This window comes from Acomys russatus, chromosome 19 (genome assembly GCF_903995435.1).
Source record: "Acomys russatus chromosome 19, mAcoRus1.1, whole genome shotgun sequence".
In the NCBI taxonomy this organism is placed as follows: domain Eukaryota; kingdom Metazoa; phylum Chordata; class Mammalia; order Rodentia; family Muridae; genus Acomys; species Acomys russatus.
The window spans coordinates 33,464,976-33,534,915 of record NC_067155.1 but is presented as its reverse complement, the minus strand read 5'-3'; the positions used below and the strand labels follow the sequence as shown (position 1 = coordinate 33,534,915).

General features: G+C 50.4%; 2 protein-coding genes across 2 annotated transcripts; both read left to right on the top strand.

Moving 5' to 3' along the window:
- Positions 1 to 15,193: 15,193 nt before the first annotated feature.
- Positions 15,194 to 37,952, top strand: Grid2ip (Grid2 interacting protein). Its single transcript, XM_051161084.1, has 21 exons — positions 15,194 to 15,310; positions 18,034 to 18,282; positions 18,445 to 18,530; positions 19,809 to 19,878; positions 20,951 to 21,045; positions 21,265 to 21,448; positions 23,447 to 23,601; positions 25,816 to 25,956; positions 26,625 to 26,722; positions 26,888 to 27,005; positions 28,285 to 28,640; positions 28,983 to 29,399; positions 32,142 to 32,229; positions 32,903 to 32,980; positions 33,502 to 33,698; positions 33,986 to 34,141; positions 34,225 to 34,311; positions 34,748 to 34,877; positions 34,975 to 35,093; positions 37,319 to 37,483; positions 37,692 to 37,952. The coding sequence occupies exons 1-21, from the start codon at positions 15,276 to 15,278 to the stop codon at positions 37,761 to 37,763; spliced, it is 3,096 nt and encodes a 1,031-aa protein (XP_051017041.1). The 5' UTR covers positions 15,194 to 15,275; the 3' UTR covers positions 37,764 to 37,952.
- Positions 37,953 to 50,308: 12,356 nt separating this feature from the next.
- Kdelr2 (KDEL endoplasmic reticulum protein retention receptor 2) lies at positions 50,309 to 68,066 on the top strand. Its single transcript, XM_051161079.1, has 5 exons — positions 50,309 to 50,537; positions 59,099 to 59,199; positions 64,838 to 64,996; positions 66,328 to 66,580; positions 67,886 to 68,066. Exons 1-5 carry the CDS (start codon positions 50,447 to 50,449, stop codon positions 67,918 to 67,920), a joined length of 639 nt encoding a protein of 212 aa, XP_051017036.1. The 5' UTR covers positions 50,309 to 50,446; the 3' UTR covers positions 67,921 to 68,066.
- Positions 68,067 to 69,940: the final 1,874 nt, after the last annotated feature.

Genomic DNA, 69,940 nt, shown 5'->3' with positions numbered 1-69,940 from the left:
TGGCTACCATCGTCCAATGAGGAGATGGGGGCGTGGCTCAGGTAGACAGCGCTTCAACAGGCGGCACTCCAAAACAAAACAAAACAAAATATTCAAATTAAGACCTCGAATAAATTCCATTTGTCTTTTACAACAAAAGGCAAGAACTTTTCTCCATACAGTCCAGAACTGAGGGCAATGCAGATTGGTGATGTCATCCGAGTTCCCGCCTAAGAATCCCCTGGAGCACTGAGGTAATATCGCAGACGTCCTCAGCCCTCCTCCTAAAAGCCGCACCTGTGTCTCCAGCCCCTACCATGCCTTGGTGGGATATGACAGGCTATGACAGCTATCTGTGTCCAGCAAACCAGTAGAGGGACTCGGGCCTAGTCAGGCCTCCACAGACAGAGCCATACCAGCTTCTCTCCCTCTCCTCTCTCTCCAGAGGTACCACCACAGAAGCAATGCCAGCCAGCAACCAAGGTTGGCCTGAGGACTTCGGCTTCCAGCTGGCCGGCTCTGGCCCCTGCTTCGTGATGGAGGTGGCTGAAGGAAGCAGCGCGCACGCCGCGGGGCTGCGGCCAGGGGATCAGATCCTGGAGGTGGAGGGGCTGGCTGTGGGTGGCCTGAGCCGCGAGCGCCTCGTGCGCTTGGCACGGCGCTGTCCTCGCGTGCCACCCAGCCTCGGTGTGCTCCCGGGCACCGAAGGTGGTCCCACCACAGCTTTGACAGCTGCCTGGCTGACCCCGAGATTGGGGCGCAGCCTCCCGCTGGGCCGCGAACTGCTGCGTCTGGCTGGCCGGTCCCGACCAGATGCTGTGCACAGAGAGCGCAGGCGCAAGGCCCAGGAATTCAGTTGCAAGGTAAGGTGCCCAGAGAAGGAAGGGACTAGGCACCACCGTGGGCCGCCAGCTGAGAAGAGCTCTTTTTGTTTGTCTGGTTGGTTGGTTGGTTTGGGTTTTTCAAGGCAGGGTTTCTCTGGGTACCCAGGGCTGTTCTGGAACTCAATCTGTAGACCAGGCTGACCTTGAACTCCAAGATCTACCTACCTCTGCCTCCCGAGGGCTGGGACAACAAAGTTTTTTAGGAGGATTTACAAAGTTTCTAGCTAGCCTGAGCTTGAGACACTGCCTCCAAAATAGATGATTCGTGATGAACTGACAACATATAGATTAATAGATGTTTCGTATGACAAGTGCATTTAGGTAGATAGCAGATAGAGATAGATAGATAGATAGATGATAAGCAGTTTGATAGATATAAAAGGTAGGTAGATAGACTGGTGATAAATAAAAGCTTGATAGGTAGATAGGTAAATAGATGATAGGTAATTAGATAAATATACTATAGGTAGGTAGATAGATGATAGATAGATCTATAGGTAGATAGGTAGATGTCCCTGGCCATCATCTGGCCAGGTCCCAGCAGAACAAAGAATAAACAAAGAATAAGTTTCCGACTAGGCAATGCTCGGCACTCCACATCACCTGGATGCTGGGCCTGGGAACTTGGCTTGTTCTTCATGACAAGGATATTTGGACTCTTGAACTTGTACTCCGTGGAAGGGGAACTACCCATTCTGGCCCTGGACAGATTGCAGGGGGTAATCATTAGACCTTGGGGGCTCTCGGAAGCCAAACTAAAGGAGTTGACGGTGCACCCACACAAAGTTCTCTGCAGAGGTCCAGACTGGCTGATGACCGCGGAAGATGGCCCTTCTCAACATGAAGCTTTGGAGCAGAAAGGGACACAGGAAAGAATGGAGGGGCAGACTCCTGTAGGCTGTCCCCTTTATCTCTGCTCTTATGCTGTGGCGTGCATGTGCCTTCCTGCTTAACGTATAAAATAGTTTGGTTTTCGAGACAGGATTTCTCTGTGTAGCCTTGGCTGTCCTGGGCTCACTTTGTAGACCAGACTGGCCTCGAACTCACAGAGATCTGCCTGCCTCTGCCTCCCCAAGTGTAAAATAAAAATATCAAATGTTTAAAAAAAAAAAAAAAAAAGGTTTGCCCGGGCTTGGTAGCGCATGCCTTTAATCCCAGCACTCGGGAGGCAGAGGCAGGTGGATCACTGCAGAGTTGGAAGGCAGAATGCTTAGAGCCCCCAGGGAGGCAGAGTAGAAATACATAGAGACTTGGCCAGAAGCAGAACTGGTTAAGACCGGACTCTGCCAGGCAATCAGGAATGGTCTGATGAAAGTTTTTTCTCTTGGGGGGTATGTGAAGTGGTGGATTCTGGCTGGGGACTTACCAAGCACTCCCCTCCCCCAATGGGTAGATCTCAAAAATGATGGCCTCTGTGTGACCTTCACTAGTTTACAATAACCAGCTCCCCCCACCCCACTGCACCCCCCACCCCTCACCCCCGGCCACAGGTTTCCACCAGTACTGTGCCTGCCCCAGTTTTTGCTCCTTTAAGTAGCTGATATTTAATAGAAAATCCATTAGCGTCCTGTGATGGAGCCGCATGCTTAGATGTAGGTTAGGAACATCTGGGTAATGGCTGACACCAAAACCGGTCTGTGGCCCGGGCCCCAGGAGGGGGAGCTATTTTTTCCTCGTTCTTACATAAAATATCCTTGCAGCTAGCCACACACTCTTTTGAAATGAGGCTGTTGCTGCTGGCTTTGATTCCAAAGCCGCAACCCTTGCAGCGTCGCAGGTGTGTGTGTTGGGGGTGGGGCATGGGGGCTGGTGTTACAGGCCATCCCTGACCACTTTGAAGGCAACAGAGGTGAGCAGGGGACCTTAGGAAACGCTGTGTGCATGCGGTCCTTCACTTCCGCCACATTAGAGTACCTGCTCTGTGCCCGGTCCTGTGCTGGATGCTGGGCTGGAGTCACATGAGAAGCCATGATCGCTGACAGGCATATAGACAATAACATACGAAGATTCCAAGTGTCAATGTGTTAGGACTCAAACACGCAGGGAGTGGCCTCTGCTTAGAATCCCTCAGTATCACCTCCTAAGGACAAGTCGTCCTCTCTACTCTCTCTGCTCTAGAAAGCCTGCCCTGAGGCATTGGGGTAGCCACTAAGAAAGTGATTGGGGGGGGGCCGCCCTTAAAGATAGCTCGGTATATAAAGGTGCTTGCCACATAAGCCTCGCGGGCAGAACTCCACCCCCAGAATCCCTGTAAAGGTGAGAGAAGAGAACCAACCTCACAGGGCTGTCCTCTGACCTCCATACTTGAGCCATAACAGGCATACACATACATAATAATAATAAATTTTAAGAAGAATGATTTGTTTTATGTGTATTGTGTATGGCTTAGTAGGGGCACTGTATTTGTGCAGTACCCATGGGGGCCAGAGGAGGGCGTAGGATCCCTTGGAACAGGAGTTAACAGGAGGTTATGAGTTGCCCCACGTGCATTCTGGGAACCCAACCCAGGTCCTCAGGAAGAGCAGCAGGGCTCTTAATCATGGGGCTATCTCTTTAGCACCAGTTTTGTTTGTTTTTGTTTAAATAACAAAGTCAGACATAAGCTCAGTTCCAAGGTCCGCTGGCAGAACCAGCAGAATGGCACAGGAGAAAAAAGCCACACTTTCTCTGAAAGCCTGATGACCTAACGTCAGTCCCTGGAACCCACAGTAGGAGAGAACGGACTCCCCAAAAGGTATCCTCTGACCTCCACATATGTTGTGGTGCATGCACACACACAAACAAAATTATGCGATAAAAATTTGGTGACAGAAAGATTAAACTTCATTCATATGTCACCATGCACTTGTCCTGTGAGGACGCTGGATGAGTGCATAGATAGCAGGTCACTGAATGAAAGAATGGGCTCTGGCCAGGCAGCAATACATGCCTGTAATCCAGGCACTTGGGAGGTAGAGGCAGGAGAATACCAAGCTTGAGACCAGGCTGGACTACATAGCAAGAACTTGTCCAGGAAAGAAAACAGTGAGAGAGGAGAGAGGGAGGGAGGGAGGGAGAGAGAGGGGGAAGGAGAAGATAGAGGGAGCAGAGAGGGAGAGAGAGGGAGGGGTGCAGGGAGAGAGAGAGGGAGGGAAGAGAGGGAGAGAGGGGGGAGAGAAAGAGGGAGAGAGAGGGGGAGAGGAAGAGAGAAAAATAGTAAGAGGGAGAGAGAGAGAGAGAGAGTGCTCAGTTGGGTGGTTTGGGCCTGTTATCTCAGCTACTCAGAAGGCTGAGGCAAGAGGATGACAAGTTGAAGGACCGCCTAGGCTGTAGTGGAGATTCAAGCTCAGCCTGAACAGCTGAGTGAGACCATCCCAAAAGGAAAGAAAGAAAAGAAAAGAAAAAAAAAAAAGACTGAGGGTGGAGAACCACTGAAGAAAACTCTCAACAATGTCCTGTGGCCTCCACATGCACACACATGTGTGCACACATGGGAACATGGATACACGTAAACACAATAGGCACAAAGGCCAGAGATGTTGCTTAGTAGCACCTGTCTAGCATGAGGAGATGCTAGAGTCCATCGTCAGCACTGCAAAATAGGAACAAAATTGTGTGTGTGTGTGTGTGTGTGTGTGTGTGTGTGTGTGTGAGAGAGAGAGAGAGAGAGAGAGAGAGAGAGAACTTTAGGAATATTAACAAGCTACTTTCTAGGAACATCATGTGCATTTTGCACGCCCAGTTTCAGTGGCCCCCCACACCCCCCTCTGAATAGATTCTCTCTTATTAGCAGTAGCACAAAGAGAAAGAACACCAGGAGAAAGTTCAGAGGAAGGGGGTTAAAATTCATGGCCAGGGCACACTTTCTATCATGCTTTTATGGAACCAGAATATTCCCTGTGGGAACCCTTAGCAAACAGTGGTGTGGAATGGAACACCAGCATAGTATTGTAATAATAGTAACTAGTGATTAGTGAGTGCCTGGCATGTGTTTAAGCACTTCTATTAAGATCCTTAGATTCATCAGAATGTCTGTTCCTAGGCTGGGGAAAGGCATTCACTCAAAGCTCTGGTGACCTGAGTTCAATCTGTAGCACCTACGTAATGGGAGGGAACTGACCCCTGCAAGCTGTCCTCAGACCTCCACTGATGCAAATATAGGCATAAATGTCCCCAGAAACAAACAAACAAACAAACAATGGCTGCTCTTGGATTTGAATCCTGATCTTGCATCCCACATCCCTTGTGTGAATTGTCCCTTCCATAAATCATTTCTCTGTGAGGCTTTTCTCCGTCAGCCTCCATGTCTTAGCTCTTTAGATACATTTTTAAGATGTTTACAGCCCCTGCCAAGGCTAACTCAGAGAGACCAAAAAACAAACAAACAACAACAACAAAAAATGTTTACAATCCCCAGGTCAAGGGTAGCTGAGTGGTTAGAAGTGAGGTCAGGTGGGCAAAGCATTTCGGCTCTCTTGTCCAGGTGAGCCGAGAACTCTCCGTAAACTGGAATCCCCCCTCCTTGCAGGTAGATGACATCTTGGGAGACCAGCCAACAGCCAAGGAGCAAGTATTTGCTGCACTGAAGCAATTTGCTGCCGAACAACGGGTGGATGAGCTAGTGTGGACTCTGACTCTGGTGCTGCCCAGTGAGGCCCAGGGGCCAGTCCTGGATAACCTCAGGTATCTGTATCGAAGTCAAGATGGGAAGACCAAGTGGGTTCCATTTCAGGAGGGTGTCCCTCCAGTCCTGGTGGGACATGGGGCCTCCTGCTTTTGAGCTGGTAAACAAAGATGAGCCTGCCTTGGGACGGGGGGGGGGGGGGGGGTATGTTTGTGATCCTGCTCCCAGCTCCGTACTGTAACCGAGCGGTGGCACTGGATGAAGCAAACAGAAAGGGAACAACTCTGTGTGGGGCCTGACACCCACCCAACCCTACAGGCAATGCCCACTCTCCGTCTCTTGATCCCCTGTAGGAACCAGGCCCGACTGGGCTGCCTGCCTGTCTTGCCGTTTCATGTCCTGTTTCTAGCAGCTTCCATGTCTGTGTTTATCTTGACTAGCTAGTCATGTTTACTGCTCTGAGAACGCACCCCTCCCTTCCTCGAGACTTTTCCTCCTGTGTGCGATCACCTCTTGAGGGATTTCACCTGGGAGGAGGATTCCTGTTTTGCTGCCTATAAGAAGGTTCTTTGGAACTCTGGAGAAAGAATAACAAACTGCTGCCGCGGCTGCTGCTCTCTTAGCACGAAGGACCCGCTGTGTTATTGTGTGTGTATGTGTGTGTGTGTGTGTGTGTGTGTGTGTGTGTGTGTGTGTGTGTACACAGGGTCTTACTGTGTAGCCCTGGATAGCCTGAACCTTGCTATATAACCCAGGCTGGTCTCAAATTCATGAAGATCTATCTGCTGCTGCCTCCTGAGTTCTAAAGTCAAAGTTGTCCAACACCATACCCAACCAGCTCCGCCTTATTTTTTTGAGGCAAGGTCTCTCACTGAACTTGGGGCTCTTCATTTTAGCTAGACTGGCTGGCCAATGGAGCCCTAGGTTTCCACTTGTCTGCCCCTCCCCCATCCCAACCCTGGAGTTACAGAGAGGCACAGCGTGTGTGTGTGTGTGTGTGTGTGTGTGTGTGTGTGTGTGTGTGTGTGTGCGCGCGCGCGCGCGCGTGCGCGCACTCACGTGAGCACTAAAGATAGAACCTAGGTCTTTCTGCTTTGCTGGGTGAGGTCTCGTCCCACTGAGCCATCTATCTCGCCAGCCTCTACTCTAGGATCCTTTAATTATCAGTTTGGTTTTGATGACAGTGGCGATGATGATGATGATGATGATGTAAGCGATGATAGCGATGATGGTGATAATGTGCCCAGGACCTCATTAGATTCTTGAAGGACACTCTGTCGCCAAATTAACTCCACTCACATAGTTAAGTTGAGGCACTGAGAGGACCACCATTGAGCAAATTAGTAGCTGTCACAAGCTCTTGGACCCAGTTAGCTGTGTACTTTCATCTCTTTAGCTCTCACTCTAAGTGTATTGAAGAAAATTCCTGGTGGACCCTGGCTTGCTTGGAGTGACTCCAGGTGACCCAGGAAGACCCCCCAATCCCTGGTCTCCTTCGCTAAGGGCCACCTACATACAGCTTCTGTCCACAGCCTCCGGGGTTTTTCATACTCAGCTTTGTGGGTCTTGCCTGGCTTTCTCTCTCAGGGCTCTTGCCTCTGGGGCCAGCGATTGCCCCACCCCTCCCCTTTTCCGGGCTTCCCTACCCTCGCTGCCAGTCACCCAGCTGTCTTGCCCCTCCCTCTGGGCCTGGCCAATGTCAAGGACTGGGCTGGCCAGCCCCCCGCCCCCACCAGCCCGGGCTCAGCATCTCGACTCTGCAGCGAAACGCATAGGAGGCCACCGAAAGAGGCCACCATGAGCTGCCTGGGGTGAGTAAGGGGACTGGCTCTTGCTGGGGAGAAGAAAAAAAAAAGCTTTTGATAGGGAAAAAAAAAAGTTATTTCTAGAGCAGAATTTGTCGCGGAGCTGGTGCAGGGGGGTTGAGGACTTCCTGGGGAGGTGACAGGCAGAGCTCGGTTCTGCTCAGTTCCATGAGGGCTGGGCTTGTAGGGGGACCCGGCTGTCCCCGGGGATTTGGCGCGTTTGTCTCCAGGCCAGACTCAGCGGGAGGAACGCTCAGATTTGCTGGTTTCATCTTGGTGCTGCGGGGCTTCTGTCTCTGCTACCTCTCTTGGGACAGCGGCGACGTCTGCCTCTCCTCCGGCTGCTTTTCGTCTCTAAGCGCCCGACAGGCCCCTGTCAGCTGAGGGTCAGGAAAGGAGGAGGTGGTCTAGATTTAGGTCTGGAAAAAGCGGGAACCCTTGGACACTCCGGGATGGTCCCGTGGCCCGTTGCTTCCCTGGGGCGCTGCTGGGAGGATGAATGGAAAGCCTGTGTTGCCAGCGGGTGTCAAGTGCGACAGGAAAATTGGGGAGGCTGTTGGAGGAGAGGGCGGCGCCCAGCTGGGCTCCGAAGGGAGGGTAACATGGCAGCGGGGACTTCATACAACGTCTCCTTCCCCCTCCGCCACCCCCTGCCCTCCCCCTCTCAGCGCCCCCTTCTCGCCCCCGCCCTCCCCCCACGGCTCCAGCCACTCTACATTTCCTAACGTCTCCCTCCCTGGAGCTGGCCAGCTGGCAACGTCCCCACTGTGTGCTGGGCTCTTGGGATGCCGGGATTCGGGGCACAGAGCCTTTTGGAGAAGTCTCAGAAGCGACAAGGAAGCGTCACCGCACCTCCGCAGCTAACTAATTCTGGGATCTGAGTCTAAGTTCAGGGGCAGCCCATATAGCTAACCCAGACTCCTGCAACCAGGGCGGGGACTCAGCAGGTGTCAGCACTATACCTCAGAAAGTTGGGCCTCAGAGGGGTCCGGAAGTGTGTTCTGGGGACAGGAAAGCCAGTCTTATCTAGTCGTAGAAGGCAAGAGCAGGGGCACCCTAGCCTGCCATTGAACAAGGACAATGAAGAGCCACTTGTCTTATTCCAGGGAGCCCAAGTGGAAAACAGACAAGGCTTAACTAAGAGGTTAAATAGACAGATGATGGTGGTGGTGGTGGTGGTGGTGGTGGTGGTGGTGGTGATGGTGGTGGTGGTGGTGATGGTGGTGGTGGTGGTGGTGGTGGTGGTGGTGGTGGTGATGGTGGTGGTGGTGATGGTGGTGGTGATGGTAGTGGTGATGGTGGTGGTGGTGGTGGTGATGGTGGTGGTGGTGATGGTGGTGGTGGTGGTGGTGGTGGTGGTGGTGGTGGTGGTGGTGGTGGTGGTGGTGATGGTGGTGGTGGTGGTGGTGGTGGTGGTGGTGGTGGTGATGGTGGTGGTGATGGTAGTGGTGATGGTGGTGGTGGTGGTGGTGATGGTGGTGGTGGTGATGGTGGTGGTGGTGGTGGTGGTGTGGTGGTGGTGGTGGTGGTGGTGGTGGTGGTGATGGTGGTGGTGGTGATGGTGGTGGTGGTGGTGGTGATGGTGGTGATGGTGGTGGTGATGGTGGTGATGGTGGTGGTGGTGGTGGTGATGGTGGTGATGGTGGTGGTGGTGGTGGTGGTGGTGGTGGTGGTGGTGGTGGTGGTGGTGGTGGTGGTGGTGGTGGTGGTGGAGGTGGTGGTGGTGGTGATGGTGGTGATGGTGGTGGTGGTGGTGGTGATGGTGGTGATGTGGTGGTGGTGGTGGTGGTGGGGGTGATTGGTGGTGATGGTGGTGGTGTAGTGGTGGTGGTGGTGGTGGTGGTGTGGTGGTGGTGGTGATGGTGGTGATGGTGGTGGTGGTGGTGGTGGTGGTGATGGTGGTGGTGATGGTGGTGATGGTGGTGGTGATGGTGGTGGTGGTGATGGTGGTGGTGGTGGTGGTGGTGATGGTGGTGGTGGTGGTGATGGTAGTGGTGATGGTGGTGGTGGTTGGTGGTGATGGTTGGTGGTGGTTGATGGTGGTGGTGGTGGTGGTGGTGATGGTGGTGGTGGTGGTGTGTGGTGGTGGTGGTGATGGTGGTGGTGGTGATGGTGGTGGTGGTGGTGGTGATGGTGGGTGATGGTGGTGGTGATGGTGGTGATGGTGGTGGTGGTGGTGGTGATGGTGGTGATGGTGGTGGGGTGTGGTGGTGGTGGTGGTGGTGATGGTGGTGATGTGGTGGTGGGGTGTGGTGGTGGTGGGTGGTGGGTGGGGTGGTGGTGGTGATGGTGGTGATGGTTGGTGGTGTGGTGGTGATGGTGGTGATGGTGTGGTGGTGGTGGTGATGGTGGTGATGGTGTGTGGTGTGTAGTGGGGTGGTGGTGGTGGTGGTGTGGTGGTGGGTGTGGTGGTGGTGTGATGGTGTGGTGTGGTGGTGGTGGTGGTGGTGGTGATGGTGGTGGTGTGGTGATGGTGGTGTGTGTGGTGTTGGTGGTGGTGGTGGTGGAGGTGATGGTGGTGATGGTGGTGGTGGTGGTGATGGTGGTGATGGTGGTGATGGTGGTGGTGGTGGTGATGGTGGTGGTGGTGGTGGGGTGGTGGTGATGGTGGTGATGGTGGTGGTGGTGGTGGTGGTGGTGGTGGTGGTGGTGGTGGTGGTGATGGTGGTGATGGTGGTGGTGGTGGTGGTGGAGGTGATGGTGGTGGTGGTGGTGTGTGAACATGTTTGTAAAGCTTTCTTTAGAGCCACGTCTGAAATCCCAGCTACCTGGGAGGTTAAAGCTGGAAGATCATGAGTTCAAACCCTGCCTGAGTAATTTATCCAGACCCTAGCTATAAATAAATAAAAAATAAACAATCTTCCCGTGAAGGTTAGAATTCATTCAGAACATAGAGGCTTGGCTTGTGATTGGGAGGTAGGGCTTGGGTAGAATACAGCAGCCCCAGGAGAAGGGAGATGAGCTGTTGGGGGGGGAGTGACTTTGATCCTGTGCCCTCTCCCGCAGGAGCACTGAGTACACTAAGTGCTTAGTACACACCAGTAACCCTAGCCCTTGGGAGGCCAAGGCAACAGGCAGCAAGTTCCTGCCAATTTGAGTCACATAGCAAGGCCCTGGGTTCAGTTTTCAACACTGCATAAAACCAGGGCTGGTGGTACATGCCTGTAATCTCAGCATCAGGGCTGGGGGGGGGGGCAGGTAGGAGGACCTGAAATTCAAAGCCACTGTAGGCAACATAGCACGTACAAGGCCAGCCTGGGCTACACGCATCACTGGCCGATACATGGATGCAGTTTATCTGGCTCTCGTTCATCACACTGTAAGAACTTAATATTGCATATACAGTGAGTGGCCATCATCTCGGACAGTGAAGACCTTGACTGTGTCCAGATTTGTGGCCACAGCACACGGAGGCATCCTGCTCCTTTACAATTTAGCATTTCCGGCTGCCACTTGGAGCCTAATTTGGGTCTGTTCCCCAAGGAATCCCAGTCTGATTAAGTGTAAAATGGCTTTCTAATTAGGACAGGACAGGCATTTTGGAAAGTGTGATGTGTCCAGGAGGAACCAGAGGGCGGGGGTTGGTGGCGGGGAGGGGAGTTGGGGTGGGGGGATGTACTTCATTTGGAGGAGGAAAGGCTGAGGTAGGTGGAGGGCAAAGAGGCTAGCATGGCTGAGGTGGTGCAACTTGACATTTCCACTTGGAATCCTTTGGTCTTCATGGATGGTGCAACCTCAAGCAAGTAAAATCGCTCTTCACAGACTAAGGAAGAGGGCTGGTTCATTCTGTGCCCTCCCAGTGGGGTTCTGGGTAGGAAACCCTGTAAGTGCGTTGTACCAGAGGAGGGACCAGCTGTGCTCCTTCCATAGGCACGTCCTTTCAGTGACACCCATGATGTGGTTCCTGGAGCCAAAGGTGGGGACACACGCTTTTAATAAGGCCAGCTCTCAGGCAACCTGAGGTAGGGTTGCAAGTTTGAGTCTACATATGGGTGGGGTTCAGGGCCAGCCTGAGCTATGTAAAGAGACCTCATCAAGAAGAAACACAAACAAGAGAGTCCTGTGGTAGAGTTCTTTCCTAGTATGCCCAAGACTTGGGTGTGACCTCCTGTACCACATGCAAAAAAATATGTACATGATATAATTGGGCTGGAGAGACAGCTTACTTAATGGGTGAAGGGCTTGCTGTGAGGGCATGGGGACCTGATTGGCTCTCCATCACACATGTAAAAGCCAGGTGGCACAGCCTGGAATCCCAGTGTTGGGGAGGTGGAGACAGGATTCCTGGGGCTCGCAGGTCATCCTGTCTACCCTCCTCAGTTTACTTCAGGTTCAGTGAGAGAGCCCATCTGGAAGCAAATAAGGTGGGGAGCAATTGAGGAAGACACCCAGTGTTGACCTCTGACCTCCACATCCACACATAGGCAAGGTATCACACACACACATGCACGCACACATGCACGCATGCACACACATGCACAAACATTAAAAATAGGCAGTGCTTGAGCCGGGCATGGAGGCGCACGCCTTTAATCCCAGCGTTCGGGAGGCAGAGGCAGGCGGATCTCTGTGAGTTCGAGGCCAGCCTGGTCTACAAAAGCGAGTCTAGGACAGCCAAGGCTACACAGAGAAACCCTGTCTCAAAAAAAAAAAAAAAAAAAAAAGGCAGTGCCAGGCATGATGGAACAGGTTTTTAACCCTAGCACTTAGTAAGCAGAGGCAGGCAGGTCTCTGTGAGTTTGAGGCCAGCCTGGTGTACATAATGAGTTCCAGGTCAGGCAAGCCTACATAGTAGGACTCTTTCTCAAACAAGTAAAATAAAAATAAAAATAGCCAGTTATTACGGCACACACCTTTATCCCCAGTACTCGGGAGGCAGAGGCAGGTGGATTGCTATGAGATTGAGTCCAGCGAGACACCCTGTCTCAAAAAATAAAAAATAAGAATACTTACATATGAGGCTGGGGAAACGGCTCAGTGGCTCAAGTGCTTTTGGTATGAGCATTGACCCAGGTTCAGATGCCCAGATCTGCTCATCGTTAATTGTCCATCTGTAGTTCAGCCTCTGAAGACAAAGATGGGGATCTCTAGGCTAGCAAGACACACCTACACCCACATTTTTTTTGCTGGGCATGGTGGCACGTGCCTTTAATCCCAGCACTCAGGAAGCAGAGGCAGGCGGATCTCTGAGTTCGAGGCCAGCCTGGTCTACAAAGCAAGTCCAGGACAGCCAGGGCTGTTACACAGAGAAACCCTGTCTTAAAAAACCAAAAAATAAAATAAAATAAAGTATATTTTTAACAAACCTATGTATAATAGAGTTATGGTAGGGGGGTTATATGAGCTGATGTTGCCAGAAATGCCCAGCATAATGTGTGATCACTTAGTGTTGATTTTCCGTATGGAGGGTCTTTTTTTCTCCAGTGTGTCTTTGGGGGGTCTTACCATTTCTCTGTGATTGGGAGCCGCCCTATGCACGTGGGCTCTTTAGAAGTGGCATCCTTGGCCTCTTACCCACTAGATGCCAGCAGCACATCCCTCGCCCAGCTGTCATTCTGTGACGGCCAAAAAATGTCTTGAGATAGTGCCAAATGTCCCCAGGGGATGGAGGGGGGCCGCAAAACTGCCTCTGGTTGAGAATGATTGTTCTAGAATGATCTTTGATAACGCCTTTTCACTGGGGCAGGCACAGTAGACCAGTCTACGTATCACCTGTCCCCTGGCATCCTCTCTGTGCTGTATTGAGTCACCTGGCCAAATGCCTCTGCCACCTCCCTCCCCTATGTGGGGCCTTCTCTGTGCCTGTAGTGGCCTGGCCCTGAAAAAGAACGTCCAGGCTGCAGCATGAGCATTCATGCAACGCTTTCATCTTCTCCGTTGTCAGCACAGTGGACAGTTTTTATAGCCCATGGGAGTGGCTGGTTCTGGGACACTGGCGCTGGCAAGGATGGCCATGAATGCCTCAGTCACGATGGGACAGTTTTGATCCTGCTGAAAGGAACTATTTTCAAGATAAGAATTGTACTCCCAGACATGGGGGAGGGCAAGGGGGACAAGAGAAGGCATGGTGGCAGCAGCAGCAGCTGCTGCTGCCAGAGAGAAATAACTCTGAGAGGCGGCGTAGTGTAAGAGTCCAAGAATGGAGGGAGGGGAGCTGAGGAGTTGGGGAGCAGCATGTCCTGTTAGTATTTTTGTTTTGTTTTCAGAGCTGAGATTGAACATAGGACTTTGTTCTTGCTAGGGAACTCCTCTACCACTGAGCCACACCCCAGCCCCTCACTGGGGGATTCTAGGCAGGTGCTCTACCACTGAGCCACACCCCAGCCCCTCACTGGGGGATTCTAGGCAGGTGCTCTACCACTGAGCCACACCCCAGCCCCTCACTGGGGATTCTTAGGCAGGTGCTCTACCACTGAGCCACACCCCAGCCCCTCACTGGGGGATTCTAGGCAGGTGCTCTACCACTGAGCCACACCCCAGCCCCTCACTGGGGGATTCTAGACAGGTGCTCTACCACTGAGATGCAGCCTCAGCCCACCTCTATACTTTTCTTTTTTCTTTCTTTCTTTCTTTTTTGTTTTTTTGGGTTTTTTTGTTTTTGTTTTTCGAGACAGGGTCTCTCTGTGTAGCCTTGGCTGTCCTAGACTCACTTTGTAGACCAGGCTGGCCTCGAACTCACAGCGATCCGCCTGCCTCTGCCTCCCAAGTGCTGGGATTAAAGGCATGCCCCACCACCGCCTGGCTATAATGTTCATTTTAACTACTCAGCCAAAAGTGTTGGATCAGGCCTAGAACCCAGTCTGCTCAAGAAACTGAGGCAGGAGGATCAAACCTTCAAGGTTTGGGCTCAGGATGTTGGCAGTATGCTGACCTAGCATACACAAAGCCCTAACTTTGATTTCCTGAATGGGACAGAGCCAGGCCTGGAGGTACCTGCTTGTAACCCTAGTACCCAGGAGATGGGGGCAGGAGTAGTTCAAGGTTATCCTTGATTGCATAGCAAATTTGAGGCTATCCTGGGCTACATAAGACCTTGTCGAAAGAAAAGCAGAAAGAAAGAAAAGGAGGCTGGAGGAAAGTGGGAAGGAGGAGAGGGAAGGGGAGGGAAGGCGAAGGGAGAGGGGGAAAGAGAATTGGAAGCCAGCCTGGATTAGAGTGAGTTCAAGACCACCCTGGCAAACTTAGTGAGAGCCCATCCTCAAATAAGGAAATTGGCGTTGGGGATGTAGGTCGGTTGTAGAATGCTTGAGTAGTGTGTGTGAAACCTTTGTTCAAGCCCCAGCTGGGAGCAGGGGGGGGGCCGAGGGGGGGCAGGGGGGGCAGGGGGGGTGGGGGGAACAGGGTGGCATCTAACCTTTTGTTCATCCTACACCTTTTTCTGGGCTGGCTCCCAGCATCACTCCCCCCTTGACTACACAAGACCTCAAAACCTCTGAGGTTCTTCCATCTCCCCTAGAATCCATAAACCCTAGCATGGCCACCCACTGCTCTGGAGTGCGGTCTCTAGCCCTGGCCAAGGCATTCAAGGTCTTCTTCTCCTTGGCTTCTCCTTGCCCCTACAGGGAGGGGCAACTCTCCCAAAGTGCTGTGCAGACGTCTTCCCGAGGACTCCAAAAGGGAGTTCTTCAAAAAAGTGTTGGCTGTAGCTAAGTGTTGCAGTCGCTGTCCCAGTAAGACTCCTGGAGAGGGAACGCAATAGACAACAGGGAGGAAGGATCCTGACAGCCTTTAATCACCGGATCTCCACTCCCCACCCCCGCTCCCCCCCCCCCCACCCGTGCACCAGCCAACTGAAGGGTCCTGGGGCGGGGAGAGGGAGGCGTGGCAGGGCGGAGCCAACAAGAAGGGGCGGGCTTGGGGGGCCACCATGCGGGACTGGCCGGGAGGGGCCTGCGCACGCTCACCCGGCTAAGGCCCGTGGAGTCACGGGCGCCCTCTCTGTCATCGTGGCCTCCACCACCCGCTGCCCGGTGCGCACCTGCCGCGCCGCCCTCGCGGATCCAGATGGGGAAGGACCAGGGCTTCTCTCGGCACTTTAGGTAGCTTCCTCCATCGCGTTCTGCGCCCTCCGGGAACCCTGCGCCCGTATCCCGCCAGCTTGAGGTGGGGGGAGGGGGCTGGGAACTCGAAAAGGGGTTCCCTGTCCTGGGTGGGCAACTTATCGAGACTGGGCGGAGCCCAGAAACTGAGGACAGTGGGAACAAACTGGTGGGTTTGTGGGCGGTGAGGTTTCGATGTTGGGTACCCAGGACCCGCGCGCAGCCGGGGGAGTTGGGATGAAGTGAAAGGCTAGGGTTGAAAATCAACCTTCCTGCGTTGGCTCATGGGAGAGGACAGAGGACCAAGAACGAGGGCGGAGGGGGGGAGTGTCACTTGTTCTGGGTGAGAACCTAGAGCATCGCATCAAGTTCTGTATTTGGAAGGCAGGACCCTTCCACTGTGGGGAACTGCAGGATGACTCCGAGGCTCCCACCGTGTCTCCACCAGCTTACCGGCTGGAGATCAAGGGCTAGGTAAAGAAAAATGGGCTGGGATAGAAGACACACAACCAAGACAGGATTCCAGGGGGGAGGTCCCGGCCATCAGAATTGACCCAGTGGAAGGTTATATTCGTGTGCCTTCCCGGAAGAATCCTGGGAATTCAGGAAGGCCTGTTGGCATAGTAAAGGCTTAAGAGCCTCGGAGACCTACCGCTGGTCTGTCACAGTCAAAAAGGCAACGGTCTGTCCTGATAATGAATTCGGCTGTGCCGGCTTTAATTAACCTACAGCAGTGCCAGGACTGGGATGGCTGGGCCAGACAGTGATGGAACCGCAGGGAAGGCTCATGACAGCCAGGAAGGGTGTCTGGCTCAGCAGGCAGCCTTGGCCTCTGGCCCAAGCTCCAGGATGCCCAAGCAGGGAACTAGCCACCAGACCTTCCACCTCCCCAGTTTGGTGACTCAGCCTGGTGCCCACCTGGCAAGCCGGAGGTTGACTACTTGGTGTTGGACGTCAAACTGGGCTGGCCATCTGACCCCTGCCCACGTTAGAATGTGGGTCTGATGCCCTGCGGTGCTTGGGACTGAAGGTGAGGCTATGAAGTGGACAGACTCGGTATCCTTTGCCTGGATGTGGGGCAGGAGGATAAGGAGAGAGGACCCAGACTGTGCCAGCAATTGGAAGAGTCAGCCCAGGAGACCTCCAGGTCACCTAGTGTATCCAATCTGGAGCAGATCTCCCTTGGGGGGCGGGGCAGGGGCGGGGCTAGCATGAGCCTTCCTAACAGATCTTCACCCTTCCTATCCCATCAGGGAGTTCCTATTGGACAGCCTTATTAATCTTACCCACGGAGGCTGAGAGAGCTACAGAGCAAGTTCAGGAGAGGGAATATTTCAGCTGCATGCCAAGCCTTCGCACCCCCCTCCCCACTTTTCTCTCCAGACTCCCCATGATGCCCTTGGTGTTGGCTTCTGGAACAAGGAAGAGGGAAGGGAGCCTTGGGATACAGCCAGGAAGCTCTCTTGCTAGTGCATGAGCCCCGATTCCAGCTGTGTCAGAGCCAGCTGTGTCACCCTGGGAAGTTACAGATTTCTCTGTGCTTTAGAATCTTCTGCAGTGGATCAGTCAGTCCACCAGGATGCTAGCGCGCGCGCGCGCGCGCACACACACACACACACACACACACACACACACACACACACTTTCTTCTCAAGTGCCAAGTCCTTTCCCATTGCTGAGGCCCACAGCTCGGCTACAAATCCCAGTTTGGAGAGGTCCTAGACTCACAAGCACCAAGGACTCATGCCAGGCTGTGGATGCCTCCTGGAGGCTGTCTCCTCCCACCTTGGAGAGTCCCTTCACAGTGGAGCCTCAGTATTTGGCTGGGACAAATGGGTAGAGGCTTATTAAACACATGCAGGGGCCTGGAAACACACACACACATAATAAAAATCATTCTTTTTTTTTTATTAAAGGGGAAAAATAAGAATACACCAGGCAGCCAGGTGTGGTGGTGCACGCCTTTATCCCTGCACTTGAGAGGCAGAGGCAGGTGGATCGCTGTGAGTTCGAGGCCAGCCTGGTCTACAAAGGGAGTCCAGGACAGCCAAGGCTACACAGAGAAACCCTGTCTCAAAAAACAAACAAACAAACAAACAAAGCACTAGGCTTTGGGTGGTAACTGCCCTCACTTTTGCAAGGAAGTGGCTGTGGACAGGGCTGGCAGGGAAGCAAGCAGGAGAACAGAAAGTGTGAGGACCCTCGGAGAAAGTCAGACATCCCAAAGATGGCTGATATAGTTTTCTCTAGCAATCCCCTGGAAATAGGAAGGGGAGAGATGAAAAGCGTTAACTGGGGCTTGGCCTGGTAGGGGGTAAGAGTGTGAGAGGATGGAGGGAAACAACAGCGATGGAAGACAGGAGCCAGAAGGCCTCTATGGACTGGTTTGTGACAGGAACGCTCCACAAAGGTTAGGGTCATGGTGACAGCCCATGTGGCTTTCCCAAAGCAGGCTAAGCAGGACGCTGTGTAGTCTAGGATAGCCAATTCGCTCCTTCCACCTTGTGGGTCCCTGGGGAATCGAACTCAAGTCCTTAGACTTGACAACAAGTGCTTTTATTTGCTGAGCCATCACGTGACCAGGTCTAGGTCAGCTGCTGTTCACCGAAGGGGAAAGTGAAATTTTCCCTGGTCACTCCTGGAAAGGGGCAGAAGAGCCAGCAACATGTGCCTTTGGAGTGCAATCAGGGACCGCGCCTGACTCTGCGGTCCTTGCCTTGCAGGATCTTCATCCCCAAGAAGCACCGGGCGCGCTTCGACGAGGTGGTGTCGCAGGGTCTGCTGGGCAAGCTGTGCCGCGCTCGGAGGGCGCAGGGCGCGCAGCGTTTGCGCCGGAGCCGCAGCGAGGAGCGTCCGGAGCGCCTCCTAGTGTCCACGCGCGCTAGTGCCGCTCCGCGTCGTCCGGATGAGCCGCCCCCGAGGAAGGCGGCCTCGCTGCTGGGCGGCCGCTCTGGCCCTGGGGGCCCTCGCAGGTGCGCAGGGCATGATTGACAGCTGGGGTCTGAGCCCTGGACACTGGGTATCTGGGAGGACAGGACATGAGACATATCCATCCCCTAAGCCCTGGTCCTCTGTCCTCGAGGTAAGATAGGGAAAGTCACTCACCTCCAACCCTATTCCATTTTTAACCCTAGGACTGTTAGAGTCTACAAAGGCAACAAGAGTTTCGGCTTCACTCTGCGCGGCCATGGACCGGTCTGGATTGAATCTGTCCTGCCTGGTGAGGGATGGGCAGGTTACCCTGAGTCCCTAAGATTAAAAAAGAGGTGACAAAGCCTGTTGTAGCTCTCTCTGGTAATGCTGCCCATGTCTGCTAGGCACATCGCACCCACTGTTAAGAAGCAGAGAGTAAAGGCTGGAGAGGTCGCCCAATGGTTAGAGAGATTGCTGAGCGGACATAAGGGCTGGAGTTTGGATCCCCAGAACACACATAAAATCCTGGGTGGGCATGATAGCCTGCCGGTAATTGCGGCTCTGGAAGGAAGGGACGAGACTCCCAGAGCAAGATGGCTAGCAAGCTAGCAATATGGATGAAGTCCAGGTTTGGTTGAGAGACCCTGCCTCGGTGAACAAGACGGAAGATCGGTAAAAGATGACATCAACCTACACATGCACACACAGCCATCCACACATGAAAACACACAGGTGCATAGCTCAATCTCTGGTCTCTACATGCATAGACACCCACACAGCCATCCACACATATACGTGCACCTACACACGTGAAAACATACACATGCATGCCTCGTGTGTATATGAAAATGAAAGAAAAAGAAACAGGGAGTGGCAAATGCCAGCCCTTGCTTTGCCCTCCTTATTTGGTGCAGTCCAGCCTCCCTGCCCAGGGACTGTGTCTGCCCGTGGTCAAAATGGGGCTCCCCACATCAGTTAACACAGTGAAGGTGTTCCCTCGCATTCTCAGAGGCTAACCTTTAGTCAGGTAACCCTTTGCTTCTAGAGCCTGCCCAGTTGGTAACAATAACCTTCACAGAGATTTTGACCAATGCCGATGGGCTCTTGGGTCTAAGGGCTAGGGCCCGATGTTGATGAGGGCAGGTGGACAGTGGCCCAGGCTCTGTGACTCCCTAGAGGAGGTGTTCAAGGGTGTGGACTATGAATTGGTTGGTTTGCATGTGAAATGCCAGCCTGCAGGCGAGGCCTTTTCCGTGCCTCTCCTTACTTATTTTGAGGAGGAGGGATGGGAGCACGTGCACTGTGTGTGTGTGTGTGTGTGTGTGTGTGTGTGTAGGTTAGATGACAACTTACAGGAATCAGTTTTCTCTACCACGAGGGTCTCAGGGACCAAACCTAGGTAGTCAGATCAGGCAGCAAGCTTTCTTACTCATTAAACCATTTCCACAGCCCCTCGTCGCGCTCCTCACCTGTGATACTGAAGACCGGTTATCTGGCTCACGTAGTAAGGCTGAGTGTGGGAGAGTCCCATCCAGTTCCACATGGGGGGTCAGCTGACTACACCCCTCCCCTTTCTCTCCTCCAGGCAGCCCGGCTGAAAATGCCTCCCTCAAGTCAGGTGACCGGATCCTCTTCCTCAACGGACTGGACATGAGGTCAGCACCCCTGAGATGTCTTGTGGTCTTGGTGATGAGCCATCCACCGAGGCTTTTGCCTCTTAGGACACTAACAGTGGCCCTGGTCCCCTTCTGACCTATGACCTATGACCTATGGCCTATGCCTCCTGTGCCTATCCCTCTGCTACTGAACTGAACACAAGGTACTTGTAGCAGGCAAACACTGTCTCAGAGCTACACCCTCAGTCCTTTATTTCAGATTGCGGGGGCGGGGGAGGGGGAGCAGTGCCTTACTCTGTATCCCAGGCTAGCTTGGAACTCACTATGCAGCTCATGCTCATGAGCTCATGAATGAATGCTGGGTTTGCGGGTGTGAACTACTATGCCTGGCTCCCAGCCCTTTAAAAAAAAGGTTTTTGCTGGTTTGTTTGTTTGTTGTTTGGCTGGGAGGTGGTGGCGCACGCCTTTAATCCCAGCACTCAGAGGCAGAGGCAGGCGGATCTCTGTGAGTTCGAGGCCAGCCTGGTCTACAGAGTGAGTTCCAGGGCAGCCACGGCTACACAGAGAAATCCTGTCTTGAAAACAAAACAAAACAAAACAAAAAAAACTTTGTTTTGAAACAAGGTCTTGCTTAGTTGCCCAGGTAACTTGGACTTGCTATATAGTTCAGACTGGCTTTAAATTCTGCAAATCCTCTTGCCTCAGCTCCCCAAGTGCTGGCATTACAGCTGTGTGCCACCATGCTCACCCTACAGTGGGGATTCCACTTGAATCCATCCTTTGCTAGAACCTCTATTCCATCCTTCCAGTCAGAAAAATCTCACAACTACATGTTGAGGACACAACAGAAAAGACTGACTATATCCTGCTCTGGAAGGGAGTCCTGCCTAGGGTGACATGGGGAATAATTCCTTCTGTGTCCAGGAGTGCCATTCCCAAGGCATCTGCAGGCCAAGCTGCCCAAAGCCTGGGGCTTCTACCATAGGAGACCTTAACGTATTTGAAAGTTAGGGTTCTGACTAGTCCTTAATGAACTGTGCATTTGCTGGGTGGCCTCTACATGATGGACAGAGCTCACTTGTCAGGCCCTCCTGGGCCATCTCCTTTACAGGAACTGCTCCCACGACAAGGTGGTGTCCATGTTGCAGGGCAGTGGCGCAATGCCCACGCTGGTGGTAGAGGAAGGACCTGTCCCTTTCGCCAGCGGTGAGACTATCAAGCCATTGAGTCCCCCTAGACTGTTTTGGTCGCTTCCCAGGGACGCCGCCAGGGGGTACTATAGAGCCCAGCGCACCGCGTTCCTTGCTGTTCAATGTATTGCACGCCCCAGTCAAAAGGCTGCTGACCTCAGCTGTCTGGGAAACTGCACCTACCCTGCTGACTCCGGGTCACCCGTACCTCCCCATGCCTGTGGTCCCCTCGCAGATTCAGATTCTTTGGATTCTCCGACCCGGTCGTCAGCTCTCACCTCGCTGCAGTGGGTGGCGGACATCCTGCCTTCCAGTATCCGAGTCCAGGGGAGGACCTTCAGCCAGCAGCTGGACCACCTCCTCACTCCTCCAGAGCGCTATGGGGTCTGCCGAGCTCTCGAGAGCTTCTTCCAGCACAGGTGCCCTGGGAAGAGCAGTGGTAGGAATTTAAACCCGTTTATGCCCCCACCCAAGTTCCACCTAATTGCTGGCAATCCTGGTCTCCCTGCGACTGCCTCCGCCACCTCCTTAGATGGCTATTATCAATGGAGGAGCAATTGAGGTGCCCTAGGGGAGAAATTTTTGAATGTATTCCTTTATTTACTTTTGAGACCCGGTCTTGCTATGTAGTACCGGCTGGACTGTAACTCAGAGAGATCAGCCTGCCTCTGCCTCCTCAGGGCTAAAATTGAAGGCCGTTGTTGCCAAAGGCAGCTAAATCTGGACTCTGACACTTTGAGCAAATACAGATGTTTCTGTGAATTGAGCAGGCAGAGACGGTTGATGGAACACCAAGAGCCCTCGTCTGTTTACACTTGGGTCCTTGAAATCTCTTTAAGAAACAAAAACAAAAAACATAACTACCGCTGCCATGGCTTTTGGCAAGCCCTCCTAGCCATCCATTTTGGTTTGCTTTAAAGGATCTGGTTACAATATAATTTATTTATTTTTAATTTAAAAAATTATGGCTGGGTGGTGGTGATGGCGCATGTCTTTAATCCCAGCACTCGGGAGGCAGAGGCAGGCAGATCGCTGTAAGTTCGAGGCCAGCCTGGTCTGCAAAGTGAGTCCAGCCCAGCCAAGGCTACACAGAGAAACCCTGTCTCAAAAAACAAACAAACAAAAATTATGTGTAGGGGTATTATGTCCCACATGTATACAGTGCCAATGCAGGCCAGAAGAGGGTGTCAGATTTCCTGGAACTGGAGTTACAGGTGTTTGTGAGCTGCCATGTAGGTGCTGGGAACCGAACCTGGGTCCTTAGCAAGAGTAGCAAAAATGTTCTTAATCACTGAGCCATCTATATCTCTGGCCACAATTCACTCATTGAATTGCACAATTCAGTGATCTGGGGGTTTGGGTATACTTGCAAATATATATCACCATCAACCATAGTGAATTTTTGGAAAGTATCCCGTGTAAAAGGGGCCCCAACAATATTCCGTGACATACTCTTTTGTCTCCATCCCATGATCTTTCTTTTAAAGACTTATTTATCAAGCCAGCCTGGCATGGCGGCACACGCCAGTAATCCCAGCACTCAGGAGTTAGAGGCAGGCAGATCTCTGTGAGTTCGAGGCCAAGCTGGTCTACAAAGTGAGTCCAGGACAGCCAGGGCTGCACAGAGAAACCCTGTCTCAAAAAACCACACACGCACCAACCCTGCTTATTTATTTATTGCATATGGGGGATATGCATGCCACAGTGCCCTCAGGAGTCAGTGAGTTTGACAGCAAACACCTTTACCTCACCAGTCCCCACCAGGCCCTGCTCTCTCTCCCCCCCTCCCTCTCTCTCTCTTCCATTTTTGGTTTTTCTGGCTACCATGTCAGGTTTTTCCATGGCTTGACAGTCAGAAAGGAAGGAAGGAAGGAAGGAAGGAAGGAAGGAAGAAAGAGAAAAAGAAACAAAGTTTGTTTGTTTTTGTTTTTCGAAACAGAGTTTCTCTGTGTAACAGCACTGGCTGTCCTGGACTGGCTTTGTAGACCAGGCTGGCCTCCAACTCAGAGATCTGCCTGCCTCTGCTTCCTGAGTGCTGGGATTTAAAGGTGTGCGCCACCACCACCTGGCAAGTAAAAGAAAGTTAAGTAACTTGAGAAAGGTCACTTAGTTGTTAAGGGGCAAAGCTGGGATTTGACTATGACATTTTTCTTGGTGGTGGTGCTAGGAATCAAACCCAGAGCCTCAAGTATGTTAGGTAAGTGCTCTGCCAATGAGCTAACACCCCCAGCCCAGACAGGGATTTGAATCAGAGCAGACTCTCTCTGGGGACTGCTTTCCTGGCCTCTCTGCTCTGTCTTGCAAGGCTGGGGGGGTCAAGGCATGAGTTGAGTCCTGGGGGTGGGGGGGTCTGGGACCCACCACCTCATCCACATCTCTGAGTGATGAGCTCCCTGCTCCTGCACCCCTACTTGCAGGAACATCGACACTCTCATCGTCGACGTCTACCCTGTCCTGGACACACCGGCCAAGCAGGTGCTCTGGCAGTTCCTGTACCAGCTTCTGACCTATGAGGAGCAGGAGCTGTGCCAGGAAAAGATTGCATGCTTCCTGGGCTACAGTGCCATGACAGGTGAGCGGTGCCTGGGAGTGGCTGCCAGGGGCCCCCGCCTGCCAACTGAGCCACCAGACACCTGTTGTCACCTCCCCGAGATCTGGCACCCACTAGGCCTCTCACTCTCACATGTGTATGCCCACATGTTGGGTGCCTGGTCAATACATACTCAACACACTGGGCCTTGGCTGGGAGGATTGCGCCTTCCCAGTTCATTTGTTCATCCCTTCTTCTTCTTCTTCTTCTTCTTCTTCTTCTTCTTCTTCTTCTTCTTCTATTTCTTCTTCTTCTTCTTCTTCTTTTTCCTCCTCCTCCTCCTCCTCTTCCTCTTCCTCTTCCCCCTCCCCTTGCTCTTCCTCTGTCTTGGTTTTTTCGGGACAGAGTTTTTCTGTGTAGCCTTGGCTGTCCTGGAACTCACTTTATAGGCCAGGCTGGCCTCGAACTCAGAGATCCACCTGCCTCTATCTCTTGAGTGCTGGGATTAAAGGTGTGTGTCACCATGCCTGGCTCCTCTCTTGCCTTAAATAAGGTCTCACACCACCAGGCTGACCTCAAACTCATGTGCAGCAGCCTAGTCTGGCCTTGAACTCCTGATCTTCCCACCACCACAGCCTGGTTTTCTTTTTATATCCATGGGAATGGAACCCAGGGCCCTGCTCACTCTGAACAAGTGGTCTCCCACTGAGCTATAGCCCTGTCCTTGTTTCAAAAATTCACAGGCAGGCGTGGTGGCTTAGGCTTGTAATCTCAAGCACTAGGGGGTGTCAGGAAGCGCCTAAGTTTGGGGCTAGCCTGAGACTCACTATGGAGCCCATAGTAAGACCTTGTCTCAGAATCAAACCAAGGGGCTACAGAGGGCCCAGTAGATAGAGCATTTGTTGAGCTAGCAGGAGGACTAGAGTTTGGATTACCAGAACCCAGCTAAATGCCAGGTGGGTGAGGCAGCCCACCTAAAATACTAGGACTTGGTGGGTGGGGGACAGGAGACCCCTGAAGCCAAGTGGTTTGCTAGATTAGCAAAATGGACGGCAAACCCTGGATTCAGATGAGAGACCCTGCCTCAATATATAAAGTAAAGAATGATCTAAGATCACTCTCTGACCTTCTCCCTCTCTCTCTCTCTCTCTCTCTCTCTCTCTCTCTCTCTCTCTCTCACACACACACACACACACACACACACACACACACACACGCAAACATGCATACACAAATATACGTGTGCAAACAATGTTTAATTCATGTGTCCTGTTCACTGTTTACAAATTCATCAGTACATGTTACCTGGATCACTGTCCTGTGATCAGATCACCCTGGCCGGTGGGCTCCAGTGCACAAGCACATACGTGCTGGGACACGTGCAACCTCATTTTTCCACTGCCACCCACACTATGTCCCCCAAGTCCCTAAAAAAAAACCCTGCACCTTGGAGCTGGAGAGAAGAGTTAGTGATTTAAGTAGTTGTTGTCAAGTGTGAGGACTCACCCAAGTTCGAATCCCCAGAGCCCGTGTAAGTATTGGATGACTATAGCGTCCTGTGACCTTGCCTGCTGTGGACACTCTGCAGCTGCTTCGGCAGCCCCTGTAGATCTGCTATTGCTGCTCCTTCATGCTTTTAATGTGCCAACTCCCAACGCGACTCAAAGGCCTAAGGACTTTTAGCATGAAGCTCAAGGTCCCCAGGATGGCACCATATGCCCAGAACCTTTTCGGTTTGCCCTAACAAGCTCTGGGTATCAGTCAGCATCCTGGAATAAGCACAGGGTGTTGGGACCCTAGGAGCATGGTATCCTAAGAAGATCCCTGTTCGGGAACAGCATCAGCCTCCCCTATGTTTTCCATCCTTCAGCTGATTTTCTTGCTCTGGGTACCTGGTTTCTGGTCCCAGAACTTCTGCTTGAACATTATCCTAAAGGCCTGGGGATGGATTGAAATTCAGTGGTAGAGTGACGGGCTGAGGTGTGGCTCAGCGGTAAAGCACCTGCCTAGAATCCCCCAGTGAGGAGCTGGGAGTGTGGCTCAGTGGTAGAGCACCTGCCCAGCATGAGGAAGGTACTGGGTTTCATCTTCAGCACTACCTAGGAAAAACTGTAGTGTTATCCTGGGGACAAGGCAGGAAGGCCCCAGGGCCCAGAGGCAACATATTGGTGGTGATGACTTCTTCCCTTACTTCCCATGCTTGTGGAGGCTGATGGAACAAGGGCCTCGTGTCAGACCTTGCCTGTCCCACCACAGAACCTGAATCCTCACTGGACCTGGAGCCGGAGTCCACCCCAGAGCCCACCCCAGAGCCTCAACCACGGAGTTCCCTGAGGGCCTCGTCCATGTGCCGTCGCAGCCTGCGCTCCCAGGGCCTGGAGGCCAGCCTCGGCTGTGGTAAGACTTCACATGGAAAGCCTCGGGCTTCTTTCCTCTCCTGTAAAACAGACTTAGTGTAATGATAAGGGTATTAGCCAGGGTCCTCTAGAGAGACAGACTCCCAAAGAGGATTTTTAGATTGGCTTCCATGATACATGCTGAGCAGTCCAACAAAGGCGATCTGTATACTGGAAGGCTAGACACCCAGTAGCTGCTCAGTCCTTGAGCTGGAGGTAGTGGGAGTCCCAGCTTAGCCCTGAAGTCCAGGAGGATTCAATTCCAAAGAGCTGCTGGTCCAGTCTACATTGGGAGCCTGAAGAATCTGGGTTCTGACAGCCGCTGCGGCCGCGGCAGCAGCAGAACAGATCCGCTTGCCAGCAAGGAGGGAAGGCAGGCAGGAAAGCACTGCTTTAACATCATCTCTTTACACCTGAGCTGCTGCAGGAAGGTCCTGCCCACCCCGGGGTAGATGACCCCCTCCCTTCTCAGTTAATCCTTCCAGGCTGTCCGTTCACAGACCCACCCAGAAAAGTGACTCTAGATCCGACTGGACTGACGGCCGGAGACTCATCATCACATTGAGGAAATCAGGGGATTATGGATGCTGAGTGGGGGGGCTGTACAGGTCTGGCTGAGCCATAGAGCTCAGCTCAAATAACGAGGTTTCCATGGCGCCTTCCTGGCAGGTCCTGGTGACTGCCCTGAGATGCCACTGCCTCTGATCCCAGGCGAGCGTCAGGCTGGCGATGGCACATCCCTTCCAGAGACCCCCAACCCCAAAATGGTGAGGCCCCTCTGCCTTCCAGATGTGGTCGATTAGTATGGGCCTGGATGGCCAGTGCATGGAGGAGACCCCTGACCGTAGTTTCCCAGTGGGCTCTGGGGTTCGATTGAGACCACAAGGGGGCAGTAGGAGAAGATTGGACTCTTCACCGTTACCCGCCCCTAGATGTCGGCCGTCTATGCAGAGCTTGAATCCCGACTGAACAGCAGCTTCAAAGGGAAGATAGGGACCGTGTCCAAATCCCGGGCCTCTCCACCAGTCCCCAGCCTGGTGGGCACAACGGGTAAGGCCTCAGCCAACCTCTGGCACTGAGGGGGTACTGCCTTTTAACCTTCTTGCTGGCTGTCCATGTATCATCCCTACTTCCAGGCACACCCCCTAGAAGGTACGCAGCCTGAGTCACAGGAAAGCCTAGAGACCTCCCACACACACACACACACACGCATGTGCAATAGGTTACCAAAGTTGGCTTGTCCCAGACCCTCATTTGTCCCTTTGTGGTCTTCACCACCCCAGCTGGTGACCTGGAAAAGCAAAGTGTCCCCCAAGCAAGTGGTCAAGTTAGCATGTGGCTCTTAGTTACAATGTAAAGTACATTCATTGCTGTGTGAATGGCATAACTAGGGAAACAGTTTCTCTGCAGTCTAAGCAAGACTAGCTGTGCCTATAATATAGTCCTGTTGTCTCAGCTACTCAGGAAGCTGAGACAGGAGAATCATAGTTCAAAGCCTGTCTGGGTTACAGAATGGCTACAGGGCCAGCCTGGGCTACTTATCAAGAAAACTTTTTAAAAGGAGGGCTTAGGATGTGGCGGCCTTTTTGCCTGGCATGCTTGAGGCCCTGGGTTCCATCCCCAGCACCATAGAAAAATGAGTGTGGTGAGGCCGGGCAGTGGTGGTGCATACCTTTAATCCCAGCACTTGGGAAGCAGAGGCAGGCGGATCTCTGTGAGTTCGAGGCCAGCCTGGTCTACAAAGGACAGCCAGGGTTCTGTTACACAAAGAAACTCTGTTTCAAAAAAAAAAGCCCTCAACAACAAAAGGGTGTGGCGGAACGCGCCTGTGATCTAGCACTCAGGAGGCAGAAACAGGAGGATTTAGAAGTTCAAAGTCATTAGACTCTGTTTCAAAAAACAATTATTTTTAATGTGTGTTGGGGGAAAAGGGTCTGGAGATATATATACTGACAGACTATTGCCTGGGTGGGCAAAACCCTGGTTGGGGGGGAGGGGCAGATCCTCCCACCCTTTATGAACCTCCTGTGCATGTGAGGCTTGCTGGGCAGGCGTGGCCCTTGCCTGAAGCCTATGGAAAGATCCTTCATGGGTTTTGGTGAGACCTTTGGGGTAGGTTCCCAGATGAGCTGGGGTTAGGCGTGAACCGAAGCCAAGAGATGCTTTCTGCTGCTTCAGCTGCTGTGGTCTCTGGTTACTGTCAGGGAAAGGCCTGGGAGGCTGTAGCCCAGAGATAGAGAGCATGCCTTAGCACAGACAGCTGACCCACTGCCCCGCCCCATGCTGTGCACCTGCTGATAGGCTTCCTCTCTTTCCACCACCAATCAAGGGCCCAGGACCCTGTCTGGAGTCTCATGGCCCAGTGAGCGGCTCCTGCCATCCCCCTGTTATGATCCGCTGTGCTCTGGGGGTCTGGCTTCCCCCAGCAGCTCCGAGTCCCACCCCTACGCCAGCTTGGACAGCAGCAGGGCGCCCTCCCCACAGCCAGGCCTTGGATCCATCCACCCCGACAGCCCCCCAAGCCCAGACTCCATCCGGCCGCCCAGTCGCAGGAAGCTCTTCGCCTTCTCACGCCCCGTGCGGAGCCGAGACACGGATCGCTTCCTGGATGTGCTGAGCGAGCAGCTGGGCCCCCGGGTCACCATTGTGGATGACTTCCTGACACCTGAGAATGATTATGAGGAGGTGAGCAAGCGAGTGCCTGGGGCTGGGTTGTATATTTTGCCTCAGGTTACCCTATTCCCCACCCTAGAATACCTAACCACAGCCTCAGGCCAAACCCACCAATTCTGTACAGTTCCCAGGCTACCCCCATATACTTACTGTGTCTCAGGTCCGCCTGTTCTTTGTCCCAATCTGTCCTCCATGCACCTCAGGCTATCCCCGCTCACACCCTCAGGCTATCACTGCCTATCCTGAGCTTAGCCTCTCTTGCTCTCCAGGGGCTTGCCCCTGTTTCACTCACATGCGCCTGCTCCAGCGTGGGGGACTCCGGCTTCAGTTCCCATACTCCTTTTCTCCGAGCAGATGAGCTTCCATGATGACCAGGGCAGCTTTGTGACCAACGAGAGGAGCAGCGCTAGCGAATGTGTCAGCAGCAGCGAGGAGGGCAGCTCCCTGACCTACTCCTCCATCTCCGACCACATCCCCCCACCCCCGCTCAGCCCCCCGCCGCCACCACCCCTGCCTTTCCACGACCCCAAACCCAGCTCCCGCACCTCCGACGGTCCCCGAGGTCCCCCTCAGTCATTGACCAAGCCCCTCACTCAGATCAGCCATCCGGTCCCACCCCCCCCCCCCCCCCCTTTACCCCCACCTGTGCCCTGCGCACCTCCCATGTTATCCCGGGGCGTGGGCCACCGCCGCAGCGAGACCAGCCACATGAGCGTCAAGCGCTTGCGCTGGGAACAAGTGGAGAACTCCGAAGGCACTATCTGGGGTCAGGTAGGTGACCTAGAGACCAATGGCTCTCCCAACTGGGCGAGTGGTCTGAACAGTAACATTGAAAGCAAGCTCCTTCTTCCTGGCCACACCCCCCCCCTTTTCCTCCTCCTTTTCCCTCACTTCTTCTTCTTTAGGCTTTTTTTTTTTTTAATTACATTTATTTATTAAATTAGCGGAGGAGGCATGGGTGTGGAGGTCAAAGGGCATCATGTAGGAGTCAGTTCTCTTTCCACGACACACAAACTCCAGGGATTTAGCCCAGGTTGTCAAACTGGTGAAAGCATCTTTAGTTGCTGAGCCATCTCACCTTTTCCTGGTCTCTTCTGACATCAGCTAGAATATTTCTTGGTCCTTCTCACTCTGAGCAGAGACGTGACAAAGGTGTCCCCAAGCCAAAAGCACAGTGGGGAGTTCTGAAAATACCACCCTACCCTCTTGCAAAACCCATCACTCTTGAGGCCAGACTGGTTCTCTTAGATTCTTTTATTTATTTATTTTTTAAACTCACAGCAATCCTCCTGCCTCACACCCCCATCCCGCCAAAGTGCTGGGATTATAGAAATGAGCCACTACACCTAGCTCAACTTCTCCTTTAAATATGGCCAGGTAAGGCAGGTATAGTGGCTCATACCTGTAATCCCAGCACTTAGGAGGCTGAGGCAAGGGGGCTGCTGTGAGTTCAATTTTGAGGCTAGCCTAGGCTACATAGCAAGATTCTCCTCTCCTCAGGGCCTGGGACTAGGGGTGTAACTCAACAGTAGAGAGTTTGCTTCTGATGCACAAGACCCTGGGTTCCACTCTCAGGGCATAAATCAGGCAGCAAACTCCACGCCTGTAATCCCAACACGTGGGAGGTGGAGGCAGGAGGATCAGAAGTTCAAGGTCATCCTTGTCTATACAGTGAATTTGAGGCCAGCCTTGGCTACATGTCTCAAAGAGAAGGGAAGCCTCTTATCTTGGGTTCCGGGAAACCATATTCCTACAATCCTGCGATGAGTCCACAAGCTTGCTCCCCAGGGTCATACTCCTGGTCACCAAGGCTGAACACACCTGGCCACCCACCCTGCCAGGTAGCCTTGCCCAACAGCCTTACTTTGAGCCCATTTCTCCACTTGTCTCTTTCCCTCAGCAACTACCCCCATCCTCACCCCTTGTCCAAGTGTCTCATGGTTACCTCCTGCATAAACCATCCCAGCTGTTTGGTCCAGCTTCCAGCCCCTAGCCTATCACAGCTTCAGCTGCCCCAGCACCAGCTCCTCCTGCCTAAGGCAGTTCAGGATGAACCCATTTCCTGTGAAGGAAAACCTCAAGCAGGCTGTGATAGCACATACCAGTCACCCAGCACTCAGTAGGTTGAGGAGGGAGGATTATGAGTTTGAGGCCTGCCTGGGCTACATAGCAAGTCCTTAATATCAGAAGGTGGGTAGAAGAGTGCTGGGAGATTGCTCAGTGGGTAGTGCCAGCATCAGGACCCGAGTTCAGACCCCTGCATCCCTGCGAAAATCTGGACATGCTGGACATGGAGTTATGGGACATCAGCGACCCCAGTGCTGAGGACAGTGAAAACCGACAGATCCCTGAAGCTCACTGGAGAACTAACTTAGCCAATTGGTAGAGCTCTAGGTTTAGATGGACCAAAAGAGATAGCTTAGTAAGAGCACTTACTGCTCAAGCATGAGGCCCTGAGTTCAAATCCCCAGCTCCCATGTTTTAAAAAGTAAAAGTGGATCAGGACAGACCCCTGAAGCCTACCACTGGCCTCATGCACATGTGCACACATTGCCATGCACGTGCACATACACCAGACACACACAAAAAGGAGGCTTTAAAAGAGGGCAGATGGGGCTGGAGAGATGGCTCAGTGGTTAAGAGCACTGGCTGCTCTTCCAGAGGTCCTGAGTTCAATTCCCAGCAACCACGTGGTGGCTCACAACCATCTATAATGTGATCTGGTGCCCTCTTCTGGCTTGCAGGTGTATATGCAGGCAGAGAACTATATACAATAATAAATCTTATTAAAAATAAAACAAAAACAAACAAACCAAAAAAAAAAAAAAAAAAAAAAACAGGGCAGACCCCTCAGGTCTCTCGTCAGGCCTCTTGGTTTTCAACAGCATCTTCTCCTGTTCCAGCCCTCCTTCCTCAAGGATAGAGTTTCCAAGAATGACTGCCTCATGGACCAGATGGGGAGCCAGTCTCTTAGCTTAGAACGTGGACCATGCAGCATTTCTTTCTTTTCAAAAAATTATGCATGTGCGTGTGGATATGAGCACATACTCATGTTGCCCATGGAGGCCAGATGGGGGCATTAGGTACACTGGAGCTGGAATTACCAGCAGCTGTGAGCTGTCTGATGTGGGTGCTGGAAACCAAACTCAGGTCCTCTGCAAGAGCAGGAGGAATTCGTAACTGCTGAGCATCTCTCCAGCCCTATTTATAGCCTTCTTTCCTTCCTTCCCTCCCTCCTTTCTTCCTTTTTTTTTTTTTATTTTTATTTTTTGAGACAAGGTCACACTCTGTAGACCAGGCTATCCTGGAACTCACAGGGACCCCTGCCCCCTGAGTTCTGGGATTAAAGGCGTGCGTCACACATCCGGCTTCTATTTAGTGTTTTCTGAGCACTCCTCTTGGACCTTTTGGCCTCTGACTTTTTGGGAGAGCACCAGATGGATCTCAGAAGACAAAGGCAGGCTAGCTTCCTAGGCTCTTCCTGCTCTGAACTTTCCCCATGATCCCTTGCAGCTGGGGGAAGACTCTGACTATGATAAACTGAGTGACATGGTGAAGTACTTGGACCTGGAGCTCCACTTTGGCACCCAGAAGCCTTCAAGTGAGTGGCCTGAGGGCCCTGGGCCGCACCAGCAAGCCACACTGTTGCCTGCTGCCTTCGGGACTCACCCCGGGCCACGCCAGCAAGCCACCCTGTCTGCTGCCTTCCGGACACACTCTAGCTTCCTAGTACCCAGAGAGTGCTCTCATTGCTATCCTGTCTCCAAACTTCGAAGCCCCTCTGCATGTGTGAATCCCTTGACAGATCCTGGGACAACTTCTGCTTCTTAATGAGGAAGCCCAAAGAGGCTAGGAGTTTGCACAAAGTCACAAAGCCAGGATAGAGCGAGCAGAAGGCATCTGCGTTCTTCTCATCCTAAGTAATCAGTAGTCAGTTCTTGTATGAAGCACAGACTCAGGAAGTTGTTGGTCCTTCCTTCTTCAGTCTGAAGGATGCGAGGGGTGGGGGTGGGAAGGGAGGGCTTAAGGAGAGACAGCAGTGTGGGGTCAGACCAGCCGTGTGCTAAATGCCTTAGGCTGGGGGGGGGGGGGGGGTGGGTCCACGTCTGAAAGGCTTAGGGATGAGGGGGAGTTTGGATGCCTGGGTCTGATGTAGTTAAGGTGATGCATGCCCTTGATCTCTGGTTGCGGCCACACCTCTCTCCCTTGGCCCTGCCATGGCAGCCTTAGTCCAGCCTCCCATTCCGCGTTAAACTGTACAGTTTCCCTTCCAGAGCCAGTGCCCGGCCCCGAGCCCTTCAGGAAGAAGGAAGTGGTGGAGATCTTGTCCCACAAGAAGGCCTACAATACCTGTGAGAAGCCTTTGGGACCCCCGCCCTCAGAGCCACAAAAGCTAAGACCGGCAAAGGGGTGGGGAGATCAAACTTAAGATGTGGGGCCAGAGACCTGTCACCCCACTAGATGAAGGCAGGTTCTCAGGGACCAAGACCCGCCACCTGAAACCTAGATTCAGTGTCAATGCACCCTCTATTGGCCACGCCTACCACTATGGGTTCCTTAGTTCTGGCCCCGCTTTCAATTACATTATCGATTACATTATCCCTCCCTAGTTCCTCTCCCCGCTCACAGGTTCCACGCATCTTCCAGGTATCTGTTTTTTGGGGTCCTGCTCCTCACCTGTCAGTCTCTAAGACCCCCTAGTCTCCAGCTACTCCCGTGCTACGCCTTTCTATGCTAGGCACTTCCCTCAGGCCCCGCCTCCCGTGCCATCGCTACACTCTACCCAACCCCACCCCAGTAGCCACGACCAATCACTAAGCCCCTACTCTTCCCTGGGCCCCGCCCCCGTCTCACCTGGTGCTCCGCCCCACAGCCATCCTCCTAGCTCACCTGAAGCTGACCCCTGGTGAGCTGCGGCAGGTGCTCATGAGCATGGAGCCCCGGCGCCTGGAGCCCGCGCATCTGGCGCAGCTGCTGCTCTTCGCTCCAGATGCTGATGAGGAGCAACGTTACCAGGCTTTCCGTGAGGCTCCCGGCCGCCTCAGTGAGCCAGACCAGTTCGTCCTGCAGGTGCTAAGACCAGCCCCCAAGGGTTCCTTCGCCCGGCTCCCTCCGCAGCCAGAAGTTGGCTTCCATTCCTTGAGGACTGCCTCCTGGCCTCTGAGTCCCAATTTAATTCCTTTGATCGCCTGTTCCCATCCGAGGCCAGGGCACGCTGGATGAGAGCGCCCCTTTAGGGTCGTGCTAAGTGTTCCTAAGGGGGTACGCAGCTCAGCAGTCAGTGAACTCCCTCCTCGAGTCTGGGCAGAAGATCCTGGCTGAGGATCAGTGAATCCTGGCCCCTGACTTTCCGGCAGATGCTGTCGGTTCCTGAATACAAGACCCGCCTGCGTAGTCTACACTTCCAGGCCACCTTACAGGAAAAGACAGAAGAGATACGAGGCAGCCTCGAGTGCCTGCGACAGGCGTCCCTGGAACTCAAAAACAGCCGGAAACTCGCCAAGATTCTGGAGGTCAGGCCGCTTCTTCATTCCTACACATGGGGTTAGGGTGGGTGAGCGCCTGGACGCCACCACCCCATCTTTTCTTCCCATAGTTTGTGTTGGCCATGGGTAACTATCTCAACGATGGACAGCCCAAGACGAACAAAACCACCGGCTTCAAGATCAACTTTCTGACAGAGGTGAGATCCCGGCAGTCACTTGCTCTAACTGCCAGACTTGGAGATCAAGGCATACATCTGAAATCCCAGCATTTAGAAGGTTGAGGCAGGAGGATCCGGAGTTCTAGCATGGGCTAAATAAGATGCTGGCTCATATAACAAAAATGTTCTAACAGGGAAGAAGAAGACATCATTGTCCATGAAGCTTCCCCCCGACCCAGGGGAAGAACTTCGTGGGCCCATAGGCCCAGATGTGATTCAGCAAAGGGCAGGAGTATGGAGAACGGTCTTTTTTAGCCCAGCTCTAGGATCTGGAAAAGTGAAGTAGAGAGGGAAGTTGGAAAGAGTATCAAAAGCTCAGAATTCTGAAAATACAGGAAAAAAAACCCTGGTGTTATGTGACCATAAGTCTAGTGGGGGGACTTTAAGGTGCATCTGTGCTGGGCATCCCTTGCAGCTAAACTCCACCAAGACAGTGGATGGGAAGTCCACCTTTCTGCACATCCTTGCCAAATCGCTAAACCAGCACTTCCCTGAGCTCCTGGGCTTTGCTCAGGACCTGCCCACTGTGCCCCTGGCTGCCAAAGGTAGGCTGGGTAAATGGGTGAGGGAGGCAGGTGCATGCTGCCCTGAGCCTGGGAGTGCAGCCCCCATATGACTTTGCTCCTTTCTTTACATGTGCAGTGAACCAACGAGCCCTGACCGGTGACCTGGCTGACCTCCATGGCACTGTCAGTGAGATTCAGGTGGCCTGTCAGAGCATGTCCCCCTCCAGTGAGGACAGGTTTTCTGTGGTCATGGCTGTATCCTCTAATCAACCTGTCCCAGCATGAGACTGGGCTCTGGGATGGCGTGGCCTCTTGCAGAAATTCCAGGCAGACGTTATTGTGTGCCCAGGGGTCCTGGGAGGGGGTCCATCCTACATTATTTAGAGGCCAGGTGCCTATGCAAAGGTGAGGTATAGGTCTTTTCTAGCTGAGGGTGGAGGTCTTTTCTGCATGCATGACACTGAGAATTGAACCCAGGGCCTCGGGGATATGGGCATATGTTCAACTGTTGAGCCCTGCTGTCAGCCCATCGCTAGAGGAGTCCCAACAAGTATGCTACTGGCAAGCCATGTCCCCAGCCCCTCAGTGGGGGATTCTAGGCAAGAGATCTATCACTGAGCTACATACACTCCAGCCCCTCACTGGGGGATTCTAGGCAGATGCTCTACTACTGAGCCACACCCCAGCCCCTCACTGGGGGATTCTAGGCAGGTGCTCTACCACTGAGCCACACCCCAGCCTCTCCCTGGGGTATTCTAGGCAGGCACTCTACCACTGAGTCACACCTCAGCCCCTCACTGAGGGATTCTAGGCAGGTGCTCTACCACTGAGCCACACCCCAGCCCCTCACTAGGGGATTCTAGGTAGGTGCTTTACCACTGAGCCACACCTCAGCCCCTCACTGGGGGATTCTAGACAGGTGCTCTACCACTGAGCTACACCCCAGCCCCTCATTGGGGATTCTGAGCTGAGGCTTTGTCACTGAGCCATGTCTACAACACTCTTTTTGCTATTTACCTGCTTTTTTTTTTTTTTTTTTTTTTTTTCTCATGCTGAAATTGTACTCAGGGCAGTGGACATTCTAGGCAAGAGTTCTAACACTGAGCTGTATGCCATGTTCCTCCTCTCTCATTACTGTTTTGAGACAGAGTCTCTCTAGGCTGCCCAGGCTGGCCTCAGACTCACTCTATAGCCCAAACAAGCCTTGAACTTCCATGTTCTCTGGTCTTGTCCTCCCAAGAGTCTGGGACAACAGATCTCCACTGCCAGCCCCTACCCATGGTTCCCAAAGTCACTGGCATGATGACAGCTATCTATCCTAAAGAATGGTGGAGCCCAGATTTAAATCACAAGAGACAGGAGAAGTGCGGCCAGCGAGGTGAGCGAGGCGCTGGGGACGTTGAATCCAGAGCTTTCTCATGCTGAATAATTGCTCTCCCGCTGGAATGTACACTTTGAATCAGGGCCACCGAGACCTTCCCAGGACTTACAGTGTGTCAGATCCTGTCTTAAGTCGTGGAGGTCCATAGAGGGAACAATGAACATTCGAACTGTTTCGGTTAATAACAAAAGCTATTGGGGGGGGGGGGGGAGGGGGAGAAGGGAGGTGATTAAGAAAAAAGAAAGAGCTGGGCAGTGATGGCACACACCTTTAATCCCAGCACTTGGGAGGCAGAGGCAGGCGGATCGCTGTGAGTTCGAGGCCAGCCTGGTCTACAGAGTGAGTTTTGGGACAGCCAGGGATACACAAAGAAACCCTGTCTCAAAAGAAAAAGAAAAGAAAGAAGAAGAAGAAGAAAAAAAAAAAGACAAGAGAGTGGAAAAAAGATCTCTAAAAACCAGAAAGAGAGGCAGGGGGGAGGGGGAGCCTGCTGTCATATTACACACATGTACTAAGAAGTAGAGAGGTAGACAGATCAGGAATTCAAAGTCGTCCTCAGATTTTTAGCCAGTTCCCAGCCAGCCTGGGTTACAAGAAATCCTGTCTCAAAGAAACATGTAAAGCAAAGGGGTCTGGGAAGTGGGCAGAAGCGGGGCTCAGACCTGGAATCCCAGCACTCAGACTGCTGAGGTAGAAGGAGCCGGAGTCCATGGTCAACCTGGACTACATAAAGAGAAGTTACTGTCTAAACCAAAACAAACCAATAATAACAACAAAGCAAACAACGACAACAATAACAACGAACAAGAGTCAAGAAAGTACTAAGCAGAATCCAAAGATGATAGCGCCCCCTTGTGGAGAGAGTGAGGGAAGTCAGAGGCTGTACAGAACTTAAGTTGATTAGGCACGAAGTCAAGGACTGGTGGCCTGGAACCCGTGACAGGGGTGAGTGTGGAAAGGGTTGGCTTGAGGGTTAGGGCACGCCAAAGAACATTCCAACAGCAGACAAGGAGTGTAGCAGCTAAGGCTATCTGGGGTCACAGTCCAGCCAAAGAGGGTAGAGCACCAAGGGGCTGTTTCCTTAACCAAGGCCCTGTAGTCCTTTCTGGAAACAGCGCAGCCAGCTCTGCGAGCATTGGACGGGCTACAGCGGGAGGCCATGGAAGAGCTAGGAAAGGCACTAGCCTTCTTCGGAGAGGACTCCAAGGCCACTACCTCAGAGGCCTTCTTTGGCATCTTTTCAGAATTCATGAGCAAATTTGAGGTGAGCCCAGGTGGAGGCTGGAGGGGCCCCTGAAGGGAGGTGGGGCCAGGAGAGCATGCAGCTGGGAAAGGGTGCCAGTGAGTGACATTTTCCCTGTCTCTGGTGGGGTGGAGCCGCAGCCCCAGCCCCAGCCCCAGCCATCCGCAAAGAACGGACAGGAAGGGTGTCAGCCATGCTGGGACCACTGACCACTCCTCCCCATCTCCAGAGAGCTCTCAGCGACCTGCAGGCGGGGGATGGCCCACGCAGCTCCGGGATGGTTTCACCCCTGGCCTGGTGATAGCTGCCACCGAACATCTTCTGCAGTCTGAGGACGGAGACCAAGGCTGGAGGCTGCACCCCTGAGGGATGTCGCAAGGTCCAGGGTACTTGATCCTGTCTCTTGGCTGCAGGAAGGGCTTGGGTGAGGTGGGGGCCGCAGCCACGTGTCTCCAGCTACCTCAGCTGCTGAGCTCCGCCTGGCCCTCGTTTGCCCATCCTCCTTGTCCTCCCCCACCCCCCGCCCCCCGACAGCCTGCCAGGCTTCTCGTGGCCACACACCCCACCCTCAATGCCCACTATGGTGAATAAAATGCTGCTGTGTGTCAGGGGATGTCCCACCTGAGGGTACATTGCAAAGTGGCTGCTGGCTTGGAGCAGTTGCCTGTGCCTTGGTGGGAGCATACTTTCGGGGATGCACAGAGCTGCTTTCTGAGTCTGCTGGAGCGGGCTCCAGACCAGAGATGCACACTCTGGGATGAAATCCACTAAGCCAGCACCAGACAGCCTGCAAGATCCAGACCGGCCACTGGAGGACCAAGGGCAGGCAAGATGAACACTGCGAGGCAGGGGTTACAGAGGCCCCAGTTGGCTGTGTGGCAGCATGGGACAGGAGGGAAAACAGAGTGGGATATTGAGAACGACTGGAGGGGAAAGAGACACTGTTATCAGACTAGTGGATCTAGGTTTTGTTTTCTTTTATGAATTTATTTTATTTTATTGTATTGTTGAGAGACAGGGTCCCATGTAGCTCAGGCTGGCCTCAAACTCACTATGTCAAGGATAACCTTGAACTTCTGAGCCTCCTGCCTCTACCTCCCAAGTGTCGGATTATAGGCATGTGCCACCATGCTCCAAATTCTGTGTGTGTGTGTGTGTGTGTGTGTGTGTGTGTGTGTGTGTGTCTCACTCACTCTTTATCTTTTTCTGTCTCATAGGTTTCACTATATAATAGATAGGGCTTTCAATTCACAATGTAGCCCAGGCTGGCCTCCAACTCACCATTATACTTTTGTCCAGGCCACCCCAGTGCTGGCATTATGGTACCAAGGGCCTTGAACATACTAAGCAGGCACTCTGGTACTGAGATGTACCCCCAGATCTCTCTCTCTTTTTGAGACACATCTTAGTAGCTCAGGCTGACCTTGAACTTCTTCTGTAGTCTAGGTAGGTTTGAACTTTTTTTTTTTTTTTTTTTTTTTGAGACAGGGTTTCTCTGTGTAGCCTTGGCTGTCCTGGACTCACTTTGTAGACCAGGCTGGCCTCGAACTCATGAAGATCCATCTACCTCTGCCTCCCAAGTGCTGGGATTATAGTGTGCCACCATGCCTGACTAGGCCTTGAGCTTTTAAGTCTTCTTCTACCTTAGCCTGCCAATAGCTGGAATGGCAGGCCCGCACCTCCTGGCTCAGGCAAAATTGAGAGCTTTTGGTTTCTAAATATGTGTGAAGTGGGATGGGAGGGGTGTACACAGAACACGTAGAGGGCAGCAGATAGCTTACCTGAGTTGCCTCTCTTCTCCCACCAGGCGGGTCCTGGATATGGGAATTAGGTCATCAGGCTTAGCAACGAGCATCCTTACCCGCTGAGCCATCTTGGTGGCCCTGAGCATTGAGAGGTTATAGTCACAGAGGCTCAGAGTCCAGGTGGAGCCGTTGGGAGATGGATGGGAAATCTTGACAGTTAGGGCAAAAAAAAAAAAAAAAAAATGTGGAATGGCTAGATAGGGACAGTGATGATGTTCAGTGGGACAGGTTGTGTGAGCAGATGTCACAATATGGGGCAGATGGGATCCCCAAGGCAGTAGGGTGTAAGTCTGGGGATCCCCAAGGCAGCAGGGTATAAGTCAGGGCTAGAGATGTGATGCCCCGGGGCCTGCGTGGGTGATGAACAGAACTCTCATTGTTTGTGTTCCGTGCCCTGAGCTCAATAAGATGCAATAGGTACACCCGCTGCCTTTTTGTTTCCCTTTGGGTCTTCTCTCTCCTAAATGTATATGCACAAGTGTGTGTCACAGTGTGGAAGTCAGAAGACATTCTTTTTTTCTTTCTTTTTTTTTTTTTTAACATTTATTTATTATGTATACAATGTTCTGCCTACACATACACATGCAGGCCGAAGAGGGCACCAGATCTCATTGTAGATGGTTGTGAGCCACCAAGTGGTTGCTGGGAATTGAACTCAGGACCTCTGGAAGAGCAGTCAGTGCTCTTAACCTCTGAACCATCTCTCCAGCCCCCAGAGGATGTCTTTTGCACTTGGCCACAAGTGCCTTTATGTGGGGAGACAGCCATCTTGCTGGCTGTTTTTAAATTTTTAAATTAAACCTATTTTATATTGCTGGCATTCAAACCCCAGGCCCTGTGCATGCTAAGTATTCTACCACCATGCTACCCCTCCATCCCTTGTTGCTGGTTTTTTTTTTAATTGAGACAAAGTCTCGTGTACCCTAGGCTGTCCTCAAAGTCTGAATCCTCTTGCCTCTACCTCCCAACTGCTGGGATTATAGCCATCTACCACAAAGCCCAGTGTTGTTGGTTTTTTTTGTTTGTTTGTTTTTGTTTTTGTTTGTTTTTTGTTTTGGTTTTTCGAGACAGTGTTTCTCTGTGTAGCCTTGGCCATCCTGGACTCACTTTGTAGACCAGGCTGGCCTTGAACTCACAGCGATCCCGCCTGCCTCTGCCTCCCGAGTGCTGGGATTAAAGGCATGCGCCACCACGCCCGGCTTCAGTGTTGTTGACTTCTAATTTATATCATTTTATGCAAACAGCGTGTCCGTAGCCCAGGCTAGCCCCAGACTTGTGGCAGTCCTCCTGCCCCAGCCTCCTGCATGTTGGAATTTTAAAGTATGAACTACCAATGCCAGCTCTTCACTTGGTTTTTTTCCAGGAAAAGTATGAATGGGCTTTCAATCTGTATCTTGGATTTCTCTCTCTCTTTCTCTCTCTCTCTCTCTCAAGATTTATTTATTTAGTATGTATACAGATTTCATTATAGATGTTTGTGAGCCAACATGTGGTTGCTGGGAATTGAACTCATGACCTTTGGAAGAGCAGACAGTGCTCTTAACCTCTGAGCCTCCAGCCACCCCCCTTCTCTCTTTTTAAATCTTGGATTTTAAACAATTATTTATATGTATATGAGTGCATCCATGGGTGGACTTTTCCACATGAATGTTGTGTCCTCAGAGGCCAGAAGAAGGAATTAAACGTCCTGGAACAGGAGGAAGAGGTGGATGTAAAGTGAGCATTCATAATTCTGAGCCATCTCTTCAGCCCCATGGATTTTTTTTCTTCCACTAAAATCAAATACTCAGATGTTGATCTGCTGATGGACAGAACTTGGAACTCTTTGCTCCTCCTCCTCCTCCTTCTTCTTTTTCAAGACAGGGTTTCTCTGTGTAGCCTTGGATGTCCTGCACTTACTTTGTAGACCAGGCTGGCCTCGAACTCACAGAGACCCACCACCTGCCTCTGCCTCATGAGTGCTGGGATTAAAGGCAGGCGCTACAACTTTTCCCTTCTTCTTCTTTTTCTTCTTCTTCTTCTTCTTCTTCTTCTTCTTCTTCTTCTTCTTCTTCTTCTTCTTCTCCTAAGATTTATTTATTATATATATAGTACTTTGCCTGCACACCAAAAGAGGGTACCAGATTGCACTATAGATGGTTGTGAGCCACCATGTGGTTGCTGGGAATTGATCTGAGGACCTTTGGAAGAACAGACAGTGCTCTTAACCTCTGAGCCATCTCTCCAGCCCCCTCTCCTTTCTTTTTCCTTTTCTTGTTTCTTTTCCTTTCTTTTAGGTAGAGTCTTATGTAGACTGGGCTGTTCCTAGACTCTGTGTAGAAGATGACCTTGATGTGATCCTCCTGCCTCCACCTCCTTGGTGCTGGGATTACAGGCGTGCACCACTACAAAGGGTTTATACAGTGCTGGGAGTGAGAGCCAGGGCTTTATACATGCTAGGAAGCATTCTACTGAGCCAAATCCCCAGCCCACATTTTGTGGGGGTTTTTTTTGTTTTGTTTTTCAAGACAGAATTTCTGTAGCCTTGGCTGTCCTAGACTTGCTTTGTAGACCAGGCTGGCCTCGGACTCACAGCGATCCACCTGCCTCTGCCTCCCGAGTGCTGGGATTAAAGGCGTGCGTCACCACGCCCGTCCAGAGTCCTTGTCTTGAGTGTATGTTCTTTCCTTATTCCTTTCTTATGCCCATCTGTCCCATGAAAACATCCCAACAAAGATGCACATGTGAAGGAGGAACCTGGCTAGGCAGCATACATTTTCCTAGTGGCACAACTTGTACACAGTACCTGGTACCTGTGTCCCTGGGAAAGGGTGTCACACACCCTCATTGGTGGGGGAGGGGGCAGCAGTTGGAGAGGGGTTTGGTGGTTCAGAACACTGGCTGCTCTTCCAGAGGACCTAGATTCAGTTCCTAGCACCCATATGGTAGCTCACAACCAATTGTTAATTCCAGTTCCAGGCGATCTGACTCCCTCTTGTGGCCTCCAGAGGCACTGAACACTGGGTGGTGCGTAGACATACATACAGGTAAAATACCCATACACATAAAAATATATATTGGGAGACTGGAGAGACGGTTCAGCCTAGAACCACCTCTTTGTTCCTTTTGTAGAGGACTGGGTTTTGAATTTCACCACGTGGTGGCTCTCACAAACTCCAGGTTGGTTGTGTTTGTTTGTTTGTTTGTTTGTTTGTTTGGCAGATCTTCTGATACCATTTCCTGACCTCCACGGAGACCAAACATGCATATACATTCATGCAGGTAAAACATTCATACATATAAAATTAAATAAATAAACCTGAACTTAAAAGGTTTGATCCATGTTGTAGGCCAGCCAGGAGAGATGGCTCAGTGGGTAGAGATGTTGGCCACTAACCCTGATGATTTGAGTTTGATCTGCAGGATGTACATGGGTTAGAAAGCAAGGACAAATTGTCCTCTGACCTATTCACATGTACACATAGGCAAAAATGCACAAATATATGAAGTATAATACATTTTTTAAAATGTGGTGGCACACACGCCTTTAATCCCAGCACTCGGGAGGCAGAGGGAGGCGGATCGCTGTGAGTTCGAGGCCAGCCTGGTCTACAAAGCGAGTCCAGGACAGCCAAGGCTACACAGAGAAACCCTGTCTCAAAAGAAAGAAGAGGAGGAGGAGCAAGAGTAGGAGGAGGAGGAGAAGAAGAAGTAGTCAGGATTTACTCAAAAGGGTGAAGCAGGGGGCTAGAAAATGTGAGGCCTGCTTGAGTAACTCATTGACACTGTCCCTGAAAATAAAAACTAAACCGGAAGAAGAGGCTAGCGATGTAGTTACTGGCAGAGTGCTTACCTAGAATGCATGAGGCGCCAACATTCAAGCTCCAATTTCCAGAACTGCAAAAAACATAAAGATAAATAATAAAATTAAATCTCTGTGACACCCACAGATTATAGACTCCACCAGGCAAGATCCCCAGTTAGAACTCCATAGCATTTTCCTGACCTTAGAAGCATGTGCCCCTTGCCCAAAGATCCAGCCATTAGGTAGCAGTTTGATAAGCCAAGGGCTGGCTAGGGTTCCTCCTCAAAACGCCTTGTAGCTGCTATCTATTCACTACAGCAGTGCAGTGTAACAAATTGACCTTGACCTAGTTTTTTTCCCCCCTACGTTACTGGGGATTGAGCCCAAGGTGCTGGACATGGCAGGCAGGTGCTCTGCTGCTAAGCCCCGCCCCACAGCCCCTCACTAAAGGATTCTGTTTGAAAAAAAAGTTTTTTTTACATTTATTTATTTATTTATTTATTAGGTAGCATCCACTATGGAGGCAAGCAGAGGTCAGAGGGCACCCTCAGGAAGTCAGTTCTTTTATATCCCTGTGTGTATTCTCGGGGTGGAACTGTCACTAGTGGATTCTCAGCAAGTGCTCTCCCGCTAACCTCTATCCCCAGTGTCTTTCACATTTTAAATTTTGAGACAGAGTCTCGTTATAAGTTATCCAGGCTGACCTTGAATTCATTCACTTAGAGTCCATGCAGGCCGAGAGCCTGGGATCCTACTGCCCTAGCCCCCAAGTAGTTGGGAAAAACCTTAACTCAAAATGACTGGAAAGAACAATCATGCCAGGTGGTGGTGGTGCACGCTTTTAATCCCAGCACTTGGGAGGCAGAGGCAGGTGGGTCCCTGTGAGTTCGAGTGAGGCCAGCCTGGTCTACAAAGCAGGTCCAGGATAGTCAAGGCTACACAGAGAAACCCTGTCTTGGGGGGGAAAAAAAAACAATCACTGGGGTGGAGGCGGGGTGGGGTGTGGGGGACGGACAATCACTTTGTGCTCAAGGTTTGGTGACCTGGCCCATGCCCATCTGAGCCAGGCTCAGTGGACGCCCTCACACCTCTGCCATCAGGTGAGTCAGGTAGGAGGTTTTGCCAGTTGTACAGGGCTCTCTCCCACACCTGGAGCTTTGATAGAGAGAGCAGAGGCAGCCTCAGGGGGTGGCTCCTCCTGTGCCCAAAAGTTGCAATCTTTTTTTTTTTAAATAAGTGAGGCAAGAGCCCAAGGGAACAAATAAACAAAAGCACAGAAAGTCACAGCTGGGTTGGTTGAGTGCTTGCCTGGCGTGCTTGAAGCCCTGGGTTCGACTCCTAGCACTGCATAAATGGGGCGTAGTGGTGCATGCCTGTAATCCCAGCACTGAGGAGGTGGAGGCAGGAGGATCAGGAGGCTACATGGTCACTGGAGCTACATGAGATCCTGTCTCAATCAACCAATCAATCGATCGATCGATCAATCAGTGCGCACAAGTCTCCTGATGTTGGCTCAGAACTGGCACACCAACTCTTCCATCAGGTTTATTGTCAATGCCAGTGAAAGGTGAAATTCAGATTGAAGAGGAGAAAAACAAACCGTCTATCTTGCTTCATATTTTGAGACAGGGTAGTCCAGCCAGACAAGCAGATGCTACACTAGCCATACTGCATGGGATGTGAGCTCAGGGATGTTGGGAGAATCGGGACATTAAAAAAAAAAATCTACACGTCCCCTTGGTCAAACAGATTCCAGCCCCCTTATAGTCTCAGGTGGCAGCCAGCTGTGGCAATGCACACCTGTAATCCTGACCCTTGGAGGTGGAGGCAGGAGTTTTAAGATTATTCTTGGCTATATGGTGAGTTTGAGGCTAGCAGAGGGTACATAGGAGACCCTATCCCAAAACAACAGAGCCGGCGAGGTGGCCCAGTGGGTAAAGGGGGCTCGCTGCCAAGCCTGAGGACCTGAGTTTCATCCCTGGGGCCCACATAGTAGAAGGCAGAGAACTGACTCCCAAAGCTTGTCCTCTGACCTCTACGTGTATACCACAGCATGGCAGTATATGTATACACACACGTGCACAGGCACACGGGTGGGCGTGCACACACAAATAAATAAGTAAAAGAATGAATTATTAACACATTTAAAACAATGACAAGCCAGGTATGATGGCACACACCTTTAATCCCAGCACTTGGGAGGCAGAGGCAGGCGGATCTCTGTGAGTTCAAGACCAGCCTGGTCTACAAAGAGAGTCCAGGACAGCCAGGGCTCTGTGTAACAGAGAAACTCTATCTTGAAAAACCAAAACCAAAAGCAAAAACAACAACAACAACAATAACAACAAAAACCCAACAACCCAACAGCAACAAAGACAAAACAAAATTTAAAAATTCCACATGTTTCCAATGCTGGCTGGATCCGCATCACTCCAGAGTGTCACCAGATGACTTTTGTGTCACCTCTTATCTGATTGTCTCTTCTGCACATACTACAGAGGGCCTAGCTGCAACCACTCACCTTTCTGTCCAGAAACGCCCCTGTTTTCTTTTGGAATATTATCCCATCCTTTCCTCCCAGGCCATAGAACTGAATAGACTCCACCTTCTCATACCGGCTGGGTGTCTAAAGGCAGTTCAAGACTCAAGGCCAGACAGTTTGAAGCGGGGAGGTTCCCCTTCTCTGTGTGTGGTGTGTCTACAAGGGGGTGGAACCCTGCGGAGAGTCCTTGGGATCAGGCCAAAAGACAAGAGAAGATGGCTATGTGCATCTCTTTGCCCCTGGGCCCACCTATGCCTGAAATACACTTCCGGATTTAATAGCTTCAAAGCCACCACATTCCCTGTCAACTGTAAAAATGTTAATTTCTTGACCTAGGCTGGCTCTGGACAGACCTTCAGTGTTTCCAACACACACTCTTTATTCATAAATCTATCTGCCAATACTTTTGACAGGTCACATACAATGCTGGGCATAGACACCGAAACCAGTGCGCTGTCCTGTGTTTAAGCCTGTATGTGTCCCCCACCCCAGTTCTTCCCCCAAATGATGTAGTGTGGGTGCAGTCACGTGTGCGCCAGGAATGATCTTACTCCTCAACCGTAGTAGCAGAGAGGCAGCTTATCCTTGTGCGGCCTTTCCCCACAGTGACCCCAGGTGATGTTTAGTAAGGAGGGTACTTCATGTGTTTACAGATTCCATTTCAGTTCCTTTTCACAATCCTCTGAGGTGGATTTTGTGATCTCCTTTTTAACAAATAAAAGTCCGAAAATCGTGGACATTGATGGAAATTTCTGGATTCAAAACTCTTGTCTGTGGAAATCCAAATCCTCTTAAATGGATTTTTTTTTTTTTTTAACCTTTAAAATTATTTTATTTTGGCCGGGTGAGGTGGCGCACGCCTTTACTCCCAGCACTCGGGAGGCAGAAGCAGGTGGATCGCTGTGAGTCTGAGGCCAGCCTGGTCTACAATGTGAGCCCAGGACAGGCAAGGCTACACAGAGAAATCCTGTCTCAAAAAGCCAAAAAAAAATTTTATTTTATTTTATTCATTTATTGGGGGAGGGTGTCCCAGTTCACTTTCTATCACTATGATAGAGATGATGACCAAAAGCAGCTTATGAAGGAAAGCGCTTATTGGGATCAGACAGCTTTTTTTTGAGACAGGGTTTCCCTGTGCTGGACTCTGTAGATTAGGCTGGCCTCGAACTCACAGAGATCCACCTGCCTCTGCTTCCTGAGTGCTAGAATTAAAGGCATGTGCTGCCATGCCCAGGTTACTTTTTTTGAAAGTTGTATTGCATTTATTTGTGTGTGTGTGTGTGTGTGTGTGTGTGTGTGTGTGTGTGTGACCACCCACAAGTCACTTGTGTGGCTGTCAAAGGGCGGCTTATGGCAACAGGTTCTCTCCTTTCATCACGTGGGTCTGGAGAATTGAACTCGGGTCATCATCAGATTCGGTAGCAGTCATCTCTACCCTCTGAGCCATCTAGCTGTTTCCTCCTCCTTTTAAAAGTTTATGTATGTGTGCATATATGTATGCACGTGTGCATGAGAGCATATGTGTGAAGGACAACTTGCAGGAGTCAGTTTTCCCCCTTCATCATGTATCTCTTTGGGGGATCGAACTCAAGTAGCAAGCACCCTTACCTGCTGAGTCATCTTGCTAACCCTAAAAGCTACGTTTTTCATTTGTACCATGCACCTGGCTGCCTAGCCCGCCCCCCCAGCTCTCAGTCCACCAGTGACATACATAGATCACTGTCCCCTGTCTCTGTCTGCCATTTCTCTCTATTGCCCCTAAAGGCAGTTCTAGATCCTAGTGGGTGACGCCTTCTCCCCTCCCTCAGAGTCAGACTTTCATGAGCTCCTGTCTCGCCTGTTACCTGTGTCCTCTAAGCACCCCCCGGCCATGACCTAGACTGCTTTCTCTGCTGTCAGTTCCCTAAGCCTACCACTTTCCCACACGGGAAGCCACGAGAACCTCTTCTCCGTATCTACCGTGACCTTTAACCCTGGCTGCTGTTTGCCCTCCCTTGGCAAATCTACACACGCCCAGGGTTCAGCCAACAGGTGTCTACCCAATGTAGCTCTCGTCATCAGTTTCCTTCCTGTTGGTGCAGCTGTTTCCAGCCTCGCCATACAACAGGTGCTCAGTAATTGCTTAGTCAACCAAACCAAAGCCCCAGCAAAGCAAGGGCTACCAAGTTGCTCAAGGAAACAACCAGGGGCCGGCAATGTGGCTCGATTGGTAGAGTGCGTATATAGCATTTCCCCCCAAATCATTCAAGATCTTTTATTATTATTATTATTATTATTTTATTTTATTTTTTTTTTTGGTTTTTCAAGACAGGGTTTCTCTGGGTAACAGTCCTGGACTCACTCTGTAGACCAGGCTGGCCTCGAACTCACAGCGATCTGCCTGCCTCTGCCTCCTGAGTGCTGGGATCAAAGGCGTGTGTGCCACCACGCCCGGCGATCTTTATTTATAAGCCATGGTACAGTATGAGTCACATGCTTGAACACTGTGTGTAACTTGAGCCCAGTGAAATTCACATAAAAATCTTATGAGTCACTGCCAAACGTCTTAGACTTTCTTCTTAAAGCAGCATCAATGAAACAAAACTAAATCTACTCTCCAATCCACCTTATTTAGCATTTATGAGGCCCCGGGTTTCCGGCCCAAACCACATAAACCAGGTAGGTGTGTCGGGGTCGGGGTAGGGGTTCTGCTATGATCCCAACATTCAAGGCATATTATTACTTTTTGTTTGTTTTGTTTTTGTTTTTTTCAAGTCAGGGTTTCTCTGTGTAGCCCAGGCTGTCCTAGAACTCACTCTATAGACCAGGCTGGCCTCGAACTCAGAGATCTGCTTGCCTCTGCCATCCAAGTGTTGGGGGGTTAAAGGTGTTCACCACAATGCCCGGCTCTCAAGGCATATTATTAAGAGTGATACCAGCCTGGGTGACATGAGACCTTGTCTGAAAAACTTTTTTGGCCAAAGAAAAAGGAGACAGAGAAGAAGAAGCCACTGCCCAGTGTGTCTAGGAAGCAGAGGCAGGTGGATCTCTGTGAGTTCAAGGCCAGTCAAGGATAAACAAAATGAAAGAAAGGAAGGAAAAGCCAAGAGAAGGAATGAATGTCCAGCTCCTTTCTTATCGTGTTTCTTTCTTTTGTTTTGTTTTGTTTGTTTTTTGAGTCAGGGTCTCTCTGTGTAGCCCTGGCTGTCCTGGACTTACTTTTGTAGACCAGGCTGGCCTCAAACTCACATCGACCTGTCTGCCTCTGTCTCCTGAGTGCTGGGATTAAAGGAATGGGCCACTACTACCCAGCTTGACCTTTCTATACACAAGTTTGGTACTGTGTATCAAGTAATATTATTGTATGTTTTAATAGTGAGGCTGGGGAGCTGACTTATCCAGGGCTGGGGATTGAACTCCAGACCCCGTGTGTGTGTGTGTGTGTGTGTGTGTGTGTGTGTGTGTGTGTTGTAAGCACCCTACCCAATAACTTTGCACACTTGATTATCTCTCCAGCCTCATATTTTAACTCTTTAAATTTCCCCTTAAATGGCAAACAAGAAGCACTGTAAATCCAAAAAAGACTGCCAAAGAAAATAGTCTGTGACAAACAGGGTCCAAATCTCTGACACCCACATAAAATGCCAGGGTCTGTAGTAAAGCTTGGGGAGTAGAGACAGGGGATCCCCTCAGCAATCTGGCTGTCTAGACTAGGCAAATCAGCAAGCTCTGGGTTCAAGTGTGACACCCTGCTTCAAGATGTGAGGTGTGAAATGACCTAGAGGGCCCCAGACATCAGTACCTGGCCTCAAAGCACACACATGAACATGTGTACAAAAGCAAAAAGAAAGAAGAAGAAAAGGAGGGAGAGGAAAGACAAAAGAAGTGGTGGGCTTGCTCAGTGGTTAAAGGAACGTGTCCCCAAGCCTGATAATTTGTGTCTCATCGGATGTGCCCACACACATCCACTTTTACACACATGTACTTTTAAAGGTTAAATTTTATTTCAGTTGTGTGTGAGTGCGCATGAAGGTCAGAGGTGTTAGATTTCCCTAGACCTGGAGTTCCTGGCTGTTGTGAGCCTGTGGTTCTGTGTGCTGGGACTCAAAATCAGGTCTTCTGAAAGAACAGCAAGTGCTTTTAACTACTGGTCCATCTCTCTAGCCCTAAAGTAATTTTTTAAATGTAATTTTTAATAAAAAAAAGTTAATAGATTTTAGCAGGTATTTTTATTTTTTTAAAATGTATTAGCTTGTGTGTGGGTATGTGCACGTAAGTGCCAATGCCCTCAGAGGCCAGAGGCATCGAATTCCCTGGAACTGGTGTTACAAGCATTGTAAGCTGCCCTACGTAAATGCTGGGAATCGAACTTGGGTCCTCTACAAGAGACGCATGCGTTCCTAGTTGCAGAGATTTTTAATTGTGCTTACTACCCTCACAATGTCCCTAACAGAGATAGATACCCCTTGCTGCCTTAGCAGGGGAGGAAAACAAATGATAATCCTCACAATGAAGTATCATTTCAAAACTTTAAAAAAAAAAAAAAAAAAGGAAATCGCTGGCACCCGGGGCGGAAACCCTGGAGACGGAAACTGCGGAGGACTCTGGGTCCTTGGTTGGCAGCCCCACACGGGATTGTAGGGTCCGGTTGCTCGCGGCTGCGGAGCCCTTTAAGGGGCGTGGCAGGGGCGTGGCCCCAGCGGCCGCCCGCTCTCCCAGGCTGCCCCGCGCGCGCGACGGCAGTTCGACCACGTCCCTGGCCACGTCGCGCCCGCTCCCGCCATCTTTCGCCGCTTCCTCTCTCAGGGGCTGTCGCCGTGTCCTGAGTCGCTGCCGAGCCCCGGGGCCGCCGTGACGCGCCGACCGCCGCAGCCATGAACATCTTCCGGCTTACTGGGGACCTGTCCCACCTGGCGGCCATCGTCATCCTATTGCTGAAGATCTGGAAGACGCGCTCGTGTGCGGGTGAGCGGCCGCCAGGGCGAGGCGCGCGGGGCAGGAGCGCACGGAAGGACCCATTCGGCCCTCGGTCGCTCGGAGGCTTGTGCGGGCCTTGCGACGGCCAGACACACCCACCTCGGCTGGCCCGGCGGGGCCACGGGTGCACACGGGCTGGGGTGACCGTCGCAGCTCCGGGGCCCCGTTCTGTGCTTGGTCCGCCCGCGAACTTCATCCGTCCGAGCGCAGAGAGCGCTAGCGTAACTGCCCCCCCACCCCACCCCCGGGTCCTGCTGGACCTGAAAAGTTTAGAACGGGATCTGTGGGGTTCTAGTAGGCGTGTCCCTCTTCTTGGGCTTTTGCGGGGGCGCCTCTGAGTCCCCAGGAATCAATGGGAGACTTGCTCGAGGAAGAGGGGAGCAGGGCCTGACGTGGCAGCCAGGCCACCCGCGAAGGTGGGGCAGGCTGGAGGAAGAGGGCATCCTGCGGTTCATCCTGTTCTCTAAAAGGAGCATGGCATGGGGTCGGGAGGCAGGATGGTGTCAGCTCCGGCCTGTGCTTACAGTTGAATGGGGCTACATTCAAGTCTTGGGGTTCAGGATTTCACCTGCCATAAAAAGAGATGTTGAGTCTTTAAAGTGAGTTACTCGGCATAGTGTCGTGCTATTTTGAGACGCAAGCTGCATTCTCATTTTTGAGTACCACCATCTAATAACTGGTTCTCTTAAACTGCAAAGCGCTGGGTACCACTGAGATCTCGTCTAGTCTCCTGGATCCACGTCACCAGTGAGTTGGCCCTGCTCCTCCCTCTTAAGTGCATGCATATTTCATTCAAGTATTGCAGAGAGGCAGGAGGATGAACTTTCCTCACCTAGTAGCCGTGGGTTTCCGAGTTTCATTAAATATCGGGCATCTTCCAAGTTTTAGATGATTTCTTTGTGGTTGTGATGGTGCTTGCATCCCAGAGAATAAGGAATTCAGAATCATCGTGGACTACATGAGGCCCTGTCGCCAAAAGCAACACCCTTCCCCGCCCCGAAACAATTAATTAATTGGCTAATTAGCTAGTTGAGTACATGTTAAAAATACAGTCCCTAAAATTAATGCTATGGCCCCAATGCAATAACTTTGTAAACCGAAATGTAATTTTTTTCAGCGGCAGCAGAAAATAGGAGTCCTAAAGGACCTGAGTGATAGACATGGCACCTATCTGTTTTATTAATAAGTACCACCTGGTCTAAAGTAACATCACCCTTTTGACTCTGCTGTCTGAAGGTCTCACCTCTCTGGAACGTAGTTGAGATCCAGGAAGTAAGCACAACCAAAAAAGACCTTTGATCAGTAAAAGTAGATGTTACAAAGTCCCTGTACTGAAACCAACGTGTCTGACTTGGAGGTGTGATCTGAGAGGCTGCACTGAGCAATTTGTAACGACAGCAAATTAATTGCTGCAGTTGTGATACGTGTGCATTAAGTAGACAGGTTAGTGTTTGATGTGGCTCGTCTCAGGCAGTCCTCAAAATAGCCGTGTAGGCAGGTCCTCATATTGGAAGAGGGAACTGAGGCTTAGGGAAGTAAGCAAGGTTTTCTTTCATGAAGCCAGGATTGAAACATAAGCAGCAGTTTATAATTTGACACATTTTATATTAGCATTTGCCTTGGCCAAAGCAGTTTTAATCTGCACATTTGATGCCAGTGGTTTAGAATTTTTGATGCCTTCCACTTAGAAACTACTTCCAGTCTGTAGCTTTCTTTCAGAATCTCAAGTCTCTTCATTTTCTTTCTTATGTTCTTCTGCCAAGTAAAGATATATTTTGTTTTTAACTGTGTGAGTGCTGGGTCCTGTGGAAGCCATCATAGTCCCCTGGAGCTGGAGCCGCAGGCAGTGAGGAGCTGCCTCGGGTGCTGGGAACTGAACTCAGGTCCCTTACAAGAACACTACATCCTCGTAATGGCCGAACCATCTCTCCAGCCCCCCAAAATAGAAGGGTTTGTTTTGTTTTTAAATTATTAATTCTCTGTGTTGCTGTGTGAATTTACCATAAGTGTGCAGAAACCCCTGGAGACCAGAAGAAGGGTTCAATCTTCTGGAGCTGAGGTTCTAGGCAGTTAAAAGCCACCATGTTGTTGCTGGGAACTGAACCCAGGTAGTCGGCAAGAGCAGTAAGTGATCCTGACTGCTGAGCCGTCCCTCCAGCCCCCTATAAGGAGACTGCTTAATAGAACTTAAAAGTACAAGGAAAAAGGGATCAGGGTTGCTGTCTAATATTCATGGTTTTCATGGGAGACCAGGGCATGAAGGAAAGCAAAGTGCTTCAGCTGCAGTGGCTAGACAGGACGGTACATGGTTAGGGTCAGTTCTTACCTGTTTCCCAAGTGTCCCTTGGATGTTATTAAACTGTCCCCACTCTTGGACTCAGGAGCCTCTTTATTCTGGTATATAAAATTTCTTGACCTTTCAAAAATGAAAATCACCAAGATTGTTTATTCTGATTAAATGCTGACTAGTTCTAGCTGCTCTGTTTTTTTCCATGCTGGGTTAGAAAAGTTGTTTAAAGACTTGAAAGAGGAAGAACTTGATCAGAGTTTCTCAAATATCCGGAACCTGAGCCATGTCCGTCCAGGTGGTGGTTCTCAGTTTGAACATTGGAGCTCATTTTAGGGTTTCAACACCAGGCTGAGCACTCCAGCACCCCTCAACCACAGGGCACTCTCCTTAGGGGAGAGTGAGGCGGGCTAGTAAGGAAGCTAGACATGGCATCCTTCCGGCATTCAGTGCGCCTCCAGCCTAGAATCTTGCCCCAGCCTCGCAGGAGCTAGGATTGCAGGGGCTTCGCCATTGCAGGCCTTAAGGACCTGGTTATAGTCAGGGCAGGAAATTGATAAATTCTGTGGCTGCATCTGTTGTCGCTATAGAGGGAAACTTCAATGACGTGTAGAGAGTTCCTGAGCTGTCAGGCAGAGGGATGGACAAATTGTCTCTTTTAGGGTGTCTTTTTCCCCCTCCCTAATCCCTTATCTAGAGTACCTTGAGAGAAGAAGCCATAATATTAATTAATTTATTTATTTATTTATGGTGCAGGGATTTGAACCCAGGGCCTAGCTGAAGTACTCTATCAATTGAGCCAAATCCATACCGCAAAGCTGTGTTCTTAGGCAAAGTGCTTTCTAACTGTTGTGCACTGAGTTGGAGTGACGAGGGAGTCCTGAGATGAGACTCCAGGCTGCCTCTTGTTTACTCTTCTTTCCTCCTAGCTATTATGTAGGTGGTAGACCTTTCAACCTATCTGACTTGACAGGGGCAACTGTCCCTATGTTCATATAACTGAATTTGAAGGAAATACAAAACACTTTTCCTGGTATTGGGTGTTGAACCTAGGCCCTCATGACCTTGTGCATACTGGTTAAGTGCTCATCCTTACTGCTCTCTCTCCCAGTGGCAACACTTACTTTTGTTGTCGTCATCACACCTGAGAACCTGAAGCCTTTGCACCTGTTCCTTTGAGGGCCAGTCTCTTAGTAGTCGTGTCATGCAGTGATTGTGGGCACAGCACTGAGACAACTCAGCAGCACATAGCAGCAAAGTTTCTGCTCTCGAAGTTGCAGTGGCAGAGCCCTTGGTTCCAGCCCTGCATTTTATAGACGGGTGTGGCGATGCATGCTGTAATCCTAGCGTTCTGGAAGTAGAGATAGGAGGACTAGGAGTTCAAAGCCATCTTTGGCTGGGAAGAATCTTGAGAGCCTAAAAAAGACGCTGCCGTGGGAAAATGCTTGGCTAGCATGTGTGCGGCCTGGGCTTGAGCCTTAGCATTGCACAGTGAAAGGTGCAGGGCAAGTGAGATGGCAAGTCATATGTGAAGAGGGCCAGACATGGGTGTTGAGCCATAAGGACAAGGATATCTCCTGTGACTCCCCAACAAGAAGGTGGGGAGCAAAGTAGTGGCTGTGTAGCCAAAAATAGCTTTGAGCTTCTCACCTTCCTGTTTCTACCTCAGAGTGCTGGGATCACAGGTGTGTGCTGTCATGCCTGGTTTATGGAGTGCTGGGCTTTGTGGGCCAACCAGGCACTCTTATCACTGAGCCACGTTTCCAGCCACAAAGCACTGTCTGTAGATGAGATGTTTGTGTAGAATTTATAACAGCAAAAACTATAAACAAACTGGAGAGGTGGCTTCTTGGTGAAGCTCACCTGCTGCTGTTCAGGGTTCAGTTCTCATTACCCACCTTGGGTGGTTCACAAACCACTGATAACTCTAGCTCCAGGGGAGCCCTCTTTTGTCCTCTGTGTATACACACGCACACACACACACACACACACACACACACACACACACACACACACGGCAGACCACAAAACTTAGAAAATATAACATAAGGATAGATCTAGGGTGGAAATTATAAATAATTCACATGTCCAATGGTCTCCTAGTTTTTCTTATGTCCACACTGCAACATTATGCAGGCATTAAGCTGGATGGATGCTATGTATTCATATCAAGAAAAGATGATCCCAAGATATGAATTCACAGAACAGGTTGTAAGACATGGGGTTACTTTAAAGGGTAAATATGTATATGGTGCACATACAAACACAGAGGCAAAGGGGACTTTTAAGTGGCTAAAGAGATGGCTCAGCAGCTAAGGTCACCTGCTGCTCTTGAAGAGGACTGGGGTTCACTTCCCAGCACCTACATGGGGCTAACAGTGACCCCTAACTCCAGTTCTAGGCACTCTGCTTCTGCCCTCTACGGGCACCAGGCACACACCCGGTGCACACACATACGTGTGGCCAGACACTCACACACATAAAACTAAATATTTTTTTAAAGGGAGGGGGCCTTTAAACAGCTCACACAGTTAGCATTTAAAATGAAGATGGGGGCCTGGAGAGATGGCTCAGTGGTAAAGAGCACTGATTGCTCTTCCAGAGGTCATGAGTTCAATTCCCAGCAACCACATGGTGGCTCACAAACATCTATAATGTGATCTGATGCCCTTTTCAGCACTGTATGCATAATAATAAATATAAAAACAAAAACAAAAAAAAATGAAGATGGGAGGGCTTTTTAAAAGATTAGGACTGGAGAGGTGGCTGTCATTGCTTTCTGCTTTCCTAGAGGACACAGGTTTGGGTATGGTGCCCTCTTCTGGCCTCTGAAGGTACCTGCACTTGTGTACACTTAGCCCACAAGTGAAGACATGCATAATTAAAAGCAATAAAGATAAATCTTTTAAAAGATAAGGAAAAAAACAAGAGAGCATTACGTCGTGAGAACTCTTTTCTCAGGCACTCACAATAGCATGTGTACTATAAAGCACTTCCCTCACCTTTTTAGCATTCCCAACCAGCTAGTGTAGTCTGTCCCTCTTTGACAAGTGCAGAAATAGGATGGCATATAATAGGCCTAGCCTTACCCTGAACCCCAGCTGAGCTTGAACTTAGACCCTTCCTGCTGTGAACCTAACCCGGAGCCCTGGCCATGCTAGATAAACACTCTACCAGTGAGCTACATTCCTGCCCTTGGTGGGGTTTTTGAGTCAAGATACCACTGTGTAGCCCAAGGTTGCCTTTGAACTCTGATCTTCCTGTCTTGGGTTCCTGGTACAGATGGGCTTGGGTTGTAGGCTTGTTCTGCCCTGCCTGGCTGTGGAGCTAGGCTTAAGTAGTTAGTTGTAGAGTCCAGGGGAAGGCCATGAGGTTTGTTTGCTTGCTTTGGTTTTTCTGAGACAGGGGTTCTCTGTAGCCTTGGCTGTCCTGGATTCACTTTGTAGATCAGGCTGGCCTCGCCCAGATCTGCCTGCCTCTGCCTCCCTGAGTGCTGGGATTACATACATGTGCCACCGCACCCGGCAAAAAAGACATTTTAAAAAATTAGAATATCCAGATATTTTGAAAGAACCTTTGGAGTGCGGCCTTCCCAGGTGGCCTGACCCACACTGCTTGGTGGCATTCCTGCTGTTATTAGAACCTCCTTTGTTTGAATGAGGCATCTATTCTGTAAACCAGTAGCAATGTCAGAAACCCAACTTTGAGCCTAGCTGTAATTTAAAGTGTTGTGGGCCCAACTGTGTGCTTTCATAAACCTCACTGAGCTTTGTGGGTAGCTAGGAATGAGCTCTACGCACCTGACTAGTTGTGTTCTTTAATGTGACTGTCAGGTGCATTTGGTACCAGGATGTCTGTCTGAAGCCCAGACAGTCAGTGTCCTGTGAGTGCTTGTTATACGACTGAGTTTGCCTTGGAACTTTTTGGTCCAAGATCAGGTTGGAATTGCCTGAGATTGTAGCTTAGTACTGAGGTGCTTGCCTAACGTGAGGCCCTGGGTTTGATCCTCAGGCTGCAGATAGGTAGGTAGATAGTAGATAGACAGCTCGACCGACTGACCAAGCGACTGCAGATCCATCAATAGACAGGTAAGGTAGCAGCTATTCCATTCCATCTCTACCCGCAGGAGATTGCTGCCAATCCTTCCCCTGTCCTTAGCTTCCTTTACTGAAGATGAGACACCTTTTCAGTGGTAAAGAGAAAAACTGCGACTTGCTAGTCAGGCTGCAGGCCAGGGAGCGGAGTTAGCTGCTGCTGGCTGTTGTGTGGGTTCCCATCACACACACCGCCCAGCTTCTCCTGTGCTAGTGCTCCCTCAGGGAGGCTCTCCTCTCAACTGCTAGTAATTAGTGCTGAGCGGAGAGCGCATTATCTACTTATAGTATTAGACACAGCAGCACCCTCAGATTCCTCCACATCTGGAATAACACACGATGAGACTTTGTCCATGACGTGAAGATAAAATGAATTGCATTTTCTTTTGAGCATGTGTTTTTCTGGACCTTGCTATGTGTCAGGTGTAGTGGGCAGCACAGGAAATACTAAACAGGATGAGGTACGACTTCCACAAGAGGGTCTGTGGGCTAGTGGAAGATTGTGTGAGTGTGTGAGGCAGAGGACCAGCTCGGGTGTCCTTGCCTTCTACTTTTTTTGAGACACTGTCTCCTTATTGTTCCCCACTGCATAAATCAGGCTGTGTGGTCCATGGGTGTCCAGGGACTCTCCCGTCTCCACCCACATCTCCCAGTAGAAATGCTGTGATCACAAATGCCTGCTACTGTGCCTGCTTTACATGGGCATCCTCTCACGTGACGAGTGGTTCGTCTGTTGAGCCAGCTCTGCGGTGTGTCTTATAAAGTCTGAAAGTGATAAGCATGTACCTGGCGCCAAAGCCCCATTGAAAGAAACCCTCTTTTGACAAACTGCCTGTCTGTACCCTGTTTCATTGAAACTACTGGAAAGAGTATAGAGCAAACAAACTGGCCACTCTCAAGGCTTCACCTGCCTGCTGCTTTCTCCAGCGTGTTCTCACTCCAGTGTGTAGTAGCTGCTCAGTGCTTCTCTGGAACATTCATCGCTGATAGAAGAAAGTCCCTATATCTGAAGAAAGCAGTCAGCAGCAGATTGGCTGCCCAGCTCTGTCCCAGGCCCTTGCATGGGAAGAGTCCACTCTTCTCCTTTCTAGTCAGAGCGTTTATGACGGAGCTTGCTCCTCATGCTGAGAACGGGCTTACATACAGGCTGTGGTTTCCCTAAGCTGTAAGTGGCCCGAGAAAGTCAGAGAAGAGTGCACTTGCCCTGCTCCACAGGCTGCAGTGGGTGCCTGAGGTGAGGTTTCTGCTGGGTCTGTGCTGGACGCTAGCTAATGGGTAGTGTGCACTGCAGGGGGCTGGTTCTGCTATCTGTCACCTTCCAGCGTCTTGAATTGCTTGTACCGCAACATCTTGAAATTCACACAGCCTATGGGCAGGTGTAGGTGTCTGAAAGGTCACCTGTACAGCTGTGTTCACACAGCCTATGGGCAGGTGTAGGTGTCTGAAAGGTCGCCTGTACAGCTGTGTCCTGGTCGCCCCCATGTGGGCTGTGGCTGCCATACTCTGCAGGTGGAAACATGGTGTCAGGGCGTATCAGTTTTTACTTTGTATTGCTTTGAGACAGGGTCTCCCTGTGTAGCTCAGGCAGGCCTTGAACTCAGTTTTCCTGCTTCCCAAGTGTTGGGATTTCAGGCATGTTCCAGCGCAGCCAGCATGGGAAGGTAAAAATGGAAGGGTGCTGAATAGCAAGCAGTGAGCTGTTTGAGCTCTGTCTTTTTGTTTGTTTGGTTGGTTAGTTGGCTTTTCAAGACAGGGTTTCTCTGTGTAGCCTTGGCTGTCCTAGACTCACTTTGTAGACCAGGCTGGCCTCGAACTCACAAGAGCTCCACCTGCCTCTGCCTCCCAAGTGCTGGGAATAAAGGTGTGCGCCACCATGCCCAGCGGGTGAGGTCAGTCTTTAGAGGGTACATGTCTTGGAGTATTGGCTGAAGTTTAACAAAGTCACTTTCCTAGAGCCATCTACCATAGGAGGACAAGTAGGGAGAGCCCAGAAAGAGTGGTATAAGAAAGAAAAACTTGTTTTCTCTGGCTTAATCAGTTGGCCCCTGACATGGGCCTTTGACCCCAAGTACCCCTTTTCCTGTGTGTCTGCACTTGCTGTCCAGGGTGATCTCAGGAGACAAAGTTATTCTCCAGGGCTGTTCTAATGCTCACCTTTGTTTCTGCAGGCATTTCTGGGAAAAGTCAGCTTCTGTTTGCACTGGTCTTCACAACTCGTTACCTGGATCTTTTTACTTCGTTCATTTCATTATATAATACGTCTATGAAGGTATGGTATGGCCTCAGCTCCAGTGCATTTCAGTATATAGTATGTCAATGGAGGTACAGTATGTCAGCTCCAGTGCATTTCAGTATATAGTATGTCAATGGAGGTACAGTATGTCAGCTCCAGTGCATTTCAGTATATAGTATGTCAATGGAGGTACAGTACGTCAGCTCCAGTGCATTTCAGTATATAGTATGTCAATGGAGGTACAGTACGTCAGCTCCAGTGCATTTCAGTATATAGTATGTCAATGGAGGTACAGTACGTCAGCTCCAGTGCATTTCAGTATATAGTATGTCAATGGAGGTACAGTATGTCAGCTCCAGTGCATTTCAGTATATAGTATGTCAATGGAGGTACAGTACGTCAGCTCCAGTGCATTTCAGTATATAGTATGTCAATGGAGGTACAGTACGTCAGCTCCAGTGCATTTCAGTATTTAGTATGTCAATGGAGGTACAGTACGTCAGCTCCAGTGCATTTCAGTATATAGTATGTCAATGGAGGTACAGTACGTCAGCTCCAGTGCATTTCAGTATATAGTATGTCAATGGAGGTACAGTATGTCAGCTCCAGTGCATTTATCTACCATGTGCACACCTGTGGAAACTATCAGCTGTTTTTTTCTATTTAAAATCTCTTAAGAAGCCAGGTGCTGTGGCTCACACCTGTAATCCCAGCACTTTGGGAGGCACAGACAGGTGGATCTCTGTGAGTTCAAGGCTAGCCTGGTCTACAAAGAGAGTCCAGGACAGCCAGGACTACAGAGAGAAACCCTGTCTCAAAAAACCAAAACCAAACAAAACTCAAGAATAGTAGCTAGATGTGCTGTTATTTCTTTTTTTGGTTTTCCGAGACAGGGTTTCTCTGTGTAGCCTTGGCTGTCCTGAATTCACTTTGTAGACCAGGCTGGCCTCGAACTCACAGCGATCCACCTGCCTCTGCTCCCTCGTGCTGTGATTAAAGGCGTGCGCCACCACGCCCGGCTCAATTATTATTATTATTTTTTTTTTCATTTCCAATATGTGTCTGTGTAAACACAGGCATGCACATGCTGTGGTGCCCATGTGGCCAGAGGACACTTTGGGAATAAGTTCTCTTCTTCCACCCAACTCAGGTTGTCAGGTTCTATTACGGTATGGTGTCATCTTAACCATCTCACTGGTTGTGTGTGTGTGTTTATGTGTGTTTTTGTTAGCATATATTCATATTATTCATTATAACTAAGGTTTCATTGTAACAGTTTCGCACATGTACATAATGTATCTCAGTCATGGTCCCCCGTTGCACTCTCTGGTCCCCCTTCCCAGCCAGCCCCCCTCTGCTTCCATGTCTTTGCTTTCTTCATTATTTTACAGTGCTGGGAATTGACTCGGGGCCTCATGTTCTGTAAACACTTTACAGTATTGTTCTGAGAACTTGAGCACCCCCTACCCAACACTTTGTGTTTGGAAGCATCTTGATAAGTATAGGTTAAAATGGGCATGCAGTATTTGGGTTTATGATGTTTGCTTAAAACAAACAAACAAACAAACAAAAAAAAAAACAAATTTGAGGGCCGGTGAGGTGGGTCAGTGGGTGCAGGGGCTTGCCACCAAGACTCAGTTCAATCCTGGGGTCTTACTTGGTGGAAGAAGAGAACCAACTCCAACAAGCTGTCCCCTAACTGCCATATACATGTCCACATACATACACAAACACATATACCCAATAAATAAATGTTTACAAATTTAAGGGAGAAAAAAAAAACAGGTTTTGCCGGGTGTGGTGGGGCACAACTTTAATCCCAACACTCAGGAGACAGAGGAAGGCGGATCTCTGTGAGTTCGAGGCCAGCACAGCCAGGGCTAACACAGAGAAACCCTGTCTCAAAAAAACAAAACAAAACAAAAAGCCAGTTTGACTCAACTGTAATCATTCTGTTCTGAACTCTAGCAATCAGGAAATAATTAGCTGCCTTAAAATGGCTAGGTTGGGCTGGGAGGCAGCTCAGTGTGCTGCTCACACAACTGTGAGGACCTCAGTTTGATCTCCAACACCCATAGCAGTTGCAGTCTCTGCTCTAGGGAAGTAGATACAGGAGGATCCCGAGGGCTGGGTGTCCTGCCAGCCTAGCCTGATTGCTGAGCCTCTTGTCTCAAAGCACCGTAGCTGGAGAGAGAGCTCAGCAGATAAGAGCACGTGCTGCTCTTGCAGAGATCCTGAGTTTGGTTCCGAGCACCCACATCAGAAGGCTCACAACAGTCACTAGCTCCAGCTCCATGGGATCTGGCTTTCTTGTGGCTCCTCTTGGGCATCCCTGCACCTGTCCTACTTACACAGACATACACATAAATAACTCCTGAACAAGCAAACACCCAGGGTTGATTTCTGTCACCCATATGCGGAACACAAATAAGCCCAAACATGAATATACACAGAATGGCCAGGTCTGCGTGTTGTAAGACAAAACTGCAGGTACTGGAGATGAGGAGTCAGAGTCCTCTCTTCGTACTGAGGCCCAGCTGTAGGTCACAGGTAGGGCCTCGGAGAGCCCCCGGCTGTAGGAGGCCTGGGCTGGGTATGGTCCACAGGTGTCAGTGTGGCTGCACATAATGTGTATGCTTTCTTTACTGTACATGTATAGTGTTAAAATCAACAATTTTAATACTGTGCTGATATTTACAAATATAAATGCATAATGATGGGCTGGGAACTGTAGTGTCATTGTGGGTTTTTAAAGCATGTGAGGGCTTGGTGATTACCCTCATTTTCCCATTAAGTCATTTGCCCCAATGTTTTCCTAATTAAGTTTTTCAAGTTGTACTTCCTAGGGAGAAGGAGTAACTAGGCGATGTGGGCCCATCCCAGTCATCGCTATTCATGTTTGAAATCTGCTGTCTGATCCGTAGGCCTGAGCGTCTGCAGTTTACAAATTGATAAAATTTCAGAGCTTCAGGCTTTTCCTTGGGGTTGGGTGACCTTTTGAAGATGGAAGAACACAGGCTCAATTGTGCGCCCTTGAAGAGCTCTGTTGCTGTGTACAAAACTGCTGTCTTGGAGGCAGTGTTGTACAGACTAGCTCTTAGGGCTGGGGAAGACAGCCCATCAGTTAAGAGCACTTGCTGCTCTTGCAGAAGACAAGAGTTCAGAATCCAGCACCCAAAGCAGCCTGTGATTCCAGCTCCACGGGACCTGACTCTATTTTCTAGCCTTTTCAGGCATACAAATATGTACACATAAAATAAGTTTTGGAGCTGGAGAAATGGCTTATTAATTAAAATGTTACGTTCGGGGCTGGACAGATGGCTCAGACATTAAGAGCACTGACTGCTCTTCCAGAGGTCCTGAGTTCAATTCCCAGGAACCACATGGTGGCTCACAACCATTTGTAATGTGATAGGATGCCGTCTTACAGGCAGAGCACTGTATACATAATAAATAAATCTTTAAAATAAGTAAAATTTTAAGTTCATACTGCTTTTTAAAAACACTTTTTAAGACTTATTTTATGTATGTGTGCTTTGCCTGCATTTATGTAAGTACACCACATGTGTGTCTAGTGCCAGTAAGGCCAAAAGAAGACATTGGATCCTGTGGGATTGGAGGTACAGACGGTGGTGAGCTGCTGTGTGGGTGCTGGGAGTTGAAGCCAGATCCTCCATGAGCAGCCATGCTCTTAACCAGCTCCTCCTCGCATGGTGCTCTTGCAGAGGACAGCAGTTCAGTTCCCAGCACCCACATCATGTCGCCTGTAACTTCAGATCCAGGGCATCTAATACCTCCTGGTCAGCAGGCGCTGCACAAACCCACAGTCAGACACAGACACATGACAATAAAAATAACATCCTGTTACAAAGAATAGTAAGGAAGATGGCTCGGTGGACTAGACCATTGGTTGCCCTTGCAGAGGACCTGATGCCTGTAACTCCATCCCAGGGACATCAATCCCTTCTGTCCCTGGAGGGCACCAGACAGGCATGTGGCACAGGTAGAACACTCATAAAAATAAGTAATCTTCAAATAAACTAACAAAACTAACTTTTGGCTTTTCTTTGTTACAATGCCAGTCTGAATTTTATAGTAAAAACCCAAATATTTATTGTTAAAGTAACACAATAATGCTTCAACTGTTCTTTATGTTCATTTATTTTGTGTAGGCCTCTGAGTGCACCTGTGGCACTGCTCAGGTGTGGGGTCAGGACACCTTTAAGGTGTTGGCTGTCTCCTTCTAGCATGGATGTCCAAGAGACTGAACTCAGGTTGTCAGGCTTGGCCCCAAGCACCTCTATCCATTGAGTCATCTTTGTGGCCCTAAACAAAGGACTGTAGTTTGAGTAAAAGCCACAGTGGCAAAAGTTTAGCCTGGATTACAGGGCTTATCTTTACAAAAAAGCCAGCCAAAGTGTGGGGTGAAGTCCTCGGCTCAGACCTGCACTGACCTTTGCATCCTTTCCCTCTTAGCTGCTGTGTCATAGCTTAGGATGAGATCAGCAGCCTGTCTCTCTGAAAGTTTCTTACAGTTTTAAAACAAACACTTAACATTTGATCCAGCTAACCTACTCCTAGGTATAAATGCAAGAAAAGGCTGTCACACATGTTCACAGCAGCCATTCACTGTCTTCCAACAGGAGACAGGACACCTCTCCCTTAACTGGTGAGTGAATAAACACACAGTGATGCACCTGAACATTAGGCCTCTGCTCAGCCCCAAGGAAAAAATGGGCCAGGGCCAGGGCTCAGTGGTTAAGAGTGCTTGCTACTTAGTCATGAGGCCTGGAGATCAATCCCATCATCCACATTTGGCAGTTTACAGCAGGTTGTAACTCCATCTTCAAGGGATCTGGTGCCCTCTTCTGGTCTCCATGAGTACATGCATACACATACACAAAAGTTCTTTTTTGAGCCAGATGGTGGTGACACATGCCTTTAATCCCAGCACTTGGGAGGCAGAGACAGGCGAATAGCAGTGAGTTTGAGGCCAGCCTGGTCTACAGAGAGAGTCCAGGATAGCCAAGGCTACACAGAGAATCTCTGTCTCGAAAAACAAACAAACAGAAAATTTTTTTTTTGATCTCTAAGGGGGGGGAGGATTACTAATGGAGCAACTTTGGCTGGCTCTTAGACACATTGTGCCATCTGAAGAAGCCAGATGAGAAAAGCAATGTGTTTCACTTCGATTGTGTGCCATTCTAGAAAAGGCAAAGCTGAGAACAGAACAGGAAAGGCAAAACTGGAGCCTTGAGGGGGCTTAATTATAAAGAAGCAACAGGGTAGGATTGGGGGTGATAAAACTGCCCTGTGGGAGGTTGGAGAGATGGCTCAGAGGTTAAGAGCACTGGCTGTTCTTCCAAAGGTCCAGAGTTTAATTCCCGGCAACCACATGGTGGCTCACAACCATCTGTAATGAGATCTGGTGCCCTCTTCTGGCCTGTAGGCTTATGGGCAGGCAAAGTACCATATGATTGATTGATAGATAGATAGATAGATAGATAGATAGATAGATCTGCCTTGTGTCCTAGTTGCGGTGTGACTCAGGAGTATGCACCAGCCAAAAGTAAGTTTGTGTGTGTGTGTGTTTTAGGCTGACTATATGGGCAATGATGATGATTTTTAGAAACAGTTGCAGTGTGCTCCTAACTCACTGTCTCTCCCTGTCCAGCTTATCTACATCGCCTGCTCCTATGCCACCGTATACCTGATCTACATGAAATTTAAGGCCACCTATGACGGGAATCATGACACCTTCCGAGTGGAGTTCCTGGTGGTCCCTGTGGGAGGCCTCTCGTTCCTAGTCAACCATGACTTCTCTCCTCTTGAGGTTGGTTAAGGGATTAGTTAGCGGTCACATCTGGTACCATACATTCTTGTTGGTTGGCTTTCTTCTCTTTGTTTTTGCTGTCTGACAGACTTCTGGTATAATATACATAGTAAGCAGATTGGTAAATAGAAATTAAGCCACCCAGCTTCCTTGGGTGAGTTCACTGCTGGGTGTTCCTCCAAATTAAGCCTAGTGTGGTACATGCCTGTCACCCAACACTTAGAAGTAGAGGGGAAAGGATCAGGAGTTCAAGGTCACCGTCAGCTACATAGTAAATTTGAGGCCAGTGCGAGCTCTACAAGACCTCTCAACAAAAGAGAGTGGGGCCGGAGAAGGGCTCAGGAGCTACCTGGTATTCAAGTGTTGAGTACCTGAATTCAATCTCTACAACCCATATGAGAAACTGAGGTGCAGAGGTGCATATAACCCCAAAAGTTGGGGAGACAGACATAGTGGATCACTAGGGCTCCCTGCTGAGCCAGCCCAGCTTACTTAGAGGGGGCTCATGGCTAGTAAGAGGCCCTGTCTGAAAAAAAGAGGAGCATGGCACCTAAGAATGACACCTGAGCCGGGTGTGGTGGTGCACGCCTTTAATCCCAGCACTCGGGAGGCAGAGGCAGTCAGATTGCTGTGAGTTCGAGGCCAGCCTGGACTATAAAGTGAGTCTAGGACAGCCAAGACTACACAGAGAAACCCTGTCTTGGGAAAAAAAAAAAAAAAAAAAAAACCCTGAAGCTGTTCTCCAGCAGGAGCACTTGTGTACACACACACACACACACACACACACACACACACACACACACTATGCAGGTGTTCCTTGACTTCCAATGGGATATGGCCATTTATCAATAAACTTGTTAGTTGAAAAAATCATTTAATATAGCTGGCTTACCAGCCCAGCACCTCGTAGACTGTTGTTTCCTGTTGGTGCAGGTGGTGCCCTGTGGCTGACAGATCTGCATCTTACTGCTGCTAATCAGCATCCTAGTGTGTCCCACTAGCCCAGACGGGTGAAAATTTAAGTATGCTTCCTATTGAATGTGTTGCTTCTATACTGTTAGAAGTTGAAGAATTGTAAGACAGAGCCATCTCCAGTGAAAACTACAGGATCAGCAGAAAGCAGGATGGGTTGGGGGCTCCGGATCTAGAGTCGGGCAAGCCCACTCAGGAATATCTTCTGTGTGGATTCATGGTAGACAAGATGACGACAGCTCCCAGCTCACTCAGCTCATCCGAGGCGCAGTCATCCAGCCTCCTGCACGATGTTTGCAGTTCTGTGCTGGGCGTGGTGCTGGCCACTCCTCAGCTGAAGCCAGCCTCCTGTCTTTCAGATCCTGTGGACCTTCTCCATCTACCTGGAGTCCGTGGCCATCCTTCCACAGCTCTTCATGATCAGCAAGACCGGCGAGGCCGAGACCATCACCACCCACTACCTCTTCTTCCTGGGCCTCTACCGTGCTCTGTACCTCGTCAACTGGATCTGGCGTTTCTACTTTGAGGGCTTCTTTGACCTCATCGCTGTGGTGGCCGGTGTAGTGCAGACCATCCTCTACTGCGACTTCTTCTACTTGTACATTACAAAAGGTGCGCCTGTCTGCCTGCAGTCCACAGGGTGGGGCTGTCGAGGGCTTCCTTGCCCAGCTGCCTTTTCGGCGCTCTGTGCACCCACAGGAGCACTTTGCTTTGGCCTAGCTCTAATGGTTTCAGAAAGTGGGACATTCTCAGTGTAAAACATCTGCTCAGGCTGGATCGTGCCTCAGTTGGTAGAGTGCTTGTCTAGCGTGCTCCACACCCTGGCTTTAATGCTCAGCCCCGTAGAAGCCTGCATGTGAGTCCAGCACTGGGAGGTGGGGACGTCAAGAGCCAAGGGCGTTCTGAGGTACATTCCCACTTGCCTGCAGGAGTCCATTTGTTGGTGTTCAGGGTTTCTAGTTCCTGCCATGAAAATCCAGTGATTACCTCAACATCCTTACCTATGTGTATTTTTACACTGTACAAGTACAGGAACAGATGTTCTATCTAGCTGCCTTATGGAAATTATCTGTGGTCCTTGCTCAGAAAAAAGATGCACATTTGTACCAAAACCTGCAGAATCCTGCAGATAGCTGAGACCATAGACCTGGGTCCCTGCACGCAGCCTAGTTCCTAATAGTGGGCCTGCTCTGTGCCAGGACATAATGTCTTAGCTTTGTTTGTTTGTTCCTTGAGACAGGGTCTCACTGTGTAGCACAGGCTAGCCCACTTGTACTCCTTGCTACTCAGCACACACAAACTGAGGCACATGTGTGCTCACCCTCCCTCCTTCCTCCCACCACTCTCCCAAGAAAATAGCAAAAGAGAACAGCTATGGATTTAGCTGTGCTTTTCCTGGCTTTGGGGTTTGTTGTTGTTGTGTGGTTTTTGTTTGTTGTTTTGTGAGGGCTGTTGGGGTTCTGCACAGCAGTGAACAAGAAAGGCAGATGGCGGGGACCAGCGCTCTAGGCTGTCCTGCCTGGCACACACAGACTGAGGCACGGGCGCAGCTCCGCTGTCCTCCCTCCCTCCCGCCCTCCCGCCCCCAACCCTCACAAAATAGCAAAAGAGAACAGCTGTGAATTTAGTTGTGCATTCATTCATTTGGCAAGGGCTGTTGGTTTTATTTCTGTTTGTCAAGACAGGGTCTTTCTGTGTAGCCCTGGCTGTCCTGGGCCTCACTCTGTAGGTCAGGCTGGCCTCTGCCTCCTGGAGTGCTAGGATTAAAGGCGTGCACCGCCATCTCTGTCTGGCCTGGCTTTGTGGTTTTCTATGGTTATTTCCTTGTACTTGGGCATGCATATGAGCTGAGGCCTGGGGGAGACTGAACTTGTCCACTTGGTGACCTGTTGTTTGCTCTTTTCTGTCAAATTCTAGTACTCAAGGGAAAGAAGCTCAGCCTGCCAGCGTAAGTGCCAAAGACCATCAGCAGCATCTGCCCTTCAGGGTGCTCGGACAGGGTCTCACAGCGAAGGCGCAGGATGCTCAGTGCGGAGAAGCAGGGCTGGCTTCTGTGGCAGCCGCTCGCTGGTGGCTCTGCGGGGATGCAGAGGGAAGAGACCAGGGGCTTGTGTCTACTGCATCCTGCCTTATCTTTTTTATTACTATGTACAAAGATTTTTTTACACAAAGAAACTTAATGCTGTGTTAATAAATTCAGTGTGTAGATGAATTGGGGCAGTTCCAAAAGTGACAGTTTTGTGCAGAATAAGTACAAACCTTTTTTATTTTTTTGAAAAATTGTTGAGATGTCAATTCTTTGTGTCTACAATGAAATTAGATTCCTTGACACTTGGTAGATTATCCAAACATCTGTCAATTTTCCATGCTATTTATTTTCTTCCTTTTTTTTTTTTTTCCCCTTTTTTTGGCCAAAAGATGAGTTGTGTTTGTTTGAAATCTGAGGCAGTGTGTTCCATTGGGGTGTCTGTCCACATCAGTCCTCATCACCCTGGGAATTCCCCAGGCATCACAACACTACATTTGAGGTTCAGGACACATCTCGAAAGTCTTACAGTTTTCATTACCAAAACTTCAAGGTTCCCAGTGGAAACAGTGTTGGCAGTGTTCGCCAAACACTCACCCTTCACCCTGCTGAGGCATGGCCACCACACTGGGAGGATCTGAGCCTCCTGCCTTCTGAATATGGAGAGGGTGGGGGTGATGGCAGGTGTGAATAGAGGACACTGTTCCTCTCAGGAATGGAACATAAATGGCCACCTGTCACTTTCGGTCACAACCCCAAGGGGATCACTACAACCATACCAGATGCAGATGTTTTAATTTCATAGTGCTTTCGGTGATAAAATAATTGACAATCTTCCTAATTGGCAACACCAATTATCATTCCTTACATTCTTTTTAGTCTTTTTTTTTTTAAACCTGGTCTCTTGCATGACCTATATTGTGTTAACATCCTAAATAAACATTTTATTAAACAGAATGTATGGTCTTCTCTATGAATTAGGCTTTGAAGACAGTTGCCTGTGTTTGTGGGAACACTAGGGTTTTTTTGTCATTGATTGTGACTTTATATAATGCATCTTAAATATTATAGTGTTGAGTACTTGTGTTAAGATGCAGCATGAAGCCAGGCGTGGTGGCGCACGCTGTTAATCCCAGCACTCGGGAGGCAGAGGCAGGCGGATCTCTGTGAGTTTGAGGCCAGCCTGGTCTACAAAGTGAGTCCAGGACAGCCAAGGCTACACAGAGAAACCCTGTCTCGAAAAACAAAACAAAACAAAAAAAGATGCAGCATGAGCTCTGTAAGGCTGCACACATTAAAGTTAACGTAAGGGGCTGGAGAGAGGGCTCCCTGGTGACACACTTGCTGTCCTTGTAGAGTTCAGTTCTCAGCATCCACATCACAACCTCCTATAACCCCAGTTCCTGAGGGTGCAATGCCTTTTTCTGGGCTCCAAGGGCACATGCGTGCATGTATACATCCACACGTATAAACAAATGATAATCTGAACTTCTTGTGTTTTACGGGAACACCAGGGTTCTTCATATTGTGACTTTATATGATGCACCATACATGTCAGGAGTGTTGAATACTTAGAATGTGCTGGCTGCAAGAAAGGGCAGTAGTTTTGCTTCCTGCAATTAAAGTGGCTTGTGGAGGAAGAGAGCTGGAGGGGGAGGCGTATTGTGTATTTATTTACTGTGGGGTCCCTACCCCTCCGTTGGCAGTGCAGCTGTAGGCTTGCCTCTTAAGCTTCCGTTTGACTTTGGTTTTGTGCCTCTGTTTGCCTTACACGTCAGCGTTCTCTCCCCCACCCCCCTCCCAGCATCTTAGCCTTGATTTAGTTTCTTGGGCCTGTTTTCCTCCACTTCAAACAATTCTGAGTGGGGGCTGGGTGGGAAATCAAGTCTATCTGCCTCCCACATTAGGATGTTGGGGAACACACACATAAACGAGACACTGGCTGG

Coding starts and splice junctions, on each gene's coding strand:
- Grid2ip (XM_051161084.1), top strand. CDS start 15,276: ATGGGGAAGGACCAGGGCTTCTCTCGGCACTTTAG. Junction 21,046..21,264: donor ACCTGTCCCTTTCGCCAGCG/GTGAGACTATCA, acceptor GTCCCCTCGCAG/ATTCAGATTCTTTGGATTCT. Junction 25,957..26,624: donor GGAGGCCAGCCTCGGCTGTG/GTAAGACTTCAC, acceptor CCTTCCTGGCAG/GTCCTGGTGACTGCCCTGAG.
- Kdelr2 (XM_051161079.1), top strand. CDS start 50,447: ATGAACATCTTCCGGCTTACTGGGGACCTGTCCCACCTGGCGGCCATC. Junction 64,997..66,327: donor ATGACTTCTCTCCTCTTGAG/GTTGGTTAAGGG, acceptor CCTGTCTTTCAG/ATCCTGTGGACCTTCTCCAT. Junction 66,581..67,885: donor CTACTTGTACATTACAAAAG/GTGCGCCTGTCT, acceptor GTCAAATTCTAG/TACTCAAGGGAAAGAAGCTC.